Genomic DNA, 72089 nt, shown 5'->3' on the forward strand with positions numbered 1-72089 from the left:
CCCCCTAACCTTTTCTTGTTTGCTGCTGAAGCTTTCTGAACCTATTTGAGGGTATGTTAGTGTGGGCTTTGTTTCCTTTGCACCTCTCCTTGTTTAGATGGTGACCTTTATCCTCCACAGGTGCCTCCCTTTGGAACGGCCTCCCTGCCTCTCTCAGTCTTGAGTCGGAGCTCCTTAATTTCTGGAAACTTCTCAAGACCTTCCTCTTCTCTACCACTTTCTCTCTTCCTCTCCCCTGCTAATCTCCTTTCTTTTCGCTCCTGCCTCCCTCCTCCTTCTCTTCCCTAACTCTGCGTAGCTTTTGCTGACTGGTGGCCTGGTTACCTCCAGAGGTTCGCAGGTCCTAGGCTACCCCGCCAGTCTTTGCACTGCCTCAGGGCCTCAGCACTATGTTCAGCACTACCGCAATTCAGCATACGCTCCTTGAGAGGGCGAACCTCTCTGCACCCATCCCAGGGCCCTGCTGGACTGGGAGCACATTTCCCCCTCCCCTTCCCTCGCACTTCCATCTGTACACTTGCATGACCTGAATGTACTACGCCTAATAAGCTCGTGTGTCCTGGTCCCCCCCTTTGTCTCCCCTCCCTAGCTTGGTTGTGCTTGAAACACTTCATGCACTTGCACTAGGAGAAATGCTGTCAGGCCTAGTGCGCTCTTTTTTTGTTAGCTCATTCGGAAACTTCAAGGCCTAAGAATGACTACTGTATTCCCTTGCTCCCCTCCTGCCTTGAAGCGCTTTGAAGCACTTCACTTGTGTATAAGCGCTGTACAAATAAACAATTACAATTGCAATGATGCTGTTCGGTCCCGAGCAGTCTGCTCCTGAGCGGTCTCTACTGCTCTACTGTATTTGTGTTGGTGCTTCCCATCGAGGCTGGGTCAGCGTTGGCAATATCGCACCTACAGTTCCGAACAGGCCAGCCAACGTCTACCATCATCGTGCCACTATCAGCATGGCCAATGGGAAACCCATTCCGCTTCTGGATATGAATGTAATGGAATAAGGCTTGCAGATGAATGCTGGCGTATGCTTATCAAAAATGATTGCATTGTGTGGGGCGTTTGGAGTCCCTTTCCCATCCCCCATTGAGTCTTGTGTGTTCCAAGCTTTGTATGGATTCCTTTGATGACGTCTATTGGCCATGTCTCACCCGGTGAGCCTGCAATTCCCCTTGTTTGCCCTACCCTTTTTTGGTCCCTTTTGGCTTCTCAGCTCGGTATTGTTTCTGGATTGGTTATTCGTATCCCCCTAGATTTGATGATTTTGGATCCCTAAGAAGTGGATGTTTATCTGTTCCTCTCTCTCAGAGAGTGGAGTCTTTCCCTGCTTGCTATAACTAACACCCTCAAGGTCAGCCACCTCTCTAGAGTTCATCTTCCGCAGCCTAGGATTATCTCTTTGTATTTGCATCCTTGTGCCGCTTCGGGAGTAGGGCCTTGCACACTTTGTTGGATTGGTTGCAGTGGAGTGAGTCGAGGCTTCTCCCTGCATTGAGTGGACAGACCTGAGGTGGTTCGACTGGCTACCACTTCGTCTGGCTACCACTGCCTCCTGGCTACACGAACAATTGTTTAACTCCAGGTGAGTCACTACTGAAGTTTTGCAACTAGTGCCTGATTTATTTTGTGCTGCCGAAGTGAGTTATTAACTAACGCCTGTAATGCTTTCCTCCAGTTTAGGATTTATTTCACCGATTTTATTGCTGCTTTTTTGCTGCTTTTTTATACCACAAACAAGTAGATGGTAAGTTTTGGTAAGGTATATAGATAGGGTTGTGGAGGAATATAGGGTGTGGCAGTCCCCCACCGCAGTTTGAGGTTAAAAGAATTGCAAAATCAGCCAGTAGAATTTTATCAAAAAAGCCGTTTGGCAAAAAAAAAATCCATAAACACTCAGATTATTATTATTAATATTATTATAAATTGGTTATTTATAACGTGCTCAATACCCAGAGGTTTCTAAGCGCGGACCCGGGGATCGAACCTGTGTAGCTCTGCGTCGTCTTGCTTCCAAGGCAAGCGCGTTGCCCCTGAGCTATCCTCCCGAGATCTGCATTCTTTTCTATATCAATACATGCCGATCCAGTCATGATGTCCAGTGCATACTTGAAGCTGAACCCCTCCAAAACCAAATTGCTGCTCCTCATCAACGACACAGACATGCAGACTTGGCTATGAACCATGAACTGTGAGGGCTTCACACATGAGCTCACCTGCTGCACCAAGTCCCTCAGGTTCCACATCGACAAACACCTCTCTTTCAAGACACACATAGCTAAGAAAACACAGACAGCTTGGTATCAGCTCTCCCTCCTGCAGAAAGCCAAGTCCTGCCTCTCTCTCGACGGCTTTAGATCCACTGTTGAAGCACTGGTCCCATCCCACCTGGATAAGTGCAATGCCCTCCTCAAAGACCTCATGTTGTCTGCTCTTGCGCCCGTGAGAAATGTCCTACATGCGGCTGCACGCCTCATCAACGGTCTACGCAGATATGACCACATCACCCTGCCCCTCATTGAAGATCACTGGCTCCCACTGCATGCACCAATCACCTTCAAGTCTTGCTGTAACATCTATAAGGCAGTCGCGCTCAAGTCACCCAGCTACCTTGTGGAGAAACTCAGCATCTCCGGTGGACAGAGCACCACCAGAAGCCTGGACATGTGCAGACTTGAAATCCACAGCTGCAAAAAGGAAAGGACCAGAAAACAAGCCTTCTCTGCCTATGCCCCAAGATTATGGAACCTCCTCCCCGTCAGCATCAGACTCGCCCCCGCACTCCTACAATTCAGAAAAGAACTCAAGACCCACCTCTTGAAGGAATCTCTTCTCCTCAACACCTGGGCCCTCATGCCGTCCATTGCGCCACCTGACTCGATAGATGCTGCCCACCCCTCTCCTCTACGCCACCTGGTACAGATGTACCCCTCCTCTGTGCCCCTCTGTATCCTACCTTCCGCTGTATATCTGTTCTGTTGTTACCGCTGAGTTCAGTTATGCATCTGTAATGTTGTATACCTCTCTAAAGCACTCTGTTACGTATCTGTATAGTTTTATACCTCTGTAAAGTGCTCCGTTGCTTCTTGAAGATAGGTCCGCACTCAATAAATACCATAATAATATTAATAATAATAATTTAGATTTCCTGTTCACATATTCTTATTGAGATATGGAATAAACATGGATTAGGCTGACCATGGTTATTCAGAGACATCTCCTGTGTTTTCCGAACAATTTAAAAATGATTTGGATTATGTTAATTTTCCTGCGAAGTCGGTGTTGATGCAGTATGTTGACAATCTGCTGTTAACATCTCCTTCAGATGAGGCATACACATTGGACAAACAGGTACTGCTCTGGCTAAAAGGGTACATGTAGCATCTACACAGAAATTGCAGTTATGTAGAAAAGGTTGTTCTATTTGGGACCCAATATCATCACAGGACCCAGAACGATAGCTCCCCTAGAAGGAGGCAGTGTACAAGATTCTGAGACCCCAAATTGTTACACAGACGAGAGCCTTTTTAATCATGGTGGATTATTCTAGGCAATGGCTTTTAGGATACACAGATAGAGTAAAACCATTTGTAACACTATTTTAAGTCCAACTCTGTAGAACCGCTTTAATGGTCGACTGAAGATGAAACATTAGAGGTTACAAAGAAGAAATTAGATAAACTCTAGGCTTGCCAGATTACAAGAAAGAATTTACATTGTATTGTCATGACAGAAATGGGTGTGCACTAGCAGTGCTGACACAAGTACACAGCCATTGTTCGAGTCTGATTGCCTTGAGTGGCGGCAGCAGCAGCAATGAGGAACAACCTCGGGTGGGATGATGTGTGTAAATTTGTCCTATGTACAGTGCTTAGGCAGAAGCGCTATATACATAAACAAATCAACAATAGCAGTGCAAACATTTGAAAACTTGGTGTTTGGTTGTCCCTTGGACGTCTCGGTTCCTCACACTACAGTGGCTCTTTTACACAAGGCTAAAATGCAACATGTGACTGTTTTCCGTGCCAGCAAATGTGAAGTCATATTTTTGAACTCTTCCAATATTACCCTAACTAGATGACTGGTGTTAAACCCTGCACCTTTACTTCCCACTGCTGATGCTGGCGACCCGCACACAACTGAAACCCATGACTGTGGAGCTACCACTGGTTTCCTTTGACTCCCAGAAGTCCCTAGATCTTATACGCTTTGTGGACGGGCCTTGCTATCAAGACCAGAATGGTCAATTGGTGGCTTGCTATGCCATCTGTGCTCCAGCAGAGGTGGGGAATTGCCAAATGTCCCATCAGCACAGGTAGCTGAGTTGGTTTCACTAAGAAGGGCTTGTCATTTGGCCGAAAAAGTCAATATATATACAAATACAGATTCCAAGTGCTTTTGTCGCTGCCCGTGATTTTGTACACTTGCGGAAGTAACACAGTGTCCCGACTTCTTCTGTTGCCCCTACAAACAATCACACATATGAAGGTTCCATGTTAGATACAAACATGCTTCCCAAGGAAATTGACATCATTAACTGTGGAGCACATCAGTCACTAGATGCTGAGGGAATTTATGGAAATAATTTCAAAGATTGACTATATAGCTGGTGGCTGGTGCCAACCCTCAGAATGAGTTACGCAGTGCCCCCTTTTAAGACTCTTGAGGAGCTGGCACAGAGGCTACAAAAGGGCATGCACAAAGGCTGTTGTTTACATGAGGACTCTATGGGGAGATGTACTGGACTCTTGGGAGGCCAAAGATACTGCTACCTTACCAGGCTATGATACAGCACGGACAAGCACATGTGGGAAAAGTGGAAAAGGTTTCAACAGTAAATGAACACTGGTCTTGTTCAGACTTTGCATCCATAGCTCAGGAATACTGCAGCAGGTGAATTATCTGCCTCCAGAATAATATAGAGAAGACTGTTCCCACTACACAGGGAGCATATCCACCGCCTTATGGCCCATTCATTAAAATCCAGGCGGCTATTATTAATTTGACCACTGTAATAACCTGCAGTATGTTCTTGTGGTCCTAACATTGAATGAATGTTTTGGCTGCGTTGAAGCTTATCCTTGTCGGTGACTGGATGCCATCTCAGTAGTGAACACATGAACTCAGTATTTGTGCCAAGATTTGTGATACCTCAGAGTATAAGGGAAACACTTTGTCAATCAAATTATGAAATACCTGTTTGCTGCTCCCAATACTCAGCATAATCTCCACTGCCCCCAGCATCACCCAGTCTGCAGGTGCAATGGATCATCAGGACAGTGTATTGAAGAATACGTTGGCAAAGTTCTGCTCAGAGACTGACCTCAAGTGGCCAGAGGCCCTGCCCTTGGTACTGTTTAATATGCAGAGCGCTAGAAATCAGAGGATGTGGCTGAGCCCACACACGGTCATGTACAGACACCCTATCAGACTGCCTTCATCCCCACATGCAAGGGAGATTAATGCGAGCATGCACCTGACCAATGATAATCCTCTTGTGTATGTTAGGAATCTTATTTCTTCTCTGAGTTCTCTTCAAGCACAGGTGTGGGAGACTGCTTCAGGACCAGACTGAAGCCGCCCATTCTCTGCAGCCTGGGGATTTCATACCTGCAGAGAGTTACCAGCCAAAACCTGCCTTGACTTGAAGATGGCATGGACCTTACTGGATAATACCACTAAATCTGCATTAAAAGTGAAAGAGTTACCTATCTGGTACCACAATTCTCAATGCAAGCATGTGTTGTCACCAGAAGAATGAGTAGTGTCCTCAAGTGGCCATTGTGAAACCAGTGGTTTTGGGACTCTGTTGTCTACTCACAACACTGAATGACTTTCTTCTCTCCAAACAGCACAAGCCAGTCTCCACCAGGCATAGGTCTTGGAGAAATCTGAATCTTTGCTTTGTAATGGCTCACTCTAAAGTAGAGTCGTGGTCCTGGTACCAGCCAATCTTCACCAGGCAAGAACCCAGGTGGAAGCTGAACCTTTGCTATGTAGTTGCTTCCTCTAAAGTAGAGTTGTGGTCCGCATACTAGCCTGTCTCCACCAGGCATAGGTCTGGGAGGAAGCCGAACCTTTGCTTTGTAATGGCTTACTGTGAAGTAGAGCTTTGGTCCTGGTACCAGCCAGTCTCCACCAGGCATAGAGCAGGGAGGAAGTTGAACATTTACTTTATAGTGGCTTCCTCTGAAGTAGAGTTGTGGTCCTGGTACCAGCCAGTCCCCACAGGTATAGGGCCAGGAGGAAGCTGAACCTTTGCTTTGTAGTGGCTTACTCTGAAGTAGAGTTGTGGTCCTGGTAACTGCCAGTCTCCACCAGGCATAGATCTGCAAGGGAGCCAAGCCTTTGCTTTCTAATGGCTTACTCTGAAGTAGAGTTGTGGTCCTGGTACCAGCCAGTCTCCACAGACATAGGCCCGGGAGGAAGCTGACCCTTTGCTTTGTAGTGGCTTTCTTTGAAGTAGAGCTTTGGTCCTGGTAACTGCCATTCTCCACCAGGCATAGGTCCAGGAGGAAGCGGAACCTTTGCTTGTAGTGGCTTTCTCTGAAGTAGAGTTGTGGTCCTGGTACCAGCCAGTTTCCAGCAGGCATAGGTCTGGGAGAAAGCCAAACCTATGCTTTGTAGTGGCTTTTTCTGAAGTATAGTTGTGGTCCTGGTACCAGCCAGTCTCCACAGGCATAGGTTTGGGAGAAAGCCAAACCTTTGCTTTGTAGTGGCTTTCTCTGTAGTAGAGTTGTGATCATGGTACCTGCCAGTCTCCACCAGGCATGGACCCGAAAGGAAGCTGAACCTTTGCTTCAAAGTGGCTTCCTCTAAAGTAGAGTTGTGGTCTTGGTAACAGCCAGTCTCCACCAAGCATAGGTCTGGGAGGAAGATGATCCTTTTTGTTTGTAGTGGCTTCCTCTGAAGTAGAGTTGTGGTCCTGCTACCAGCCAGTCTCCACCAGACATGGACCCGGGAGGAAGCTGAACCTTTGCTATGTATTGGCTTCCTCTGAAGTAGAGTCATGGTCCTAGTACCAGCCAGTCTCCACCAGGCATCGTTCCAGGAGGAAGATGAACCTTTGTTATGTAGTGGCTTCCTCTGAAGTAGAGTCGTGGTCCTGCTACCAGCCAGTCTCCACCAGATATAGGTCCGCAGGAAGCTGAACCTTTGCTTTGTAGTGGCTTCCTCTGAAGTAAAGTCGTGGTCCTGCTACCAGCCAGTCTCCACCAGGCATAGGTCTGGGAGGAAGCTGAACCTTTGCTTTGTAGTGGCTTCCTCTGAAGTAGAGTTGTGGTCCTGCTACTAACCAGTCTCCACCAGGCATAGGTAAGGGAGGAAGCTGAACCTTTGCTATGTAGTGGATCCCTCTGAATTAGAGTTGCTGTCTTGCTACCAGCCAGTCTCCACCAGACATGGACCCGGGAGGAAACTGAACCTTTGCTATGTAGTGGCTTCCTCTGAAGTAGAGTCGGGGTCCTGCTGCCAGCCAGTCTCCACCAGGCAGAGGTCTGTCAGGAAGCTGAACCTTTGCGTTGTAGTGGCTTCCTCCGAAGTACAGTCGTGGTCCTGCTACCAGCCAGTCTCCACCAGGCATAGATCTGGGAGGAAGCTGAACCTTTGCTGTGTAGTGGCTTTCTCTAAAGTAGAGCTGTACTCCTGCTACCAGCCAGTCTCCACCAGGCATAGGTCTGGGAGGAAGCTGAACTTTTGCTTTGTAGTGGCGTCCTCTGAAGTAGAGCCATAGTCCTGCTACCAGCCAGTCTCCACCAGGCATAGGTACAGGAGTAAGCTGAACCTTTGCTATGTAGTGGCTTCCTCTGAAGTAAAGTCATGGTCCTGCTACCAGCCAGTCTCCACCAGGCATAGGTCTGGGAGGAAGCTGAACCTTTGCTGTGTAGTGGCTTTCTCTAAAGTAGAGTCATGGTCCTGCTACCAGCCAGTCTCCACCAGGCATAGGTCTGGGAGGAAGCTGAACCTTTGCTTTGTAGTGGCTTCCTCTGAAGTAGAGTCGTGGTCCTGCTACCAGCCAGTCTCCACTAGGCATAGGTCTGGGAGGAAGCTGAACCTTTGCTTTGTAGTGGCTTCCTCTGAAGTAGAGTCGTGGTCCTGCTACCAGCCAGTCTCCACTAGGCATAGGTACAGGAGTAAGCTGAACCTTTGCTTTGTAGTGGCTTCCTCTGAAGTAGAGTCATGGTCCTGGTAGAAGCGTTAATGTATTCTGTCCTTGAATTGGGGGAACCTGTGGGGTTTTGGAAAGCTGGTATTGTGAAATTGATCTTCTCTTGCCGTTTTTACCTAGGCCATCTGAGTGCCACCCTGGCCAGATTCCTTATCCGTATGATGCTCTTACAAATTATCTGCAGACTCTTGCCCCAGAACAGCGGGCCTTGACCACAGCCCCCACAGTCCAAACTAAGACCCTACCCATGCCAACTCCAAGTACCCTAAATTATTTAGTCTTCTCTGAATTGATGCATTTGTCTGACTTGCCTCTTTACTGTTCTATTCTGTAATTAGGTCATAATTTGCCTCTTTACTGTTCTATTCTGTAATTAGGTCATAATTGGCAAATGGGGAAACATATTATTTGCATGAAGAACAACTCTATCCTCACCAGGATGGTCAATGCTACAGGTTAACGTGTTGGTGATGATGTTACTATTAGATCAACAGATTTCCCAATGGGATTTTACACATTGGCTATCACAGGAAGGTGCAGTGGGAGAGAGAATTAGGAGTGGAACCTAGTCAAAATTCAGAATTATTCTGTTTCCTAATGTCATCTTTAGGTTTCATGAATGCTTCAATAACTGAAAGGTTTGCTCAAACAAATCACAGGTTATCTGTCACACAATGAGGCTGAGAGAAATAGGTCATATTTTCTCATCCAGCATGCAGTGTCCCAGCCGAAGGTCATTAGAGTTGTTTCTAAGGCGATGTGGTATGATATAGTTAGATAGATAGGTGGGTCCCAGTACATTGTTGTCAATGGATCTTACCAAAAGTGGCTCAAGGACGAAAGCCCTTGCACAGTGGACTGAACCAGCCTAGACCAGTGAGGCCAATCCTAAGTGCCCAGCAGTCGTCATGGGGAAGACTAGAAATCATCATATTACGCCACTGGTGGAAGTGAACATAGAGAACGAACGTCCCTGGAATTAATGGGTTCATTGTTTTGGCGGCAGCGACATATGTTTGTCAGAAGGTGTAGGAGTAGTTCTTGATCCTTCACAAGTCAGGGTATTAGCACTCTTTAAAAGTAAGGGGCCTGAGGAGCAGGATGCAGTTTCCTTGACTTGTAAGTCAATGAGTAAGGATAGCTTTGTTGTCATCACCCGAAATTGATGCGCGAGCCTGATTTCTCCCACAGTTCCGAGGGCAGGGAAAAACTAGATTGCAGTGCTTTTTGTTGAGGTTGCATATCAGAAGTGCCTTGATCCCTGTGTGAATGCCTACTTTCCAGGTGTGATATGTGAGAAGCACCTGAGGTTTTGAGTCGGGAGACGAAACCTCTTGCTTGTAGTGTGAGCTTGCATTGACTGTTGCAGCATCTATGTTAGCCGTGCACTCCCACATGCACCGGAGGTGCTGACGAGAGGTACGAAGCAGAGAGGAAACTTTGTGCCAAACGACATCTGCTGCATAGCTGAGCCGTCGAACCATAGAGAGAGAGCAGGCATTAAGCAGGACCTGAAAGGTGGGTCAGAGAAGCTACAGAAGCCGTTGAAGCACTGGTGAGCCCATAGCAAAAGGTTTGGGCACTGGGTGGGAGAAGGCATTCCAAAGCACAAGTGAGAGGTGAATCCCTACGGCTTGCTACGTGGCTAATGTTCCTAGTCCCACTACTTGGGCAAGAAGGAAAATACAAGTACCCCAAATGAAAAGAGGAACTTGGGGAAGCAAAATACCACCTTGGTTCCGAAGCTAGACTGTTGTGTTGAAAGTCCTGGCAGCAGAGTACACCAGGCGAATGGCAAGTCTGTGTCTTGCCCCCATAAAGTTGAAATTGAAAGTCCTGTCAGGAGAGTATACCAGGCAAGCTAGAGAATAGAAGAAAAACAGGAAGGAAGAGCAATACATATTCTTGAAAAGAACTGTGCAACAGATCTGGCAGGGAGTATACCAGGTGTCGTGTGAGTCTGGAACCTGTATCCAAGTTGTGGCATTCTAAAGAGGGAATCCAAAGGAAGATTCATACCCTTACGATTTTGAACTGCATTCCATGAGGAGAAAACCTGGGGAAGGTCATTTCCCTGGGAGTTCATTACACCAAGAAGAGGGAGTTATCCTCTTGGTCTACAGGAATGTGCGTATTCTTTTTTTTAAACGTTTTACTTTGTTGAAAAGAAACTCGGGGAAGGGAACCATCCCTTGGAACTGTGAACATTGTCCATTGATTATTTGTGAACTTTTTCAACCCAAAGACATTACCCTTAGCACCTTATAATTATTTTTGGTGTGAGGGGGCGAGGATAGAATTTTGGACACAGGACATTTTTGCTTTGGACATCTTGACAGCTGACAAACCCTTCATTTTATGGTTGAGCTAGGGAAATACCTCCTAGATTAGAGACAGTGAGGTCTCTCCCAAACCCCATTATTATTTCAATAAAAGTTTGTATCCACAAACATAAGTCTTCTGTGTCCGCATCTCATTCCTGGTTCCTCACAGAGCCCATATAGGTCTCGCAAAAAGTCTACCAGCCCTCTTACATTGGCGAGTAGTTATTATGAAGTGCGAGTATCATTTGCACGATACTCCACCTTGCTGGTGAGTATGGGTATGTAAGAAACTTATTTTTCATTTATTGCAAATACAGGTTTTACTATACATGCTTGACAGCATTGCAGCAAATAAGAAGTGTGCTCATGGTGACATGCAACATTTTACAAAAAGCACTGGTAATAATTTTGTCCCCAGCCACCTTGGGCCAAGTGCATTTCTCTTAGGTTGAGCATGTAAACTAATGAACTCGCCCTGCAGGTCTAGTGGGATTGTTAAGGATTTGCAAGGCCTTCCATACAGACTTTTGAAATTGTGCCCTCAGAGTTGCACTCAGGCAGTTGTCAGCGGCCAAAGCCATCATTTGTACCAGTTGGCAATGCTGGGGATTGTTTTATAGGCACAGTCCTGTTGCAGTGCTTGGCAGGCCTTGCAGTAGTGGGGAGTCCAACCTGTTAGACCAATAGGCTGCAGTTTCTTTCGCCAGTTAAAGTAGCATTGATATTGCTCTTCGTGTGTGTCTAGGAATTTCAGATGAGCTGCCAGCTCCTTGGCACTGGGGAAGTCGTTAACATGGATGAAGGCATCAGCAGGAACAAATTGCTCATAGTTTTCCCGCGTTGGGCCGAGGACTACGGGGACAGTCCCAGACATCAGTGCATTGTTCCAGAGCTTCTCAGTGAAATAGTCCTTGTTGAGAGAGTTCTCAAAGGCCAGGTAGAACTTGTACTGGGAGATTGTGGGTTGCAATAGTTTGTAGGGCAGAGGCTTGTTTCTACCTCCAAACATATCAATACTGATGTAGTTCTTCAGCTGATTGTAATATGCCACTCTTGCCAAGGTAGAATCCCAGTTACTGACCACCCAAGCCACCAGCTTAGTCTTGGTTGGGATGCTGAAGTTTTGAGGAGTAATAGCTTTTTCAATCCAGCCGTAGGGGAAGAAAATGTCTGAGTCAACCCTGTAGCTCATGGTCAGGTTGATGAGGTTGTCCATTAAATGGAGGTTGGGGCTGTGCCTCGGGGACTCCAGGTTGAACCAGATCCAGTGCTGGTTGTATGGTCTCGGCTCCCGGGGAAGCATTGCTTTAGTGCTGCAGACATCGCGGTGATGGATAATTACGGCATCTGCGCGGCTGTAGCAGTCCCTCTCTGCCGTGAAATTGCAGCCAAATATTTCATAATCTGCTGCACACCGATCTAACGGAAATCTTTCTCCAAAAGGCCAGGACCAGAGTAGGATGACCACCTCTCTACTCATACCTCTATGGTCCCCATCTCCTGCAGAGTGTGTGCTCGTCATCTCTACTTTCGGGCACATCATCAGAGTTCTTCCTTTCGAGGATTGATGGATAAAGAAGAATATGCAGAAGCTGGTCAGAAATGAGACAAGGACGTAAAGGACTATGGTTTTCCAAAAAGATGCCGCCTGCGTCTTGGAGTCCATGTCAGAGGCTGGAGAGGAGAGAACACAAGGACATCTGGTTATTTACAGCTTTGCACCAGAGGGAGAACAAAGAAGAAACTATGAAAGAAGTTTCCAACAGAAAGCAATAGAGAAACATATGAAACAGGCAGCAACTAATTTAGACCACAAAATGCAAACATACACAGACAATGACTAAAATGTAAGTGTATAAAGATTGGCTCCTGTTGATGTGACGGCAATCATGCACAAATGGCTGATACACTTTGTAGGTTTGTGTAAAAAAGTGCTAGAAGTAGAAAGTGCTTGAGGTAGTTGGGAGGAGCTTATATTGTTTACAGTTTCTCCCCTATAACAGAGTCTGACTACTCAAAAGCAAACATTAATCTATTCAAATGTATTAGAAAAAGCAAGTTGCTTAAACATCTTGCTTTGCACCCACCCAACCTTAGGGTTTAGGAGACAGGACAGAAACTGTGAGTAGTCGTAATACTACTCCAAATGTGGAAGCCCCCAGGGGTTCTTCATGGATTAGAAGTTGGTGCAACTAATAGTAACCCAAAGAGAGAAACATCAGAGATGTCGTGTCCAGAAAGGACATGGTTAACGGAGCGTGACGAGAAGGCTCGTCACAGGGAAATGGACAAATCAAAGAGGCAAACTCGGGCATGCGCAGGGGGGTTAATGCCGCCAGCGGACTGTGCATTAAGATACAGAATAAAGAGAAGACGTGTTTCCCTCTACCTCAGTGTCAGTCATCTCTGGCACGCTTTTCTCTCGGCGAAATCACACCACCTGGTAACACTATACTCAACAGAACTACCAATCTGGAAGGGGATTTTGCTGACAAGATATCAGGCCTTTTAGACATAGGGGATCAACAGGTGCTGGGACGGAGATGGGAAAGATGGCTTTGGAGATTTCAGAACTATATGGCAGCTTATGACGAACATGTCCCAGCCAAGTTTGCCAGGAGATGACTCATAAATCTGGCTGGAGATGAAGTTGAGGATCTATCCCTACCTTCCCGTCTGAAGAGGTAAAGACATGTGAGAGGCTCAAAGAAGCACTGAGCACGTATTTCGACCCTCAGTGCAACATAGACCATGAGAGACATCTTTTCAACACAACTTGTCAAATAACGGCAGAGTCCATGGACGTTTTTGTGACTCGACTATGCAAGTTGGTAGCCCATTGTGGAGGTTATCCACCTTCAGGAAAAAGCTGCTCCTTGAGTCTCTCCCCCTCGTCCCTATCCTACAGATGGCGAGAACGGAAGCCAGAGCAGATTCCCAGGCGACGGAGGTAGAAACAAGCAAATGGCCGTGAGGGAGCAAGCCTAACAGATCAGCCAAGGTGGAAGAGGCAATAACTCTGTTAATACGCCCTCAAGAAGGTATGTTGCAACAGGAAGATGCTACAGATGTCACTTACCATCCACTTGAGGAAGACGTAAGATGCCCTGCATTTGGACATAAATGCACCAACTGCGGAAGGGAAAATCACATGGCAAGAGTATGCAATGCACCACTGAGTCGAATGCAAGAAATTAGTGCCGTGGGTGCCATCTGGTGATTCCTCCCTCTGTCCCTCCTCACCTTGTTCTTCAGAATAACTCCCTGTTATTTCTCTGCAGATGCCCGCCAAAAAGACGGTGAAACCTGATTTACCGCGCAAAGTAAAACACAAGACAGATTTTAACAAAAAGAAATGGTGAATGAACCCGACCGAAGCCAAAAGAAAGAGTATTTGGTCAAGTGGGTTAATGTTCGAGGCTAATATGATAGCCTGGAACAATTCCAGGTTTATATAGTATAATCGCGGTAGAAAAGTTAGGGTAGATACCACTGCCACCAGCCAAGTCTAAATGTTAAAAGAGAAAAACAAAGCTCAGAGAGGCACAGACAAAAAGGGATAAGAATTAACCCTTTCCAAAACTCCATGTAAGATGGGGTGTACTGGGTCTGTTGTTAAAAGTGACTATGTAAAGTTAATGGCAACTTTACCCTTTTCTGGGGGACAGGAGTCAGCCCCAGAAAAATGGAGTCGGTGGGAAGTCTCAAAGACGACCCTGTGTTTACTTCACTGAAGGTGCTGTGTAACACAAAAAGAGTGGGGCTACTGAAGTGGTGTACTCCAGAGTCCACAATCACAAAAACAGTTGAAATAAACATGGCAAAACATTGGTAAGAGTGCGAAAAAGGCTCACACTCTCACCAAGTGGAAAAAATAAACTCCAGAAATCCAGCAAAGCTGCTGGGGGTCTCACTAGGTGAGCGAAATTAGCCATAGAATGAGAATTCTCCCTAACACTTGCCCTCCCCCCCGAGACTAAGGGACAGGAGGATTTAATCCACTCCTGGATGGATCTCATACCTCTAATTGGTTATAAACATCCTGGAGAGACCATCAGCATTTTGGTAGTGACTTCCTGTTCTGTGTTCAATGGGAAAATCAAATCCTTGCAGGAAGATTGACCATCTGAGTAGTTTGGGGGTTTCCCCTTTCATTTGCATCAGCCATCTCAAGGGTTGGTGGTCAGTCTGAATAATGAAGGTAGATTCATACAAGTATGGTCTTAACCTCTTCAGTGACCACACAATAGCAAAACATTCACGTTCTATTGTTGCCCACCTTGTCTCAGGATCCTTTAACTTTCTGCTGATAAAACAAATGGTGTGTTCCCTACCTTTCTCATCCAGTTGACTAACGACTGCACCTATACCTATATTAGAAGCATCTGTTTGTACAATGAAGGGTTGGTGGTAGTCAGGAGCTCTTAGGACTGGTGCTTGACAAAGGGCTTTTTTCAGACCTTCAAAGGCTTGATTGCACTCCTCATTCCACCTGAACTTTTTAGGGAATTTGGGAACGTAGATGACATTCAAGGGAGAAGCTATGGTCCCACAGTTCTCTATGAAGTTCCTGTCATACCCAGTGGGACCTAAGAAGGCTCTCACTTGGGTTTGAGTAGTAGGGCTGGCCCAGTTCTGTACAGCTTGTACTTTGCTAGGCAATGGCCTTATTTCACCTCCTCCTACCTCATGTCCAAGGTAGACCACAGTGCTATAATCAATTTGACATTTACTTGCTTTTATGGTCAGATGGGCCTGTTCAAGAGCCTGTAAAATATGACCTAGGTGTTCAATATGTTCTTTCCATGTAGGGCTGAACACTGCAATGTCATCCAAGTATGCCATGCAGAAGTCCTCCATCCCATTCAGAACTTTATTGACCATCCTCTGAAATGTAGCAGGTGCATTCTTTAATCCAAAAGGCATTACCTTAAATTGGCAGAGGCCAGCTGGGGTGGAGAATGCAGTATTCTCCTTGGCATGGTCTGTCAGGGCTATTTGCAAATAGCCTGACGTTAGGTCAAATGTGCTGAGGTACTTGGCTGCACCAAGTTTGTCCACCACTTCATCTGTCCTAGGCAAAGGATGGGCATCAGTCTTGGTGAATGCATTTAGAGCTCTGTAGTCCATGCAGAATCTCAACTCCTTGGATCCTGCCTTTGGTACAAGCACAACTGGGCTAGACCAGGGACTAGTAGAGGGTTCTATAACTCTGAGATCAAGCATCTTGTTGACCTCATTCCTTATATGGGTTCTTACATTGTCTGATATTCTGTACCCCCTGCTTTTCACAGGCAAACAGTCACCAGTGAGGATATCATGCTGGCCCCAAGGGGTCAGGCGTGGTGAGAGTGAGAACAGGGAGGTAAACAGATTTAACAGTAATTTGCACTCATCCTGCTGGTCAGATGTGAGACTGGAAGAAATATTAACTCGTTCCACTTGCTCATCTAAAGGTAATCCTCTGAGGAGGTCAGGCAGAGGTTCACTCTCCTCCTCCTCCTGGGCTGAAGCTAGGAGCAATGCTCCTATGTCAGGTCTAGAGACATAAGCCTTTAAATGGTTGGTGTGAAAGACTCTAGGAACCTCCTTAGGATTGCCTAAGTTCACCAGATAGTTCACCTCTCCAAGTTTACCCACAACTTTGAGAGGTCCTATCCATTTGTCCTGTAAGGCCCTCTGCCTTGTAGGTACCATAACAAGAACAAGCTGGTCTTGAGTAAACTCAACTATGTTATCCTTCTGGTCATACCAATGCTTGACCAGAGCTTGACCAGTCTTCAAGTTATCACTTGCTTTTGCCATCATGTGTGACATTCTCCTCCAGAGACCTATCACATAGTCAGTCACTCTGACTGGCTTGGGGGAAGGAGCACTCTCCAACCCCTCCTTGATCAGGGCCAATGGACCTCTGACTGGATGGCCATAGAGAAGTTCAAAGAGACTGTAACCTACTGCCTCCTGAGGGACTTCTCTATATGGAAAGAGAAGGCATGGCAGTAGAAGGTCCCACTTTCTTTTAAGGGATTCCTCTAAAGCACCCATCAAGCTCTTCATAGTTTTGTAAAACCTCTCCACCAATCCATTGGTTTGGGGATGGTAGGCAGTAGAGAACTTGTAGGTGACTCCACAGGTTTTCCACATGGCTTGCATGTAGTGGGACATAAAATCGGATCCCCTGTCAGAGATCACCTCCTTAGGAAAACCTACTCTGGTAAAAATACCAAGTAGTGCCTTAGCAACAGCCTGAGCCGTAACAGTCCTCATTGGTATTGCTTCAGGATACCTAGTAGCATGGTCTACTACAACCAGGATAAACCTGTTACCTGAAGATGTGGGAGGGTCAAGAGGACCAACAATATCAATCCCAACCCTCTCAAAAGGGACTCCCCCCACTGGGAAAGGCACCAAGGGTGCCACATTCTTGGCTCCACCCTTGCCAGAGGTTCGGCAAGTGTTACAGCTCCTATAGAATTTGTCGACGTCTGAACCCATCATAGGCCAATAGAAGTAGAGAGAGAGCCTTTCCTTCGTCTTCTTAAAACTTAAGTGACCAGCCAAAGGTAACTTGTGGGCTAACTGTAGGAACTGGAGTCGGTTCACTAGAGGTACTACAAGTCTTTTGCAGTCCCCAGGGGTTGACTCAGTCGGTTCACTGTAGAAGAGGCCATCTTCCCAGTGCAACCTATACTTTCCAAGCTCTTTCCCATCGAGATGCGAAGCTGCCTGTAGGCGAAGACCTTCAAGAGTAGGACACTCTCTTTGTCCTCTGCTGAAGTCTGCCCTGTTGGATCCACCTTCTGCCAGTAAACACTGCAGCTCAGGATGTTCAACAGGTTCAAGATCTCCCAGAGAGTAAGATCCTCTTCTAGATCTGATTCCTCCGTATCTAGTTGAACCATATAGGGTTGAACCTCACACTCAGCCTCAGTTGGTGGAGGAGTCACAGAGATGACTTTGGACAGTCTTGGAGATGTCCTTCTGGGCACAGGGATACTTGCTGGTTTCTTGCTGGCAGACTTGGGTTTCCCCTTTTTCTCTTTATGTCCTGAAATAGCAGTAAGTAACTCTGTAGACTTGGGGTGATAGTTTCTTCTATCAAATCCCCAGGAGAGCCTCTCAAGGTTCTCTCCCTAGCATACCTTGTGAGCACCTGCTTCCTTTTCCTGGGTATCCTGGGGGTACTGGACATAACTCCAAGAGTGTTAAGGTCATTACCCAACAGGACCCTCCCAGGTACATTATTTTGCACACTTACAGGTATTCTGACAGTCATGTCATTACATTGGATGAGTGCTGGTAACTGGGGAACCATTTGCACAGGGCCTCCAGCTAACTTGGTTAGGTGTTTGGATGCTTTAGCAACATCCTCCATCTTGAAAATACATTCATCAACCACAATTATGCTGGCTCCAGTGTCTCTGGTGGCAGGGGTCTCCTGACCATTCACAAGAACACTATATTTATAATACTCTTTAGTATTATCTGGGATTGATTTGTAGACATCTAAGTTCTGTTGTTCCCAAAGACCAAAGGACACTAAAGAAATGCTAGCTGAGACTCTCATGGGCTCAACAGCTAGTAACTGAAAGTTTCCACTGGCTATAGGTACTTAATCCACCTGGGTGAAGGCTAAGGAGATATTGTGGACCCCTGAAGGTTTACCCTTGCATCTGGGATCCCCTTTCACATGGTCAGTTGACCCACAAGCAAAACATTTTCCAAATGCTTTAATGAATGGGGGTTTGTTCTGACCTCCATCTGCTTTGTGACCAGATGGTACACTATCCTGATTCGGTTTTCCTTGTGGCTTACCCTGGTTATGTTTGTGGCCCTCTTTTGGATTGGAATTATTGGAATTGTCTTTGTTGTCTTTCTTTGGCTCCTTTCCATCATCCTTTTTCTGAGAGGCCCCAGAATCCTTATGAGTAGCCCTGTTGGCCACCCACAAGTCAGCAGCCTTAGCTAACTTCTTAGGATCTATCTCCTTTGAATCAGCCAAGTGCTGTCTAAGCTCAGGAGAGCAGACATCAAAAATAGACTCCAACATTACAAGATTCCTCAGACCTTCATAAGTGTTTACTTTGTAACCCTTAACCCAACCATCTAAGTTTTTCAAACATTCACACACCCAGTTAGCCCAAGGGGTACATCATGCTTTTTGAAGGTCCTAAACCTCTTAAGGTACTCGGAAGGGGTCTCACACTCATAATCCTGCTTAACCTCCTCCCCCAACTCCATTACAGCATCACTTGCAACAGGGGGAAGCCTAGAGAAAAGCCTGGGAATCAGCTGATTCCCTGAGATACCTTGAATCCCATGATTGTACTCAAACATTGCTAACCAATCCAAAACATCAAAGATTAGTCTCATACATACCAATAATTTCCTTTGGCATACGGGGTCTCTTACAGCTGGAAGACCTAGAAGACTCTGGGAGAGAAACATTTTCTAAAGACAATTTCTTCATTTCTCTGAGCCTTCATTCTTGATGTTCCATGGCAGTATGTGCATCAATACGTTTCATTTCTAATTCACGTCCCATTTTCTCCACAGCAATACACTCAGGAGTGAGTGTAGGACCTGTGGGGGACCCTGTGAACAGAGCTTGTGCTTTCTGAGCAGGGAGAGGAGTTGTAGGGTTACCAAACAAGGACTCATCTACTTCTTCCAAATCAACACTCTCAGAATCAGAAACATCACTATCCACATTGGCTGGAGGGGTGGGGGGGGGGGGGGTAGGCCCTTCTGACCCACTCTCCAGACTTTGTTTTCCCATTAATTTTGCAGCTAGTTCAGATTTCTTTCCTTTACCAGAGAGATTCTTTTCCCTACACATGGCTCTCAGAACTCAGCAGTATAGTTTAGGAGACCCTCTCCACTGTAGTTTTCCATATTTTACATGATTTTTCAGTTAACAGAATTAGTGGTGTTTAGCCTTGTGGTTAATTGACCCAAGGTAATAGCAGCACTCTAAGTGTAATCACCATACTTAAAAATCCCACCGCTGTACACCAGTGTTAGGCAGAATCCTGTGCAGTGCCCTTAGGGACCACTTCACACAATTCAGACTACAAGTGGCAATACAAGTTCACCTTTGGTACAAACCTGTACTACACTGTTAACGTGGTAGCAGTAGCGGAGCAGCCAGACATACCTCAAGAGCAAATGAGCAGTAGTAGAGATTACACAAAGGACCACAATTACTGTGACTCAAGCAAACACTGACTCAAGGTTTTTGGTTAAAAAGTAAAAGTACATTTATTTTTGACCATCTGTTTGTAAAACACTTCACTTCTATTAAATTAAAACCACACGTAAAATACACTACACACAACCAATTCACTTTGGATACAGCAACTCAAGGTAAGTACCTTACGATTTGACGGACCAGTGTTGTGAAACAAAAGACATTACCGAGAATACATATGCGATCACTTTTTGACAGTAATGACAGTTTGGTCTTACTAAAGATAAGCATACCCACGGGAAGAAATGTTACTGGGGTAAAAACACACTTAGCACCTGAGTTAACCAAATAGAATTGGGAGCAAAAATCATCAGCAATACTTTTGTCAAGGCAGACAGAATCAGAACACACTTTCTAACCCGAAGATAAAAGTCAAAAGGCCTGCTCCATTGTTAGGTGGAACAGGGTCTCTGTTGTCGAGGATCACACAGTCAGATAGCTCACGATTCAAGGATGCCAGGAGTACTTGGTTATTGTCAAAAGAGGAAGCAAAAGTTATAAGAGGGAAGGAAGATAAGGACAAGCCTTTGGTGAGGAGAACAAGGGGTTCACCCTAGTTCCTCGAAGTCGGACACTGTACCTTATTCTTTGATGAAGCTGGTGCCACAGCAGCTGCTCCTGGTAGTTTCCTGCAGACTCACAGTTCCTGGCTCTTCAGTCGTGGAGACAAGAAGGAGGATGTCTGGAGTGAGCTACACTTTGCAGGAATGAGGCCAGAAGCAGCGACGGTGAATAAAAGGTGCGCTCCTTTCAAACAGTAGAGGCTCTTCAGATGTCTAGCCGCACCACTACAGCAGTGTGCAGCGATTTCGACCACGAAGAGGATCCTCTGGCTGTGGAAGATGAGCTGGTCGACCCCACAGGCTCAAGGGAAGAAGATTCCGGACTGGATCTTCTCTGGTCGTCGAAGGGTAGATAGCTCCGGAATGCAGCAGGGCTTCACCGGGACTGTTTAGTTGCAGCAGCCGTCTTCTTCACCACTTCTCGTCGGTTCCTTGTAGTTCCAGTGACGACTCTGACTTCCAGCCCAAGAGTCCTGCCTTGTATGCGAAAATCCCCCATTCACACAGCCTGACTGTCAATCACGCAGCAGGGGGGATGTCTGGCTCGGACAACCACCTGAGCCAATCATGGCAAAGTGCGACTTGGATTTCCTAGGATACCCTGTGCAGGGGGTGACTACACCTCTCCCTCACATTCAGCCCACTTAGACACCCAAGCGCCAAGAGGAGGGCTTCTCTGCAGAAGCCTGCCAAAAAGACTATGAACAAAGAAGGCAATCCTGATTTGCAGTGCAAAGTAAAACACACAAAGGACTTTAACAAAAAGAAATGGCGAATAAATCCGACCAGAGCCAAAAGAAAGAGTAATTGGTCAAGCGGGTTTATGTTCGAGGCTAATATAATAGCCTGGAACAATACCACGTTTCTATAGTATAATCGCGGTAGAAAAGTTAGGGTAGATACCACTGCCACCAGCCAAGTCTAAATGTTAAAAGAGCAAAACAAAGCTCAGAGAGGCACAGACAAAAAGGGATAGGAATTAACCCTTTCCAATACTCCATGTAAGATGGGGTGTACTGGGTCTGTAGTTAAAAGTAACTATATAAAGTTAATGGCAACTTTACCTTTTTCTGGGGGACAGGAGTCAGCCCCAGAAAAATGGAGTTGGTGGGAAGTCTCAAAGACGATCCTGTGTTTACTGCAATGAAGGTGCTGTGTAACACGCAAAGAGTGGGGGTTCTAAAGTCGTGTACTCCAGAGTCCACAATCACAAAAACAGTTCAAATACACATGGCAAAACATTGGTAAGAGTGGGAAAAAGGCTCACACTCTCACGAAGTGGAAAAATAAACTCCAGAAATCCAATAAAGCTGCTGGGGGACTCACTAGGTGAGGGAAACTAGCCATAGAATGAGAATTCTCCCTAACAACTGTCAATTATGCCTTTGGACTTAGTCCTTGAGAGTGTTTTTTACTCTGATAAAATTAGGGAGTGAGAAGCACAGTCTGCCTTCATGCGCAGGTGTGACTGTCTCGTTCATCCAACTGCATTCTTCCACGTGACTAGAGACCATAAAATCAAAACTTTTCGTGCATTTAATATTCTTTCTTACCAGCCCTCTGACGTCTTCCTTGTTATGTTCATTTCTTTGGAACAGGAGGTTTGTTCTTTCACACATATTTGTATCCAAAGTCAGTTTACTCCAGTTTCGATAAGACCTTGGCTTCTTGGCTCGCTCAGCCTTGCCTTTCACTGATACTCTGCTTGTAATTCAATGTCTGCTTTTTAACTGCGACACACTGAACTGAGGCCTTTTTGCTAATGTCCAACCTGCTATAATACGTTTAGTGGAAACATCCATAATTCTCTCATTCCTATGTATGTATACTTTGGCGCTTGCCGTAATCCATTTACAATAAGCTTAGAGCTAGCTTCACAATTACTTTGCTCCATTCGTTTCTTCTGCATCTGTACATGTGTAAAATGATTTGATATCTTCATCTGTTTCTGTGGCATACATTTCTTCACCTTGAGCCCCATGTTGTGATGCAGTAACGGAACAAAATTGCCCGGCCCTGGCTCGGGAGCTGTGATTGCTGGAAATGTCTTTCCTGTATGATCCCTGTCTGTTCTGACTTGCCCTTGGCTGAGTCCTCTGTTTGTTTGCCGGGGAGGGTTCGTTGGGCCCTGGGTGCTTTGAACGGTGACTGCATTGTGTGAACCCCGGTCCTCTCGGGCATACCGATCTACCATATATTTGTGACAATGTTAACTTGGGAATAGCCGGAAGCAAAAACATTCCAAAAATGTCTTTTATTTAATTTATATTTTAATCCTGCTTGCATTCCGTTAGATGACTTTATAGTTGAATTGTTGTATTTGATATAAGGTGGAACCCCTGAAGAAGGAGCGCCCATAATTATCCTAGAGACTTTAACTCTGAATGTCGGACAGGGTATCTGTCTCTCGTAAAAAGCAGGCCAGGGGTCCATTATTGAGACAAGAGTTAGAAGCATGGGCTTTGGCTCCCATTAACGATAGTGTGCAGGGAGATATTCCCCAAGAATTCACTTGGTACAACAGTTATTGGAGGTCTACCCTTGACTATATTTTTGTTTCCTAGGACTTAAACCTTAGAGAGGTTCATTACAAATATTACAATCAACTTCAAGTGATCACTGTATCTTGGTAAACTCGGCTCCAATAAAAAGACCGGTCACAAATGCAGTGGTGGAATTAAAAGTGGAGATAAACCCAAGGAATTAAACCGTAGTGTGGGGCCAAAAGTTCCCAACTTTACTCAATGGGGCAATTAGGCCTGAGCATAACAGCGCAGATAAAGGTCTATGTAACCCTATGGAATTCAAACCTATTATTCGATCTATCCGGGGTGAATTAACAACCCCAAAGATGCTGGCGAAAAGGGTTAATGGTCAAACTCACAAACATGTCTTTGATTGCGAGGTCCAAAAAGCGTAATAAAGAACTAGGCTTCAACTTAATAATATTAAAAAGAACGAGGCAGCCACTAACGACAGAGATGAAAATCTTGAAGACCAAATAAAAATATTGGAAACAAGGCCACCATTTTTTGATAGTCATTAACGATGCTGAAAGGATGATGTAGAGCTGTGTTTTGGGAAACCCTACTGATACATTTTGACATTTGATTAAATCAGATGGAATGGACGCCTTTTCCCCAAACTCAGCCGATAACAGAGGATTACCCACTTTAAGGAGCTATATACGGTAGTTGAACCTGAAGACACAGTGGGATATAGTTGTAATAGCTGCACATGTACTATTATCTGGCACAGTGATGATATTGTAAATCTAATGAAATGGAGCAAAAAATCGAATGTGTCAGGCCCAGGCAGTTTATCAACCATGACATTAAAATCTGATAAGCTTTTGTGTTCCAATGTCCTTTCTGCACTGGATGGTAACAGTTTGCTGTCCCAAGTGATTCCATCGTCTTGGGAATTGTCAGCTTTGATTTTGGTGTTCAAGGGAGTGTGGGGGGCGGGGACAGATTCTGCCCTTTAAACTATAGACCAATCTCATTACTGGATGCAACGAATACAATATTTGCTAAAATGTTATTAACTGATTTGCAAATTTGGGCTTTAAATTAAAACTATTTGGATACTTACCAAGCAGATTTTAAGAAGGATGTTGGCACAGCAATAAATAGCTTTGCAGTTTATTTGTTGGACAGTTGGGCGTGGGAACAGGGAAGATCAGTGTACCTCGCCCTTTTAGACATAATTAGGGCATTTGACGGTGTGAATCATGCAATGCTTTGGAACGAGGTGTACTCGTGGCCCAATTGCATTGATCAGTATTTTAGTCGCCCTGCTTAAGGAAACAAAAATAAAAGTGAGGCTCCATTCCCAGGGAACATGTACCAAGTGGATAAACACAAACTGCGGCCTGGGCCAAGGGTCTGCCGTGGCCCCCTTTTCATAGAATATTGTGTAACCACCAAAATATTGCCAAAACATTGCTACTGTAAAAATAAAACTCTAAAGGGGAGTTCGAGAGCAGTGTATGGCTTTAATGCTTGGCTATGAAATGGACGAAGCACCAGCTGGGCCTTCGCTCTCTCACCCACGTGCTGCTGCCGGGGAGCTGTGCACGCTACCTAAGTAAACGCAAAATGACTGCATTTAACTATATGCCAGTTAGATGTTCATGTATATGCACCAATGCTTTCTTAAAGTTGAAATCCTGTCGGACTATGTTTAAGCGGCGGACTGATCCCTGTGTTCCTTTATGTAGTGTCCGGAGGCAGAAGTAGTGCCTCATTAACTCACATCATATGCAAGGGTGCAGTATCTTCAGGAAGGGTTGAGGACCTGGAGGGTGCATACTCTTCAGGAAGGTTTGGGGGTTTTCAAGTGTGCGGAATCTTCTGGATGAGCTGGGTATCTGCAAGGGTGCATAATATTCAGTAATGGTTAGGGGTCTGCAAGGGTGCAGAATAGGGTTGGGGGTCTGCGAGAGTGCAGAATCTTTAAGAAGGGTTGGGGGTCTGCAAGGGTACAGAATCTTCAGGAAGGGTTGGATATCTGTAAGGGTGCTGAATCTTCAGGAAGGGTTGGGGGTCTGCAAGGGTGCTGAAGGGTTGGGGGTCTGCAAGGGTGCTGAATCTTCAGGAAGGGTTGGGGGTCTGCAAGGGTTCTGAATCTTCAGGAAGGGTTGTAGGCCTGCAAGGGTGCTGAATCTTCAGGAAGGGTTGGGGGCCTGCAAGGGTGCAGAATCTTCAGGAAGGGTTGGGGGTCTGCAAGGGTGCTGAAGGGTTGGGGGTCTGCAAGGGTGCTGAATCTTCAGGAAGGGTTGGGGGTCTGCAAGGGTGCTGAATCTTCAGGAAGGGTTGGGGGTCTGCAAGGGTTCTGAATCTTCATGAAGGGTTGGGGGTCTGCAAGGGTGCAGAATCTTCAGGAAGGGTTGGGGGTTTGTACGGGTGCTGAATCTTCAGGAGGGGGTGGGGAAGGGTTGGGGTCTGTACGGGTGCTGAATCTTCAGGAAGGGTTGGGGAAGGGTTGGGGGTCTGCAAGGGTGCAGAATAGGGTTGGGGTTCTGCAAGAGTGCAGAATCTTTAGGAAGGGTCGGGGGTCTGCAAGGGTGCAGAATCTTCGGGAAGGTTTGAGGGCCTGCAAGGGTGCAGAATCTTCAGGAAGGGTTGGGGGCCTGCAAGGGTGCTGAATCTTCATGAAGGGTTGGGGGTCTGCAAGGGTGCAGAATCTTCAGGAAGGGTTGGGTATCTGCAAGGGTGCAGAATATTCAGGAATGGTTGGGGGTTTGTACGGGTGCTGAATCTTCAGGAGGGGTTGGGGAAGGGTTGGGGGTCTGTACGGGTGCAGAATCTTCAGGAAGGGTTGGGGAAGGGTTGGGGGTCTGCAAGGGTGCAGAATAGGGTTGGGGGTCTGCAAGAGTGCAGGATATTTAGGAAGGGTCGGGGGTCTGCAAGGGTGCAGAATCTTCGGGAAGATTTGAGGGCCTGCAAGGGTGCAGAATCTTCAGGAAGGGTTGAGGGCCTGCACGGGTGCAGAATCTTCAGGACGGGTTGGGGACCTGCAAGGGTGCAGAATCTTCAGGAAGGGTTGGGGGCCTGCAAGGGAGCAGAATCTTCGGGAAGGTTTGAGGGCCTGCAAGGGTGCAGAATCTTCAGGAAGGGTTGAGGGCCTGCAAGGGTGCAGAATCTTCAGGACGGGTTGGGGACCTGCAAGGGTGCAGAATCTTCAGGAAGGGTTGGGGGCCTGCAAGGGTGCAGAATCTTCAGGAAGGGTTGGGGGCCTGCAAGGGTGCAGAATCTTCAGGAAGAGTTGGGGGTCGACAAGTGTGCCGAAACTTCAGGAGGGTTGAGGGTCTGCAAGGGTGCATTACTTTATATCTTTCTGCATGGTTCTCAGCAAATGTTGATCCATGATAGCTCAGAACAAACAATATCGCTAAACAGAGTTTACATGAATGCATGAATAGATTAGCTCATGCTAACCATAAAAAATGCAGATTGACAGCACAGCAACGCAGGGCATCCCACCACACCTTCAGGCCTGGGGGGGCGCAGAAATGCAGGCATCCAACCGATCCTTCAGGGCTGGGAGGCACGGCAATGCAGGGCATCCCACCCCTCCATTAGGGCTGGGGGGGCACAGCAATACAGGGCATCCCACTGCTACTTCAGGGCTGGGAGGGCACAGCAATGAAGGACACCCTAATGCTCCTTCAGGGCTGGGAGGGCACAGCAATGCAGGGCATACCACCGCTACTTCAGGTCTAGGGGGCATGGCAATGCAGGGCACACCACCGCTCCTTTAGGGCTGGGGGGCACAGCAATGAAGGACACCCTAATGCTCCTTCAGGGCTGGGGGGCATGGCAGTGCAGGGCATCCCACCGCTCCTTCAGGGCTGGGGGGCACTGCAAGGCAGGGCATCCCACCTCTCCTTCAGGGCTGGGGGCACAGCAATGCAGGGCATCCTGACGCTCCTTCAGGGCTGGGGGGCACGGCAATGCAGGGCACCCCACCCCTCCTTCAGGACTGGGGGGCACGGCAGTGCAGGGCATCCCACCGCTCCTTCAGGGCTGGCAATGCAGGGCAACCGAACGCTCCTTCAGGGCTAGGGGCATGGCAGTGCAGGGCATCCCACCCTCCTTCAGGGTTGGTGGGCACGGCAATGCAGGGTATCCCACCCCTCCTTCAGAGCTGGGGGACACGGCAATGCAGGACATCCTACCACTCCTTCAGGGCTGGGGGCACAGCAATGCAGGGCATTTCACTGCTCCTTCAGGGCTGGGGTGGCATGGCAATGCAGGGCATCCCACCCCTCCTTCAGGGTTGGTGGGCACGGCAATGCAGGGCATCCCATCCCTCCCTCAGGGCTGGGGGGGTCATGGCGGTACTGCTGGTCCTTGTGAAAAGGTCCCAGCTTTCAATCCTTGTTTAGGTCAATAACATGCCACAGTCCGTGAGCAAATGAGCCAATCAGCTCTCTCTCTCTGGCGGGCGTTATTACTTTTTAAATAACATTGAATCGCAGCTGATGGTTAAATATTTACATAATTAGTTCCGATTAGACGCCCAGCCTCGAGGAACGCCCAGGGAGAGTGAGATTCAGACCTTAACTCCCATCGGCTTGGCGTGTCATTGTGTGTCATGAAGGGTGCCGTTAAAGCTCATACAGAACTGGCAGTGGGGGGGGGGCAGAGATGCTGCACGGGGACGGAGCTGCAGGTGAAGCTGTAGCGCTTCCATTCCATGGCACCTTTTTTATTTTTTCCCAAGAGGGGATCACGCCCCTATGGGGCGTATCTGTTTGCGAGTTTTCTTTCAGGAACGCAGTGTGAACATTGAAAGGGGAGCCACTGCGCGCCTTCCTTTTTTTGAGACACTTGCGCACCGAGCAGGTTGGCACTCAACACTTGCGCACCGAGCATGATGGCTTCGACACTGCGCACCGAGCATGATGGCACTCAACACTTGCACACCGAGCAGGTTGGCACTCAACACTTGCGCACTGAGCATGATGGCTCTCGACACTTGCGCACCGAGCATGATGGCATTCAACACTTGCGCACCGAGCATGATGGCTTCGACACTGCGCACCGAGCATGATGGCTTCGACACTGCGCACCGAGCATGATGGCACTCAACACTTGCACACCGAGCAGGTTGGCACTCAACACTTGCGCACTGAGCATGATGGCTCTCGACACTTGCGCACCGAGCATGATGGCACTCAACACTTGCGCACCGAGCATGATGGCTTCGACACTGCGCACCGAGCATGATGGCTTCGACACTGCGCACCGAGCATGATGGCACTCAACACTTGCACGCCGAGCAGGTTGGCACATAACACTTGCGCACTGAGCATTATGCCACTCGACACTTGCGCACCGAGCATGATGGCACTCGACACTTAATCAGGGCTAGAAACGGCTCCATCATAATCCCAATGTACTCCTACTCCTGTTTTACCTCCGTCTTTTTTTTATCTTTCGTTTTGCTATGTTTTTGCCTCTTTTCCACTGAGATGTCTCTGACCCTTTTTAGATTTGGCTGTAAGCTGGGGCTCAAGCGCCACTTCTAAGCCAAAGCTCTTGGCACAGGAAGAAACCATGGGGAGGAGAGGAGGCAGCTTGTGGGTGTTCTTTGTGAGTGCACCCTCTCCGTGCCCATGGCCTCCACACCCCCCAGGATCTCTTTCGCAAATGCGAGCATCTGAAATTGCACAATAACATCAACACGATTAAAGGGGGTCTACATACCTAGGTGGGCTGTTTCCATCATTTGCTAATCAGCGTTGAATGCTGCAGCTGGTCGAATACACAGGGGAGGTCTGCACCTGCCTCCCACGTGATCTCCCAAACTATAGGCCCCCACCACCCCGCACTTACCAGTGACCCCCCTCTGGCTGGCAGTGGCAGAGTTCAGCAGCTCTGGGACTGGTGGCAGCAAGTCCCGGGCACCAGGGACTTGGGAAGGAGCGAGCAGCTGCACCCAGTGGAACAGGAAGCAGAAGGAAGTAGCCTCCCGGGAGGGCAGGAGACCTGGCACCTCCCTGACTGAACCACCGGTGGTTGCCCTGTGTGGGGTGAAGCCCAAGGCTTATTGCTGCTGTGCTTCTGCCTGCCCCCTTAGCATGCATGGGCCACAAGAGTCCCTTAGGCAGCCCGTGTCCTCGTCCCTGGCAGCTCGTCTGCAGAGCTGTGCCTGGCGGAGGCTGAAGGCCTGTCGAGGGCGTAACGAAGATGTCTTCTTATGTGTCATTAGTTAAGTGTTCTTGCACACGGCCCTCCTTCTAATAACCTTGGCCTGGCTGGGCGTAGCTCTGTAAATACGCATTGGCAAATAGTTTGGGCGTTTGCATTTAGAGGGTGCAAGGAGGAGAGTGCAAAGGAGGATACGAGAAGGGGTGCAAGGGAATGAGAAGGGGAATACAGCAAGGGAGGAAGCCAGAGGGCGCCATCGATGATGAGCAAGAGAATGAGAGGGGGGATAGAGTGAGGGAGGAAGCCATTTATAGAGGGGGCCGATGATTAGCAAGAGGAAATATGAGAGAGAAAGGGTGAGAGTTAGAGGGTAAGAAATAAAGCGAGAGTGTGAGAGGAAGGAGAAGAGGAGCTAAAGAGAGGGACTAGGGCGGGTGGGCTGAGAGAAGGGTTGGTGGGGTAGAGATAGTTGGGTCATGGTGGGTGGGGGGTAAACAGAGAATGGGGTAAGGTGGGTGGGTGTGGTTAGAGAGTGTGGGTGATTGGGGTAGAGAGAGTGGTTGTAGGGTGGTTCCAGCAGAGAGGCTGCGGTATGGTGAGTGGGGGTAGAGAGAGTCAGGTTAGGGTGAGTGGGGGTAGAGAGAGTGGGGGTAATGAGGGTGGGTGTGGTTAGAGTGGGTGAGCAGTTGAGGTAGAGAGAGTTGAGGTAGGGTGCGAGAGTGGGGTATAGAGAGTGGGGGTAGAGTCATGGGTAGGGGTAGGGAGAGTGGTGGCAGGGTGGGGTGAAAAGAGTCAGAGGTATAGACAGGGTAGGGCCTGAAAAGTCAAGGGCCACCTGAAATCTTTAAATGCCCACTCAGCAGTGCTGTGTGGGCCTTTACAGATATTAATGTCACAGCAGTGAGCCAAATTACATTATCTTCAGGCCCCACCTGTTAGACACTCCTGACTATACCCCTGGAGAAAGTAGGGGTTCAGTGAGGGGTGGAGTATGATAGGGTTGGGTGGCTTTGTGGGGTTAGAGAGAGTGAGGTAGGGTCAGATGGTAGGGTGGGGTAGGGAGAGTGGGGGTGGAGCATGTTTGAGTAGGGTGGATGGGTGTTGTTAGAGAGAATGCTGGGGTTAGATAGTTGGCTGGGGTAGAGAGGGTGGGTTTAGAGTGGGTGGGTGGTAAGTGAGGATGGGTGTAGGGTGGGTGAGGATAGAGTTGGTGCGAAAGGGTTGCAGTTGCCTAGGTGGGTGAGGGTAGAGAGGGTGGAGATTGGGTAGGTGGGGGTAGAGAGGGTTAGGGTCAGAGGGTGGGGTGAGTGGGAGGGTGTAGGGTGCTGTGTAAGGGTAGAGAGAGTGGGGTAGGGTGGGTGGGGGTAGAGAGGGAGTGTTGGGGTACAGAGGGTTGGTGTCGGGTGGGTTTGTGGGTGGGACTAGAGATAGAGAGAGGGAGTGTTGGGTAGCTGAGGCTAGAGAGAGTGGGGTAGGGTCGATGTTAGTACACATGGTATGGATTGTGTGGGTAGGGGTAGGGGTAGATATGGTAGGGTGACAGGGTTTGGGTAGGTTGAGTGTGTGGGGGTAGAGAGAGTGGGGGTGGGGTGCTGCTGTTAGTAATTGGGTACAAAACCATGAAGAACAAAAAAGCCTTGGGTGGACTTGCGAATCCTAGCCCAAAATAGCCCAAACAAAAAAAAAAAACAACCAGCACAAGTAATGGGGGTTGGGTGGGTCAGGGTAGACAGTGTGGGAGTGGGGTGTGTGGGGGTAGATAAAGTGGAAGTGGGTGAGTGGGGTAGAGAGAGTAGGGCTGGGGGTAGAGATATTGATATTGAAATTTTATTTCTATCGCGCACGTACACAAGTGTTTCAGAGCTCGACAAGGCAAGGGAGGGGAACGGGAGAACAAAACAGCAATCTTACTAGGCCCAGTGATATTGAGAACGTGCAAGTGCATGGGAGAGGGGGAGGGGAAAGTGCATGGAATTGGGGAGAAGTGGAAAGTGCGGAGCAAAGGAGAAACAGATAAATGATAATAAATAAATAAATAAATAATAAAGGAAACAAACAGTGGTAGTGCAGCCATCAATTGGCAAGTGCTGGGTTTAAGGCAGCAGACATGGCAGGCCTGATAAGTGCAGGAAGAAAAAAGGGGGGACTATATGGGTACAGATACAGACCCCAGTTCAAGGGGTGGCCCTGAGGCATTTCAGGAGGGTGGCATGGTGAGCAGGTACCTGGGCCCGGAGGACAGAGGGTGGCCAGATGCACAGTGCCAAGAGAAAACAGATCAGCAGGGGAGAGGGAGAGCGAAGGCAGAAGCCAAGAGGAAGGTCTTAAGGTGCTTCCGGAACCAGAGGTGTTTCTCCTCAAGTTTTAGAGTGGCAGGGAGGCTGTTCCAGAGGGAGGCCCCAGCCAAAGACAGAGATCTACCCCCAGCCCATTTCTTTGAAAAACTTCTGACCCTGAGGGGGTTAGAGGTAGAGGTGCGAAAAGCTCGAGAGGGGAGGTATGTGCAGAGGGATAGCTGAAGGTATTTTGGACCCATGCTCCAGAAATCCTTGTGGACAATGCAGTGGGTGTTGAATTTAATCCTTGCAACCACTGGGAGCCAATGGAGAGATTTTAGAGCTGGAGAGATAGGATCAGTGCTTTAAGTGTGCCGGGGCCTGCCAGGGCCGGGCCCCGGCAGTCTCCAAAAAGTGAAGCTGAGCCGGGGCCCTGCGGGGCCCCCCAGCCCCACCACGCCATGGCAGGACGCATTATCCCGCCGCGGCCGCAGCCGCAATGAGAGATGCGCCCGCCAGTTTAACGTCAGGCAAGCTGACAGAAGTGCCAGCCAGCCACAGCGTCGCTGTGACTGGCTGGCACTTCCGTCAGTCTCTGTAACTTTCTCTGATGACCCCTCATCTGAGGGGCCATCAGAGGAAGCTACAGTCCCTTAGTTCCCCTCGCCAGGTCACTGACCCTCAGCGAACCCGCGGGCTCCATGATCTAATATGTAGATTAGATGACGGAGCCCGCGGGTTCGCAGAGAGTGAAAGACGCCTCGGGGTCAGTGCTCTGAGCAGAGATCACTGAGCCCGAGGCGCCTTTCTCCTTTGGCAAGGCTTTATAAAAGATGCCTTCAACTGTGTACGTTTAAGCCATCTTTTATACACGTAGAAATATTTCTATGTTTATAACAGATGGCTTGAATCGTACACAATTCAAAGCAACTTTTATAAAGCTTTGTCGATGGACAAAGCCACCTTGGGTTTTGTCCGTCCTCAACGCTTTATAAAAGATGCCTACGTTTCAAGCCATCTTTTATAAACATAGACATATGTTACAAATGTCTATGTTTATAAAAGGCAGCTTGAATAGTACACAAACCATAGTAAGGTAAGCACACAAGTGTGCGTAACTTACTATGGTGTGTGTACTTTCAAGCCACCTTTTATAAACATAGAAATATGTAACATTGCTATGAATATAAAAGAAGGCTTGAAAAATACACAAACCATAGTAGTACACAAACAAATATATAAATGCTCAAATACATTTATTTATTTGTTTGCGCACCTTACTATGATTTGTGCACTTTTAGGCCACGCCCACAATGGAGGCCACGCCTACAAACGAGGGCCCCCCCTCAATTTCTTACCCCACTTAAAGCACTGGATACGATCCCAGGGCTTGAGGCCAAGGACAAGTCTCGCTATCCTGTTCCGTGATTAGTTAGGGTGACGGAGAGGAGAGGCAGGTAGATTTAGAAAGAGGCTGTTAAAATAGTCCAACCTAGAGAGAACCAGAGTTTGGGAGACCATGAGCTTTTGTGGGAAGGAGAGGAAAGGCAGAGTATCTCTGTGGAGGAGCAGTAGGAAGTTTGACTTTTTAGAGACATCAGAGATTTGGTCGGAGAAGGTAAGTGTGGAGTCAAAGATGACCCCGAGGTTCTTAGCCTCGCAGGTGAGCGTAGGAGGAGGGCCAAGGGAGGCCGGCCAAAGAGTGACGGGAAAGGATGGTGAAGGTGTGCCAATGAGGAGGATCTCTGTCTTGCTAGCATTTAGAAAAAGATCATTGGCGGCACACCAATCTTGAATGGCAGTTAGGATATCAGAGATGAGAGAGGGAGAGGAGGTGGCAGAGGGCAGCCTGAACATGATTTGAGTGTCGTCAGTGTAGCACTGAACATTTTATCAGAAAATGGCAATACAGTGGGCAAGAGTTACCAGGTACTGGTTGAAAAGCCAGGGCGAGAGGTAAGACCCCTGAGGAACACCACAGGCCGAGATGAAGATAGATGATAGGAAGGACCTAAGTTGGGCCTGGGAGGGTAGATCAGAGAGGAAAGAGGTCAGCTAAGCCAGAGCCTGATCAGTGATTCCCAGGTTATCACGGAGACGGTTGAGCAGGATGGTATGGTTGACCGTGTCGAAGGCAGAAGAGAGATCGAGTAGTATGAGGACAGAGGGAATGTTAGAGTCAAGGTTGGAGAGCAGATCTTCACGGATGTTCAGGAGAGAAGTTTCCGTGCTTCTGGCAGCTCTGAAGCCAGACTGTGGTCATGGAGACACCCAACAGAATTGGAATTAAGGTTAATGTAACGCTCACCTGATTCCCACGGAGGCGCGGGTCTTGGCAGGAAGGTGTCCGTAACACGAAACGTGATGTGCAGGATTCGGCTGGCTTCTGGGGTCGAACCTCTCCGCACTGTGTGTCGAACTCGAAGGGTGAGGTTTCTGCAGGTGAAATAATATGGGGATTAAAGGTCTGGGTTGTTGAATGTCCCTATCTCTCTCCTCCCAGCTCGTCTGTTGAACCTTGTGGGATGTTTTTATCCACGCATCCAAGCCCTACCTCAAAACTGTGCAGTACTGACATGGAAAACATCATGATGGCCAGAGCTTCCCAGAAAATGCACAGGGAAATGCATGAAGAATAGGCTGCCACTCATTTTTGCCGATGTTATGGGCACAGAAGGACACTGCCTAAAACCACCATTGGACTACCCACACAGTAGTCTGAAACCATTGGGAATGGCAATGCTGATTGCCAAAAGCAAACCCATAACTGTTGGGAATTCATTTTCTTAAATCCCAAAAAGGGGTGCAGTACCAGTACTCACCACTATCAGAAAGCCGGCGTTTTAAAACCACCAGATTTTGTGTAAAACTGAATAAATGAACCCAAGGCAGGCCAAAGAAAGACTTTCTGAGAGGTGGATCCAATGTAAAGTTATATTCTGAAGTGACTTGAAGGTTTATAACAAGACTGGCAGAGCTGTGGATTTCAGCAGTTTAAGTAAATTTGGACTGAAAGACACTAAAAATCTAAATGTTTAAAAGAAATGAGTGACCTACTTTTGAATGTCACATAGGCTGCAATTGTTTAAATGTCATAGTTTTAAACTTAGAATCAGCATTCTAGCTGCATATGTAAAAAAATGTTAGTTATTTGAATGCAGAAAACTGGGGAACAGAAATGACATGTGGCTAAAAACTGGCTTAAAGAGATTCCAATTTTGCCTGGCAACTACCCCCATCAGGAGTGAAACTTGATTCACAAGTAACTTCCCAGGCCTGGCTGTTTCCTGCTGGCCACACTAAGGATATGCCATCTCTCTGATAATTGAATTAAGGGGAGCCCCCACAGAATACAGGAGCTCTGAACAATGCAACCCCTTTCACCCAGGCAGATGGTTTATTGCAGATGTCGTAAAACAGCTTCCTCTTGGCAGAAGCTGGGAGGGGCAGGGTCTCTGAGCTTGGCAGAAACTGGAAAGACTGGTTTCTGTACCATGTGACCTGAAAAGACACACCCCTGTCGCCAGAATATGGTTTTAGAAAAAGGTGAATAACTCATAGTACGGACCTGTCATAATTATTTAAATGATGCCATAATTCTTGTGATTTTTCGGTGCACATTTGAAGACGTGTTAGGACCCGGTGGTATGTTCAGGGGGGTTTTAGCGGAAAAGAGGATATTACTCAAAATGTATGCATGTTAAAAATCTGACACTTCATCACTTAATGTCCATACCCCTTGCGCACATGTGTATAAATTTGGGGTAATGTCCGATATTGCGAAACCAGTTAAAAAGTGAAATATGTGCCATTTTTGAACCCAAGCCCCCAGGAAGAGCAGATTTGGACAGGGTTTACCTCCTGTGATATGTGAAGGGTGCATGTAATTTTAAACAAATGTGTACCTGTGCAAATATGTTTTTTGAGCAAATATAGATTGTGTGTAAAGTTGACAGGGGTGGGTTCTCTGTACCATAAACAGACCTCATCATGATGATACTTCATTTCATTCCCCCAATCAAGGGGAAGCGGATGAAGTGGCCAATGACAAGGGGAGAGGGGTAGGGCCTAGGAAGCTAGCCTCTCCACCCATTTTCAAAACACATAAAAGCAGACAGGCAGGACAGATAGGGACCTTCAAATCCATTTGCTGCGGGACGCTCTGCCGGGAAAATCCATACTTTACCTCCATCAATCTCTAGAGAAAGCTGTGCAGAGAGATCCAGACTTCAAATCCATCAATCTCCAGAATCCAGAGAGGCTAGAAGCAGAGCAGAGCTGACCCAGATCACTGTGAAGTGCAGAGTCCAGACCAGAGTCCAGTCTAAAACCTGACCAGATCCGTGGCAAGGCCCATTTATTTCAAGAATATAGTGTGAGTACCTAGCAAGCCTGTGCAGAACCAATATCTTAGTTAAAATTATATAATTCAAGCTATTTTAATCTAAGTAGAACTGCCTCCTAACTGTCACCTGTCATTTGTAAAGCTGTCACCTGTCATTTTCTAGTTGCAAGCTGCACTTGTCACTTTGAATTTTAACATTCCAAATCCGAAAAAACTACCTTTATTTAATCGCTCATATCTCCGTAACCGTTTATGCTAGAGACTTGCAGTTACTTTCATCAGAAAACTTAGAATCGTGGCTTTCCTATAAACCTAGAACCACATTCCTAACCCCGATACTTTTTCCGCAATCGCGAAAAATGCACGCGCGAATTTACCACGATTTGCAAATTTCTCAACGTGTGAAAACAGCAGTTTTCTTGCTTTCAGTTGCCAAAAATTCGTTTAACCTGCTAGTTACTCCTAGATCCTTGCTAAAGTGAACCTGGACTAATATTAACTATATACCACTCACCCTGAACCTCTACAGGGAATTAAAAGCATTTTAGCATATTTTTCACTTCATTGCCAGCACATATAAAAGCATTTTGGGCTTGTGTTTCCAACTTCTGTAGTGTAAACATGCTGGGGTGAACTGAATTACAGTTGATTGCATTTCTGAGAACTGTGTGCTTTCCTTCCATTTCCTTGCATTGCATAAAGGGGGGAGGGGATTGCCAGAGAAAAGTGATTACATTGTTTTGTTGAAATCATATTGAGTATTTTCTGTATTGCATTTCCATTCAACATTACATCCATCTGAACTTACATAAAGCATTCGTTACCACCTTATTCTTCTGTTCCTATTTACAAGTGTGCTAGTGCCAGACTATCCATTATTGATTACTGCTCAGATTCAGTGTGATATTCAATTATTAAATTATTATAAAGTGTGATATATATATATATTGTTTAAATTATCAAATAAAACCTTTAAACGTGCAAAACAGAACTACTTCTTGGCTCAGTGGGGTCAGGAGGATTCCAAGAGAGGGGTGTTATATAGGGGTAGTCATCCAGAACGCATGAACTGGACATAAAGATATATCAATAAGGGTTTCCATTCAGTATCCCAGACTAGGCATTGACTTAGCTGTAGTGTTGAATTGAATCATCTTACAAATTGGGGGCTCGGGCCGGACGTTTGGGTTAGATCTATCACTTGTGCAGATTAATACAGTGTGCCAGCTGACCAGATATACATATCCGGTCGGATCACCACGCTGTGTTACGCTGTAAAGCACTCCTCAAAGGAACGCTCTAAGAAAAAGGTCTGTTTTGCAAAAATAAAATACTAATTTCTGTAAGTCAGGACAGAGACCAATCTCTAGAATGACGACCTTAGTAGACATGAAAATAGCCAGAGAACACTTCTTACATAAGTTATTTGTGAGAGGTGAGTGGACCCACCAGGACCGCATGGTCTGGTTGCAGGCCATCACGCAACAGGTCACTGAAACAGGGTCAGATATATGGGGAGATCAGGGTCCCCTACATGTGGCCCTGAGTGAACTATACATGGCTCCTAAAGCTAAGGATGAACAAGACAAGATGGTTAGGATAGCGGCATACCTGTACCTATATATGGGAGACATGCAGGATAAATGTACTGAAAGCCAAGATCTGGCGAATAAGCGACAGATGGCGTTAGAGAAGGTCCAATCTGACCTGGTCTCTTCTGAGCAGAGGCTGCAGGGGAGCCAGGAGTCAGAAAATGAGAGTAGACAGCACATCATTAAAATAAAGAAGGATATGGACATCCTGCAACAGGAAAAGGCTGACCAGGATACCAGATTTCTGGCCTTGCAGAAGGAGTACCAAGGAGGTTTGGACTCCCTACGGCAGAGCCAGAAAAAGCTGGAGCAACAGCTAGACTTCAATAGGGCATGTGCTGAGCAGGTAGTCACCCTGCAAAGCCACCTAGATAGGGAGAAGGCAGAGAGCAATAAACTGATTTTGAAAGACCAGGATACCCAGGCAGAGTTTGACCAGGAGCGCCAGAAAGCTGGTGCCTTCCAAAGGCAAAGGGACGACCTGGCGGCACAGATGCAGGCTCTTAGTCAGGAAAGGGATACCTTAGGCCAGGCAGTCTGCCACTTAAAAAGGAAAATGGAAGAAAATCACCTGGCCCACCAGGGACTGGGTGACCTCCAAAAAGAACACCAGGACTTGCTAGGGCACACCAGGAGGGTGGAGGATGCTCTGGCAAGACAGGAGCAGGCCAATAGGGACACAGCTCAGGAGGTAACCCTCCTGCAGCAAAGACTGGCCCAGTGCTCCAGGACCAATCAGGAAACGCAGAGAGAGAATGAGGCTCTCTGCCAGCACAATGATAGGCTCCAACAACAGGTAGCGATGCAGGAGAGACTGATAGAGTCTAGTAAGGCCTTAACTGAGGAACTGAAGGCGCAGGCTCTTGCATTGCAACAGGTAGCAGGGGCGGATAGAGATGAGGTTCGCTGGGAAAGAGAAACTCCTGAGCATAACCCCAGGAGCCCTAGTACCAGAGGCCTTTATTTCTCTCAGTCCCTGGACTCTGCCACCCCCATGTCCCCTGGCGCACATGAGCACAGGGCCACAGGGATGGCAGATTACTATCCAGCCAGAAGCATGGGGCTCATAGGCCAGTACCACCCAGAAATGGAGGGGCGGGAATCCGGGTATGGGCACCCAAGCACAGTGCAATTTGATGGGGAACCCCAGGAGAGTAGGCCCATTATGGGCATCCTGAAAACCTCTGCCCAGTTAGGTCAGTGTGGGGGGTACCCATCAAATCCTGGCAGCAAGGAGGGATCTGAAGACTCCTCTGAGCGGTACAGGACACAGGAGACCAGGTCCCCACATTCTGCCAGCCATTCCCAGGCTCGCAGAATCCGGGAAAACCTGGAAGAACAGATGGGAACCTCTGGGAGCAGTGCCTCTGAGTCAGAAGATGAATGGACAAGGGTTACCCGAACCAAAAAGGCCAATAAGGCAAAAAGGGCCTTGATTAAGGACCCATTGAAACAGATTAAGGCAATCAGGAGCGTCATCACGCCTTATCATAAGAACGCCAAGTATTCTGTTTGGGAGCACTTAGAGTTGTTTGAGCAAATGATGGAGACTTTCCATTTGAAGGACAGCCAAAGCTGTATTCAATATGTAAAGTGGACCTTCTCCCCGGAATACTCCAGTTTCTTTGCGGGGCTGGAGGACCAAAATTATTTAAGATGGTCCACCTATAAGGCGGTCATCTTGAAACATTTTTCTACTCATAGAAATCCTCAAGAGGCTCGCAAGGCAGCCTACAATTTACAATGTGGGGAGGATCAGGCCCCACAAGAGTTTGTGCAAGAACTGAAACGTGCCTTTGCGCAGACCACCAGAAGGGTGCGCACAGACAGCAGAGAATTTATTAATACGTTTTTCCATGCCTTGCCCAAATACATAATGACCCAGCTCGTGAGGGATTTTCACGAGAAAAGATCTTTAGACTGGGTCATTGAACAGGCGACCCGGATCTACGAGGTGCAGAAACCGGTGGAAAACAAAAAACAGCCTAAAAACCCCAAAACCAACAGCACCCCTGCAGCTGCCAAGGTGGCAGAGGTAAAAGTTGCAACCATTTTGGACTTGGAGATGGGGGGGCCTAAAAACCTACCTGCACCTAATAATGCTAGGCCCAGAAGGTCCTCGGGCCAGGCACAGACAGGGAGCCAGGGAGGCAGCCCCACAAATGGGGTCCCTCGCTCTCCTGATTATGTAAGCCCCCGTTACAAGGGAAACAGACCCATCCTGGGTTATGTGTGGACTCCTCCAGCCCAAGGGGGGGGATCCAGCCAAGCACCTAACCCAGAGAACTTCCCTCCCAACTTCCCACAGGAGGGCAGAAATTCTCCAAATCCTGGGCAGAACTTCTTCCCCAGGTATCCACCCAACTTCCAGCCCCAAAATCCTCCACCCTTCTTTCCCCAATTCCCTGAGCCCAGACAACCGAATCCGGGAGAGGGGAGGCCAAGGGTGGAGGGGTATCAAAATCTTCCCAACCAGGAGTACTACCAAAGAAGGGATAGCTACCCTTCCCGGGATCAGCCCAGGGGAGAAAACCGGGCCCCGTATCAGCCTGAGCGGGTTTCCCAGTTAGAGCGCCAGGTTCAAAACATGGCGCGGGATCTGGGTCACATACTGAGGGCTCAGCAGAACCCTCAGATCGGCATGCCGGCGCAGAACGCACCCAACTCTGGACCTGGTGCTCCAGAACAATGACGGGGCAGCACCCCGACAACTCACCGGTTCCCAGGGAGGAGGCACACAGGGAAGGGGGGTGTAAAGACTTGGAGGAAGCTTCCTTCCTCACTTGTAAACAGCCCCTGGAAACCCAGGAACCGGAAACAAAATCTCTTGCCCCTGAAAGTCTGCCTCCTAAGGAGCAGAGGCGGGGTAGGAGAAACAAAAGACCCAAACAGACACAGTTTGAGGAGGAGGTACAGATCTTCCAATTTGAGGGAGAGGGATCCTCAGAGGATCCTGGGAAAAGGATCTTCTCCTTCAGAGAGGGGGGAACTCCTCCCAAAGAAAAATGGGTCCCTAGGGATGCAAATCCAGACTGGGGAGATGTGGAGACTGAGCTACCGCCGCCCACCATCTCATCCCAGAACCAACAGCAGGAAAATCCCATGGTTCAAACCCATCCTGGTGACTGCCTCCAAAAAGGGGGGGTCGGCCCAGAACCGGAGCCAGGGGAACCCACAATGGCTCTGATCTCCAGTTGCCAACTTTTTCTTTCAGATTCCCAAGGCTCTCCACAGAATTCTGCCCAAATCTCTTCGCTAGCGATGTCCAAAACCAGAAAGTTAGCCCACCAGTTGTCCAAAAATGTGCATTATCGGTGCCCCCTTGAGGAGAAGGAGGGAAGATATTATGCCCTGGTACAAGTGCAGGGGCAGGGTACGATTTCAGCGCTGGTGGACACAGGATCTCAAGCTACCCTTCTGTCCAGAAGGGCCTTTGATGAACTGAATGCAGGAAGGGGAGAGAATTACCAAATTCCTCTCACCTCTCTTCCTGGACAACTGCAGAACTTTGACGGGAAGGAAATTTCCTTTGAGGGGACTGCAGACTTGGCCATTAAAATTGGGCGACACAAGTTGAAACACCCGGTCATAGTTGTGACTCCAGAGGGCGCCCCTTGTTTACTAGGGAATGACCTCCTGAGAAGGTTGTCACCCCTAATGGATTGCGTGAACAAGGTCCTCTGGACCCAGACTAGCCGACCAATAAAATTAAAACAGAGTGTCAACCATGTTAGTTTAAACGGCACCTGCCACATGGTTGAACAAAAATCTGACCAAGTAGAATTTCACTTCCAGAACAACCAAATTCCAGACGTGACAGTAATAGCAGTAGGACAACAGACTGGTGATGGAGGGTCCTCTCTATTTCTGAAAATCAACCTTCCTTCCAGTTTAAGGTGGTATTCCACACTGGAAGGAAACACCCTGAGATTCTATACTAATCCACAATCAGAAACTCCCACTCCCATAGTCCAGAAAGATGTGAAATCAGCTCAGAGCCTGGCTGATATTCAGCAAATTGGAGAGCAGTTGTTCATCCCTGTCCAGTTAAATGATGGGAAGGACTCTGTTCTCGCTCGAGTGTGTGTGAACAACGGTAAGAGCTTCATCAGCGAAGCCATGTTTCGCCAACTCCCAAAAGATCCAGCCATTTCCACCTTCAAACTGATAGACAAATGGGAAATGGACCTGGAAGCACCTAGTTCCAAACATCTCCTGCCAAGCAGGTGTATGCTCAAAATCTCCATTGGCAACAAGAGCATAGTCCATAATTGTTGGGTCGTGCGAGACGTCACTGCCGCCTTTTACTTAGGCAGTGACATTCTCAATCGCTTTGCCATTAGTTTGGACCTAATAAACTTCAAAGCTTGGTCCCGATTAGCGGATAATCCCATGGGCTTTGATGATCCAGAAAAAGCATTTAGGTCAGCTCAATTGCTACCTTATGCAGTGGAAATTCAGATCAAAGAGGAAGTCACCATCCCAGAAAGGACCCGACAATTTTCCCTGGAAGTGAAAGTTAAAAGAGGACAACATTTGAAAAACCCTGATGCTTACATACATCTAAATGCTTCTCTCCAACAGCAAGGGTTAGGGGTAAACCCAACTCCATTAGTCAACATAGAACATGACACCATTCCAATAGAGGTGGATAACAGCGACTTAAAGAGTATTACTCTAGCCGCAGGCACCATTATTGGAATGGCGGTTGATGACCGACATTTTTCCATAGACTTAGGTAATGAACTGTTAGGGCCAATCCCCAAGGACTGCTTTGACAGTGACAGTGACGACAATACAACACCAGACAGGATTTTTACCCGGCATGGGGGTAACTTCCTGGTGTACACTTCTTGCCCTTATGGTAAGGAAGATGTGACTTGTGACTTCAGGAGGGATGAGGTGATTTTCCAGGTCCATGAGGGCTGCCTTTCCCACCTGAAGCCTCCAGTCCAAATCAGCACTCTGACCAGGGACTTCTCCACCCAGCTGGAGGAGGCCGCTGAGATAGCCAAACCAGAAGTCTTTCCAGGCTTCAGGCAGATGGTGGAAGAGAGAGTCAACCTAGCTGATGCCTGTGTGACTCTGGAACAAAAGCAAAAGTTGAAACAAGTTTTCTTGGATTTCCAAGATCTCTTTGCGGTAGACTCATATGACTGTGGTCGCACTGACATCCACACAACAACAGTCCCCACGGACCCTGGCATGACTCCTGTGTTTGTGAAGCAATATCGCTTGCCTCTCGCATCAATGGAGTCCCTTACTGAAATAATTAAGAACCTTGAGTCCCGGGGAATAATCCGTCCAGTTCACAGCACCTTCAATAATCCGGTGCTGGGAATATTGAAGCCAAACGGCCAGTGGAGACTCTGCGCTGACCTTAGGGAACTCAACAAACGGGTCCATACTTCCCGATGGCCTCTGCCCTACATTGACCAAGGGCTGGCCCAGATCCAGGGGTCACAGGTATTCACTGCAATAGACCTGACCAATGGATACTGGACTGTGCCTGTCAGCAGGGAGGACCAATACAAACTGGCTTTTACCTTTGGGGGCCAGCAGTACACATGGACCCGGACTCCCTTCGGATACCTTAACTCCGGTAATGAGTTCAATATTTTCCTACATAAGGCCATGCCCGACCTGGGTGCGAGGGGTAACCTGGCTTATGTAGATGATGTCCTCATCAAAAGTTCATCTGTGTAGGAACACATAGCGGAGATCCGTTATGTTCTGACTCAGTTGAGGGCCGCCGGAGCAAAACTTTCCTTTCAGAAAGCACAGTGGTGTAGAACCCGTGTTAATTTCTTGGGGCATGAGATTACTCCTCAGGGTCTCTGTCCCCAGGAAAAGAAAGTGGAAGCACTTCAGAAACTGAAAGACCCCACAACTCTGCGGGAACTAAGGAGCCTCCTTGGGCTGACTAATTACAGCAGAAAGTTCATTGAGGGCTACGCAGAGATCACCAGACCCCTGATTCATCTCCTGAAGGGGGGGGGGGTCAAGTGGGAATGGGGTCCAGAACAAGCCGAGGCAGTAAGAGAACTCAAAAGAAGCCTCTCACAAGCGTCCTGCCTAGCTTACCCTGTCAGAAACAAGGAGTTCTTCCTGGAGACGGGGTTCTCTAATACGTGCTTGACGGCAGTATTATACCAAAAGCATGACAAGGTCAATAAAGTAATCTCCTATGCGAGCAAAACTTTATCCTCTGTGGAGGAAAAATTCAACGATTGTGAGAAGGCACTCCTGGCAACGGTGTGGGCATTGAAGAATTACCGCTCGTTTATCCAGGGGGAACACATCATAGTGGAGACTCCACACCAGCCTCTGCAATATCTCCAAAGTGACAGAATCCGGGCCGGAAATGTGAGTAATTCCCGAATTACTTCCTGGATTCTATCAATGCAAGGCTTTCCTGTGGAGGTCAGATATGGCCAAAACAAGAAGAGTCCCCTCGCGCAAGGTCTGGCTGACTTGCATGATTGTGCCAGAGAAAACTGTCTCGAGGACGAAAGTCTAAAAATCAAGGACAACATGGAGGCATACCTTAATTCCCCACACAAAGTCTTTGAAGAAGACAAGTGTGAGGGAATGCCCACTGTCTATGTGGATGGATGCTCTTACCATGTTGACAACGACGGGGAGAAAGAACTGGTGGCTGGCGTAGGGAATGCATGGGTGAAGGAGTTTCCAGAACCCTCCGCTGGATGCAAAATTGGTCCCCGAAGTAGTCAGGTGGCAGAATTGATGGCTGTGCATCAGGCCATCCTCACTGCTGTCCAACATCAACTCCGCGAACTGGTCATAATCACAGACTTGGGTTATGTACGGAACGGGTTCGTGGAGCACCTGGTTAATTGGAAAACCAGAGGCATGTTATGTGCTAACAACAAACCCTTGAAACATGGGAAGTTGATCCAAAACATTGATGATCTGGTCACCTCGAATGAGATGACCATCTATTGGAAAAAGATCAAGGGTCATTCCAAAATAGAGGGACCAGACAAAACTGGAAATGACTTAGCTGATCAGCTGTCCAAAACCGGGGCCATCCAAGGGGATCTAATTGAGATTGAGTCCCTGTTGGGGGAAATCCAGGTCACTGCTATCACTAGGTCCCAGACAAATGCTCACTATGATCTTTCAATTGCACAATGGAGTAAGGAGACCCCTGATGCTGATTTGATTACCGCTCAGAAGGGGGATCCAATAATTGGTAAGTTTTACCAACACCTTGAGGACCCTGAGAACTTTCCCCTGACGGATACCGATTACATTGGGAAAGAGGACCTAAGAGTGTTGATGAAATGTCCAAAAATGTTCCGGATCCAAGACGGTTTGTTGGTAAGGAAATCCAAAGCTGGCCACGATCAGTGGGTGGTTCCTACCTCATTCCGAAGCCTGATGTTAAGTCACGCCCATGATGCGGCCACCGCCGGTCATAGGGGGTTTCACACAACACTGGAAATCTTAAGAGAGGTTGCATACTGGCCACACATGGGGCAGGACCTTGACCAATACTTGAAGGGGTGTCTTGTGTGTGCACAATTTCAGCCATCATCCCTCACGCACCGTGCGCCTCTCCAAAAGAGGGGGATGACACTGCCATGGTCAGATTTACAAATCGACTTTGTAGGCCCCGTGATTCGCTCGGCTAGGGGGAATAAGTACATGTTGACTGTGACATGCTTGTTTACCAAGTGGGTGGAATGTCTCCCAGCCCCAAATTGCAAGGCAGAAACTGCAGCTGCCCTGATGATTAACCACATCTTTTCCCGTTTTGGTCTACCTCAAAGGATTGAGTCAGACAGAGGTAGCCACTTCACCAGTGAAGTGATGACAAAGATGTGGGAGATACTGGGGGTCAAGAGAAAGCTACACATTGCTTACAGGCCAGCTTCTTCTGGGGCAGTAGAGAGATATAACCGAACCATTGTGAGCATATTAAAGAAGTTTGTGGCAGATTCTGGGCCAAGTTGGGATATCCGATTACCTCTGGTCCTAATGGCCATAAGATCTACCCCTTCATCTGCAACCAAAATGTCACCATTTGAGTTGATGACTGGGCGCAAGATGGTGCTTCCGCAGCATTTGCTCTATAGGACCCAAGAGCAGACACTGATAAATGCCTCCACTACTCATGAGTATGTGGAGAATTTAAGGAAACACCTCCAACATGCTTTTGCTTACGCTCAGCGGAATCTAGAAAGATCGGCTGATAGCATGAAGACCCATTATGACCTGAAAACTTCCAGGAAGGAATATCAGGTGGGGGACCGGGTCTATCTATACAACTTCCAAAGAAACCAGGCAAAACAGCGGAAATTCTTGCCTACATGGAAGGGACCCTTTGAGATTATAGACAAAATCTCCCCTGTGGCCTACAAGATCCGCATCCCCAAAGGTCCTTTGGCAGCGGGGGAAGACAAGTGGGTCCACATAAACCAGTTGAAATGTTGCCATCCCAGGCACACTCTGCAACAACTGGAGGAATCCTCTGGAATCCTAGCGGGTACTGTCTCAGACTAATTCAGTTCCAACCATAAAACATACCACATCTAGTCTCTAAAATATTGTGATTTGCATGAAACTGTCTCTTAGTTATACTGTTTTTTTTTCAAAATAAGAATGTAATGTTTCATTATGATGAAATGCATATGCTGCCTCACTATCTCAACAGTGGTGGAAAAATGTCTATGAATAGGTATTGCCGCTCTTCCTTTGTCGTCCTAGGAGAAAGAAAACCGGGAGACGGGCCAAGGAGGACGATCCGGAGACCGGGAGCAGAGACGCAACGGGCCCGGGGTACCGCCCAATCTTCCCATCAGGACCGGCGAGGAGAACCGATCGATCCGACCGGATGGAGAAAAAGATGCTGAACTGTGCCATCTATAGGAAGAAGATGAGGAAACATCCCAGGTCTTGCGAGTCCCATTAGTGAAATAGAATGGCCATCGCAAGAGGGGGGCTTGTGGGATGTTTTTATCCACGCATCCAAGCCCTACCTCAAAACTGTGCAGTACTGACATGGAAAACATCATGATGGCCAGAGCTTCCCAGAAAATGCACAGGGAAATGCATGAAGAATAGGCTGCCACTCATTTTTGCCGATGTTATGGGCACAGAAGGACACTGCCTAAAACCACCATTGGACTACCCACACAGTAGTCTGAAACCATTGGGAATGGCAATGCTGATTGCCAAAAGCAAACCCATAACTGTTGGGAATTCATTTTCTTAAATCCCAAAAAGGGGTGCAGTACCAGTACTCACCACTATCAGAAAGCCGGCGTTTTAAAACCACCAGATTTTGTGTAAAACTGAATAAATGAACCCAAGGCAGGCCAAAGAAAGACTTACTGAGAGGTGGATCCAATGTAAAGTTATATTCTGAAGTGACTTGAAGGTTTATAACAAGACTGGCTGAGCTGTGGATTTCAGCAGTTTAAGTAAATTTGGACTGAAAGACACTAAAAATCTAAATGTTTCAAAGAAATGAGTGACCTACTTTTGAATGTCACATAGGCTGCAATTGTTTAAATGTCATAGTTTTAAACTTAGAATCAGCATTCTAGCTGCATATGTAAAAAATTGTTAGTTATTTGAATGCAGAAAACTGGGGAACAGAAATGACATGTGGCTAAAAACTGGCTTAAAGAGATTCCAATTTTGCCTGGCAACTACCCCCATCAGGAGTGAAACTTGATTCACAAGTAACTTCCCAGGCCTGGCTGTTTCCTGCTGGCCACACTAAGGATATGCCATCTCTCTGATAATTGAATTAAGGGGAGCCCCCACAGAATACAGGAGCTCTGAACAATGCAACCCCCTTCACCCAGGCAGATGGTTTATTGCAGATGTCGTAAAACAACTTCCTCTCGGCAGAAGCTGGGAGGGGTAGGGTCTCTGAGCTTGGCAGAAACTGGAAAGACTGGTTTCTGTACCATGTGACCTGAAAAGACACACCCCTGTCGCCAGAATATGGTTTTAGAAAAAGGTGAATAACTCATAGTACGGACTTGTCATAATTATTTAAATGATGCCATAATTCTTGTGATTTTTCGGTGCACATTTGAAGACGTGTTAGGACCCGGTGGTATGTTCAGGGGGGTTTTAGCGGAAAAGAGGATATTACTCAAAATGTATGCATGTTAAAAATCTGACACTTCATCACTTAATGTCCATACCCCTTGCGCACATGTGTATAAATTTGGGGTAATGTCCGATATTGCGAAACCAGTTAAAAAGTGAAATATGTGCCATTTTTGAACCCAAGCCCCCAGGAAGAGCAGATTTGGACAGGGTATACCTCCTGTGATATGTGAAGGGTGCATGTAATTTTAAACAAATGTGTACCTGTGCAAATATGTTTTTTGAGCAAATATAGATTGTGTGTAAAGTTGACAGGGGTGGGTTCTCTGTACCATAAACAGACCTCATCATGATGACACTTCATTTCATTCCCCCAATCAAGGGGAAGCGGATGAAGTGGCCAATGACAAGGGGAGAGGGGTAGGGCCTAGGAAGCTAGCCTCTCCACCCATTTTCAAAACACATAAAAGCAGACAGGCAGGACAGATAGGGACCTTCAAATCCATTTGCTGCAGGACGCTCTGCCGGGAAAATCCATACTTTACCTCCATCAATCTCTAGAGAAAGCTGTGCAGAGAGATCCAGACTTCAAATCCATCAATCTCCAGAATCCAGAGAGGCTAGAAGCAGAGCAGAGCTGACCCAGATCACTGTGAAGTGCAGAGACCAGACCAGAGTCCAGTCTAAAACCTGACCAGATCCGTGGGAAGGCCCATTTAATTCAAGAATATAGTGTGAGTACCTAGCAAGACTGTGCAGAACCAATCTCTTAGTTAAAATAATATAATTCAAGCTATTTTAATCTAAGTTGAACTGCCTCCTAACTGTCACCTGTCATTTGTAAAGCTGTCACCTGTCATTTTCTAGTTGCAAGCTGCACTTGTCACTTTGAATTTTAACATTCCAAATCCGAAAAACTACCTTTATTTAATCGCTCATATCTCCGTAACCGTTTGTGCTAGAGACTTGCAGTAACTTTCCTCAGAAAGGGAATTAAAAGCATTTTAGCATATTTTTCACTTCATTGCCAGCACATATAAAAGCATTTTGGGCCTGTGTTTCCAACTTCTGTAGTGTAAACTTGCTGGGGTGAACTGAATTACAGTTGATTGCATTTCTGAGAACTGTGTGCTTTCCTTCCATTTCCTTGCATAAAGGGGGGAGGGGATTGCCAGAGAAAAGTGATTACATTGTTTTGTTGAAATCATATTGAGTATTTTCTGTATTGCATTTCCATTCAACATTACATCCATCTGAACTTACATAAAGCATTCGTTACACCTTATTCTTCTGTTCCTATTTACAAGTGTGCTAGTGCCAGACTATCCATTATTGATTACTGCTCAGATTCAGTGTGATATTCAATTATTAAATTATTATAAAGTGTGATATATATATATATTGTTTAAATTATCAAATAAAACCTTTAAACGTGCAAAACAGAACTACTTCTTGGCTCAGTGGGGTCAGGAGGATTCCAAGAGAGGGGTGTTATATAGGGGTAGTCATCCAGAACGCATGAACTGGACATAAAGATATATCAATAAGGGTTTCCCTTCAGTATCCCAGACTAAGCATTGACTTAGCTGTAGTGTTGAATTGAATCCTCTTACAACCTCCCCTCCCAGGTCAACTTGCTCACCTTAAATAGGTGAATGCTGGGCTCTCCATCTGCGTCTAGTGCAGGGTGCCATTGCCAGTTCCTTCACTGGTGAAACGTTAGCCTCTCGACTTCAGAGGATGAGTACCGTCGTTGTCTGCACGACCGGTAAGTATCTGGACACCTTTAGGCTTTATAGTCTTTTATGCGTGGCAGTGAAGCGCCTGGAATTGAGTACGTATGGCAAGCACTCTTACCGTCTCTTTCTTTGTCTTTGCAGGCGACGATGCAGAAAGAAGAAATCCGGAATCCGCCACGTGCTGGTGAGTGCTGTTGTCTATACCGGTGAAGATGCAGCGTGAAGAATCCGGAATGCACAGCGTGCCGGTAAGTAGAATAATGCTGTTTATCTTTGTGCAGATGCAGCGTGAAGAATCCGGAATGCACGGCGTGCCGGTAAGTAAAATAATGCTGTTTGTCTTTGCAGGCGAAGGTGCAGCGTGAGACACGGCCGCTGCCGATGGATCAGGTAAGCAAACACTGCGTGTGAAAGTTCGTTCTGCTAACCTGTTGTTTCTGATCTTTTGCAGGTGCTGATGTTGCTCGGGTACCGGAATGGTGAGTATAATTCTTGCAGGTTCAGGATCTAAAGAAGAAAAGCTGGAGCAGACTCGGTGAGCGTTCTGCTGCAGATGCAGAATAACGCGAAGCACGTTTCATCAATCGGGTGTGGTTTAAATAGCCTTGGAGTGATGAGGCGTCTCCTTCCACGGCCCCGCCTAAGTAAAAAAAGAGTTCCTGCTTCCAGAAGAGTTCCAGTGGAGTGGTGCTGCCCCACCCAGGTAAGAAAAGTAGTCCCAGTTCACCGAGGACTTTTAAGAGTCTGGCAAGTCAGCAGCATGGTCTGCCGCAGGTAAGTCCACCCAAGCATCTTTACACCAATGATGAGCCCGGCGCTTCCAGTGCCGGGACCGAGACTTCTGAAGAACCTGGTGCCACCGGCGCCAGGACAAGGTCCAAAAGGTCCCTGTGGGGACCGGCTGGTGCCTAGGATCAGGGTTAGGGGCCTGCTTCCAAGGACGTTGGGCTGATCCTGGTTCCTTGGAAGCAGTGATCATGACAGTATCCCCCCTCAAGGCCCCATCTAAGTGTGTCTTCTCCGGGGGTTTTGGCTTGTCGGGGTGATTCAGATGGAATCTCTTTACCAGACGAGGTGCGTGGACGTGTTCTGAGGGTTCCCAAGACCTTTCCTGGGGACCGTATCCTTTCCAATCAACCAGATAGTATAATTTAGACCTGGAAATTTTGGAGTCTAGGATATTCTTCACTTCAAATTCGAGTTCTCCGTCTACCAAAACGGGTTCCGGGAGTTCAGTCAATCGGGTTTCTGGTTGTACTGGTTTTAATAAGGAGACATGGAATACTGGATGTATTTTCATATGCGTAGGTAATTCCAATTTGGCAGCCACTGAATTTATTATGGCAGATATGAGGTAGGGCCCAAGGTATCTCGGGATGAAGGTGAGGGGTCCTTTTAAAGGCAGGTGCTTAGTGGATAACCAGACTTGATCTCCTACAGCGTAGTGAGGGGCCTCTTTACGGTGCCGATCGGCTGCCTTTTTGAATTGAGCTTTAGCTCTTTGCAAATGGGCAGTGGCTTCCTTAAAAGCACAGGTGATCTCCGAATGCAAGTGATCCACAGCAGGTGCTTCAATTTCTTGGGGAGGATCCAGGTTGGAGGTTCTAGGATGGTGTCCATATAACAAGAAAAAGGGAGTCTTCCCGGTTCCAGAATGAGTCGAATTGTTGTACGCGTATTCAGCGATCCAAAGAATGTCCTTCCAGGGGTTTTCTGTTTGTTGGAGCATGCAGCGTAGATATTGTTCTAGTGTCTGGTTTGTCCTTTCGGTTTGTCCGTCAGTTTGGGGATGGTGACTGGTCGAAAGTCTTACATCAACTTGGGCTAGACCACAGCAACTGCGCCAGAAGTGGGAGATGAATTGACTTCCCCTATCGGAGACTAAAACCGAAGGAAAACCGTGTAAACGAACAATGTTTGCCAAGAATTCCCGGGCCAATACTGAGGCTGAAGGCAGACCCTTCAAGGGTATGAAGTGAGCCATTTTCGAGAATAGATCCACGACTACTAAGATGGTAGTATATCCCAAGCATGGAGGTAAGTCCGTGATAAAATCCATGGACAGGGTATGCCATGGACAGGGAGGGATGTCAAGTGGCTGTAATAGGCCGGCTGGTCTTTGCTTTTGACTTTTATTCTGGGCACACACACCGCAGGAGATTACAAAGTCTCTAATATCCCTTTTCCACAATGGCCACCAGAAATGTCTTTTGATCTTTTCCATGGTTTTGGTAATGCCAGGGTGCCCCTCCATTAGAGAATCATGATAACCGGAGATTACTTGTTTTTGTAGTTTCTCACAGGGCAAGTGCAATCGTCCTCGGAAATATGGTAGGTCTTGATCTACTGAGAAATCTTTTACCTTTAATTGCCAGTTCTGCAAATCGGTCGGAGTTAGGAGCGATTTCACCGTGGTTTTGATGTCTTCAAAACATTGAGTGCTGACCAAACCCAAAATCCTTTGTTCTGGGATTATGGGTATTGGATCTGGATTGTTCAAATGTTCATCTACTCCCATCCGGGAGAGGGCATCCGCTTTTCCGTTCTTACTGCCTGGTCGATAAGTAATTATAAAGTCAAATTCTGCTAGAAACAGAGCCCAACGAAGTTGTCTGGAAGACTGAGCTTTGGCTGTCTTTAGGTATTGTAAATTGCGGTGGTCAGTCATTACGGTGACTGTGTGTCTGGCTCCTAGAAGATAATGCCGCCAGGCTTTAAAGGCCAATCTGATGGCCAAAAGTTCCTTGTCTGTAATTGAATAGTTGATCTCAGGAGGCGAAAACCTGTGGGACCAAAAAGCAACCGGATGTAGTTGGTTTGTGACCGAATCTCTTTGTGATAACACTGCTCCCATAGCAAGACTAGAAGCATCCGTTTCCATGATGTAAGGTAGTTCTGGGCGAGGGTGTTTTAAAACAGGTGCCGAAATGAATCTAGCTTTTAGGTCTTGAAAAGCTTGTTCCGCTTCAGAAGACCACTCAAAACGTTTGTTCTTTTTGAACAGAGCGGTGATGGGCTGGACTATCTGGGAAAATTCAGGAATGAATCTGCGGTAAAAGTTAGCGAATCCTAACATGCTTTGAACTCCTTTTACAGAGGTTGGTGATGGCCACTTGATAATTGCATCAACTTTCTTTGAATCCATATGGACTCCTTTAGGAGACAGTATGAATCCCAGGAACTCGACTTCCGTTGCGTTGAAGACGCATTTCTCAAGCTTAGCAAAAAGACTATGTTGACGCAATCTCTCGAGAACCTTTTTAACATGTCTCTGATGTTCTTCTTCAGATGATGAATAGACGAGGATGTCGTCAATGTAGACAACTACACATACGTCAATGAGTTCTCTGAGGACATCGTTCATGAAATATTGGAAAGCAGCAGGAGCATTACACAGTCCAAAGGGCATCACTTGATATTCGAATAGCCCGTACTTGGTGCGGAAGGCCGTTTTCCATTCATCACCCTCTTCGATCCGTACCAAGTGGTAGGCTCCTCTGAGATCCAGCTTTGTGTATATACAGGCATCTTTGACTTGGTCCAGGAGTTCAGGGATCAAAGGTAACGGGTATCTGTTTTTAACAGTGATCTGATTCAGGGCGCAGTAATCTATGCAAGTCCTAAGGTCTCCTTCCTTTTTCGGAACGAAGAACAAAGCCGATGAAGCTGGAGATTTTGAAGGACGGATAAACTCGTTAGCTAGGTATTGGTCCAGGTACTGTCTGAGGTGAAGGTTCTCTGGCTCGGTGAGGGCATAAATCCTGCTGCAAGGAGGAGTTGTTCCAGGTATCAGATCTATTTGACAGTCGTAAGACCTATGAGGAGGTAGGGTGTTAGCTTGATCCTTCTGGAAGACATCTTGGAAGTCCTGGTATTCGGGAGGCAATCTGAGAATCTCCTCAGAAGAGATCGTCGCCAGTGAAACCTCAGGTCGAGGATAACAAGTGGTAGAACACTCTGGAAACTGAACCGTTTTAGCTCGCCAATCAATCTGAGGGTTGTGCTTCTCTAACCAGGGGATTCCCAGAATGATCTGGAACTGAGGGGCCTTGATTACATCGAACACTATTCTCTCCCGGTGTCCATTATGACTCAACAGCGTCACTTCTTGGGTGGCATGTGTTACTGGTCCGGAGGCTATCTCCGTGCCATCCACAGTAGTGATGACGTCTTTTACTGCCTTAGGGACAAGGGGTAGATTCATCCTTGATACCATTTCACGGTCCACATAGTTACCAATTGCTCCGCTGTCAATGTAAGCTTCAATTGCATGCAAACGATCCGGACGTTCCGGACTAATGAGGACCATGGGTATCACGAAATGCGAGGTCACGGGACAGATCTTAACGCTCGGCAAGAGGACCTCTACTCTTGTCGGGCGAGGTTGTTTCCCTGCTCAGAACTTGTGGTACAGGTATCAGCGGCTCCTACAGTTTTCTTAGCTGGTTTCACGGGACAGTCCCGAAGAAAGTGTCCTGAATTACCGCAATAGAGGCATAATTGCAGCTGCCTTCTTCTTTCCCGCTCTTTCTAGGTTAAAGGGCCTCTCATGCCCCCTATTTGCATGGGTTCCACAGTGTCAGCTCCCTTATTCGAGGTCTGTGGTTTGGAAAACACTCGGGTATCAAATCTGGAACGATCTGCCTTCCTGTTCTGTAGTCTATGGTCTAGTTGGACAACTAAGTCAATATAGTCTGAACATTCTTGTGGAGGATTCACAACCTGCGCTAGCACATCCTTGAGCTCTCCACGCAGGCCTCTGTAGAAAAGCGTTATTCTCTTGTCCTCGGGCCATTGTGTTTCCACAATGAGTCTATTGAAAGAGGCTATATAAGCCAAGAGGTCTTGGTTACCCTGTCGTAATGAGAGAAGTTCATTGTCCAAGGCCTGCCCTTGTGCATGTCTTGCGAACAGTTTCTCCATGCTGGACTGGAAGGCTTGAAAATCGTGTAAAACTGGATCATCCTGGGTGACTAAAGGGATCAACCAATCTGCAGCACTGCCACTGAGATAAGAAAGCACGAAAGCTACCTTGGCCTGGTCCGTTGGGAATGCAGCTGGTCGACATAAAAAATGCAGGCGGCACTGGTTGATGAACACTGCGAATTTCTTTGGATCACCAGCAAAGCGTTCGGGTGGAGCCAAGGGCACATTACCGGGCAGATTGATTTGCACTGGATTTGAAGCTGATGCAGAAGGATAACTCCCTCCTGGAACGGGCAATGGTGTCTGTCCTGCCTGAGTTTGTAACAACTGCCTAGCAAGGTCCTCTGTTCGCTCCTTAGAAATTATCAGTTCTCTTCTTAGAGAGCTCGTTTCCTGGCGAGCTGCATGTACTTCTGCTCTTAATACCCCAAGCAACTGGGCTAGTTGATCGGTATCTGAAGTTTCCATAGCGCCTGGGTAGGAGTTTAGTGGTGGGCTTCGCGTTCTGTAACGCTCACCTGATTCCCACGGAGGCGCGGGTCTTGGCAGGAAGGTGTCCGTAACACGAAACGTGATGTGCAGGATTCGGTTGGCTTCTGGGGTCGAACCTCTCCGCACTGTGTGTCGAACTCGAAAGGTGAGGTGTCTGCAGGTGAAATAATATGGGGATTAAAGGTCTGGGTTGTTGAATGTCCCTATCTCTCTCCTGCCAGCTCGTCTGTTGAACCTCCCCTCCCAGGTCAACTTGCTCACCTTAGATAGGTGAATGCTGGGCTCTCCATCTGCGTCTAGTGCAGGGTGCCGTTGCCAGTTCCTTCACTGGTGAAACGTTAGCCTCTCGACTTCAGAGGATGAGTACCGTCGTTGTCTGCACGACCGGTAAGTATGTGGACACCTTTAGGCTTTATAGTCTTTTATGCGTGGCAGTGAAGCGCCTGGAATTGAGTATGTATGGCAAGCACTCTTACTGTCTCTTTCTTTGTCTTTGCAGGCGACAATGCAGAAAGAAGAAATCCGGAATCCGCCACGTGCCGGTGAGTGCTGTTGTCTATACCGGTGAAGATGCAGCGTGAAGAATCCGGAATGCACAGCGTGCCGGTAAGTAGAATAATGCTGTTTATCTTTGTGCAGATGCAGCGTGAAGAATCCGGAATGCACGGCGTGCCGGTAAGTAAAATAATGCTGTTTGTCTTTGCAGGCGAAGGTGCAGCGTGAGACACGGCCGCTGCCGATGGATCAGGTAAGCAAACACTGCGTGTGAAAGTTTGTTCTGCTAACCTGTTGTTTCTGATCTTTTGCAGGTGCTGATGTTGCTCGGGTACCGGAATGGTGAGTATAATTCTTGCAGGTTCAGGATCTAAAAAAGAAAAGCTGGAGCAGACTCGGTGAGCGTTCTGCTGCAGATGCAGAATAACGCGAAGCACGTTTCATCAATCGGGTGTGGTTTAAATAGCCTTGGAGTGATGAGGCATCTCCTTCCACGGCCCCGCCTAAGTAAAAAAAGAGTTCCTGCTTCCAGAAGAGTTCCAGTGGAGTGGTGCTGCCCCACCCAGGTAAGAAAAGTAGTCACAGTTCACCGAGGACTTTTAAGAGTCTGGCAAGTCAGCAGCATGGTCTGCCGCAGGTAAGTCCACCCAAGCATCTTTACACCAATGATGAGCCCGGCGCTTCCAGTGCCGGGACCGAGACTTCTGATGAGCCTGGTGCCACCGGCGCCAGGACAAGGTCCAAAAGGTCCCTGTGGGGACCGGCTGGTGCCTAGGATAAGGGTTAGGGGCCTGCTTCCAAGGACGTTGGGCTGATCCTGGCTCCTTGGAAGCAGTGATCATGGCAGTTAAGCTTAGAGATGGCCAACCTTTCCAGGTGTTTGCCCAGAAAGGAAGTAATGGAAATTGGGCGATAGTTAGCCAGGCAAGAAGGATCAGCTCTGGGTTTCTTGAGAAGAGAATGCACAAGGGAGTGCCTCAGAGGGGAGGGGAAGGATCCTGAGGTAATGGAGTGGTTGCAAAAATCAGCAAGGGCCGGAGCGAGGGTGTCAATGTGGTCCTTGATAGTTTTAGAGGAACAGGGATGAACCTGTTTTGACGAGGCTTTCATAAATCAGACTTGTCTAGCGACCTCATCAGGGGAGAAAAAATAAAAGGATGAGAAGGAGGGTTGGGGGTGGCTGAAGGAGGGTCTGCAAGCACAGACAGAGACGGGAGAGGAGGGGGAGGGGTGGAGAGGATGGACAGGATGCCCTTGGCTTTTGAGATAAAGTGAGAGGCAAGGGCATTGAAAAGAGTCTGGGACGCAACAGGAAGGGTAAAGACTGCAGCAGGGTTGGCCAGCTCCTTGTAGATTTTCAAGAGTTTGGCTGAGTTGTTTGATGCCGCAGAGACAGGATCTTGAATGTGGACTCTCTTTTTCGTGTGGACAGAGAGTCGGTATTGCCATTGGAGCAGGCGCCAGGCCAGTTTGTCAGAGGATTAAAAAGAAGCCCTCCATTTCCTCTCAGCCACCCTACACTTACATTTAAGTGTAGCTAGGTCAGAGTCATACCAGAAATTGCACTTGGCTTTCGACTTCAAACAGATCATCAAGACAGGGGCAAGAGCATCAAGGGTATCAGAAATGGAAGAGTAGAGGAGAGAAAGGGCTGTGTCAGGATGTGAGACAGCCAGAGGTGGAGTGTGGGAGAGAAGGTGGCGGCGAAAGCCTCAACTGGCACACGCTTCATGGGCATGATGTCCGAGAAGGTAGGGGGCAGTGTTGGTGTAGGCTTGGCTTGGGGGGAGAGAGGGAGAGATGAGAGGAGAGGAGGGTGTGATCACTCCAGGAGAGAGATCAAGACATCGAGTGTGTGCCCTGCAGAGTAAGTCGGTCCAGAGGGTGGGTGAGGCATAGGTGAGAGAATGTGCATAGGTGGGTGGGAGTCCATAGGCAGCTTCAGGAGGACGAAAAATGTATCTGTATACCACAAATATGCTGTTGAAGCTGCTGGTTGGAGCAAATATTGTTAGTGAACTTCTCATTGGGAAGTACAACAGAAAGATTGGAACAAGAGATTTGAGTGATTTGACAGTTTCATACGGTGGCATTGCTGGCTGCTATGTCAACCAGATATCCTCATTCAGAATCCCCATTCCCTTTCTCTACTGTAACAATGATTTCAGCAATGTTGCGCAAGTGCCAGAAAACTTTGCCAAAACCAAAAAGGACAGGTAGGCTTTCTCTGTGTTCAGGAGTGGAACGGACAGTGGGCAGGTTATCTGTGAAGGAGGCCTTTGGGTTGGGAGAGCTGAAATGGTTGCGGTGTGAGTGCTGACAGCAGTAGGAGTGGGGGAGCTTGTGATTTGTAAGGTAGGCCTGGTGGGCCATCAGATAGGCAACCAGCGTGGTGTAAAATGTGGGAGATTTTAGCAACGGGGTGCTTTGTGAGGCAGGAAGCATAGTGAAAAGGAGGAAGGGTAATTAGGGTCCAGGACATACTAGCTCAGGTCCAAGGTGGGTCCTTCGTTCGTTAGAGCAGCTGCATTCTGGTTTGAAGATTGTGGAGAGGGGATACGTTTTTAGGCAAAGGTATGATGGCTTGGTCTGTCTATCTGATATATAGTAGACTGACTGCTTGCTCAGCTTTAAACAGATGGTTAGGGCAGTTAGTTGAAATGCCATGTCTTGAGCTGTTTCCTTAAAGTCTGGTGGTCCTCTTCCATGCAAAGCAGCTTGCAAAGTGAGTTCCAGAGTTTGATGACCAGTAGAGAGACAAAAGCCCCCCCCCGCCTTTTCCTGCTGATACTAATGACCAGTATTAAAGCATAATTACTTAAGCAATAATACTCCCTGCTTCACCAGATGGGCCCTAAGTATTGGCATGAAGGAAGCAGAAGCCAGGGAGGGGAGTGGGGATCAGACGGGAAGTGACGGTGAGAGTGAAGGAAGATGGCTGCAGGTGTGAGCAGTTTACAGCTAGTTCCTAGCCTAGGTTAAGATCATTATATTTAACCTGGTTTTGGAGAAACCTGATTGGCTGCTACAGCTTCCCAGGATTCTTATTGCCCTTAGAGTCTTCGATGGTGTGTAGTGCTTTAACTTCCTTATGAAGGAAATGTGTCAATTTCCGTGGTAAATGTGGTGGGTTATGTGTACGCTTTTTTTACCGGGAGCCAATGGATAATTCACAGGAGTTCCCCAGCTTCTCCATTTTAATCTCTGAAGTTAAGGTGTTCCGAGAGGACTAGATAGAGGCTTTTTGCAGAGGTCTAGTTCTATCATGGCCACGATACTGTGGCCAACAGGTGCTTAAGGCATCGCTCCTTTCCTGGGAAACCTCCTGGAGAAGCTGGCTTTCTCTGAGCTTACCCTCCCCACTGAATCTGTTGGTTGTCTCCATGACCATCAGTCTGGCTTTGGAAGATCCAGAGGCACAAACTGTTCTTCTGAACACCCATGAAGACCTGCTCTCAAATCTAGACTAGAACGTTCCCTCGTCCTTATTCTCCTTGACCTCTCCTCTGTGTTCGATACGGTAAACCACAACATCCTGATCTCCCATCTCTGTGACACCCTGGGCATTACAGACCAGGACCTGGCGCGGCTTGACTCCTTTCTCTATGAACGTCCTTCCCAGGTGGAACTTGGGTCTTTTCTCTCCTCTATCACTCTCTCCACTTGTGGTGTCCCCCAGGAATCTAACCTATCCCCCTGGTTTTTCAATGTCTACATGGCACCTGTGGCCCCAGGATCTCTGCCTTCACTTCAAACTTGAAGAGTTATGCGGATGACACACAACTCTCTTTCAGGGTACACTCAGTCTCCTCCTCCACCTCCTCCTCCTCGCTCAATCCTGACTGTCTGTCCGCAATTCAGTCTTGGTGTGCTGCTAACGATCTCTGCATCAATGCCAGCAAGACAGAGATCATCCTCATTGGGACCCCTGCTCCCGCTTTCCCACTCTCACATGGTCGGCCTCTCTTGGCTTTGCGCCCTCACCCACTAGTGAGGCAAACAATCTGTGGGTCATCTTCGACTGCACTATCTCTTTCTCCCCCCACATCTCGGACATCTCTAAAAGTCCCACTACCAGCTGCACCTCTTCAGAGGTATTCTACCATTTCTCACTTTCCCCCAGAGGCTCACCGTCTCCAGAGCCCTGGTCCTCTCTAAACTTGACTATTGCAACAGCCTCATTCTCAATCTTCCTACTTCTACTCTCTGTCTGCTACAACTCATCCAAAACAGGACTGCAAGACATATCCTTGGCCTCAAGCCCTGGGACTTCATCTCTCCAGCACCGAAATCCCTACACTGGCACCCGTGGCTGCAAGGATTAAGTTCAAGAGCCTTTGCACTGTCCACAAGGCTTTCTGGTGCCGGGGGCCCCTCTATCTTCAACGCTCTCTTCCTAAATACTCTCCATCTAGAGTTCTTTGCTCGTCCTCCTCCAGCTCTCGGCGGGTAAGCCACTTTCACAAACAGAGATTTAGGGTTGATCTTTATCCTCTGCAGGTGCTTTCCTCTGGAACAGCCTCCCTGCCTCTCTCTGTCTTGAGCCAGAGTACCTTGAGTTCTGGAAACTCCTCAAGACATTCCTCTTCTCTTCCTCTTTCTCTCTCCCTCTCCCCTGCTAACCATCTCTAGTCCCTCCTCCTTCTCTTCCCTAACTCAGACCATTTTGCTGACTGGGTAGCCTTGTGCACCTACAGAACCTCACAGGTCCCAGGCTCCCCCACCAGTCTTTGCACTTGCACCAGGGCCTCTGCACTTTGCTCACCTCTATTGCACTTCTGGAACTCACTCCATGAGAATCGTAACCTCTCTGCACTTAACCCAGGCCATTGCTTGACTGTGCACTTTTGTCCCCCTCCCTTACAATTCCTGTCTGCACACTTACATTACGTAGAATGCACTAGACGAAGTTCGCCTGGCCTAGTACGGTAGTTTTTGTTTTTGTATGTTCCTCTCCTTCTCCCCCCTTCCCTATCACCTCACTCTTTGTCTAAAACGTGACTGGCTTAGTATTGTAGCCTAGGTTCGACGTGTTCATACCCCTCAAATATATCGCCATATAAAAATATTGCCATATGTTTGCGGTGATATTAAGGCATGGAACCTCCGGGGGACACCCCTGTAACCCCTGCATAATTTTTAAAGGAGCAAGGGACACCCCGCAACCCCTGCTCCCAAAACCCCCAAAAATTATCCCCCCAAAAATATCGCCTATGGCCGTTCCAGACGACCATATATATGGGGATATTTTTGGTGGGGATGAAATGTAGTGATACCGTTAGCCTATGGATTGTATGTCTCCCCCCCCCTTTCGCCTTCCTTCCTGTCATGCACTTCACTAGTAGTAATGCCGTCAGGCCTAGTTTGCTAGTCAAGGCCTAAGCATGACTCTGTATTGCCTTGATTCCCTCCCTCCTTGAAGCGCTTTGAAGCACTTCACTTGTGTATAAGCACTATACCAATAAACAATTACAATACGGCATGATGCATCACAAAGTGTGAAGTTGGACAAAGCGACGTGTGGTTAAAGGGTGAAGAACTGTCCATTGAGATGCTGAGGTTCTGTTACAAGGAGGATGGTACTGCACTTGAGACTCTCTCGTCGGGCGAAGGGATTGACGTGGTGCTTGATGCTTCCGTACTGAAGATCTTTGGCTCTGTTTTGTGGGGTTAAGCTTTAGTCTGTTGACATCTAGTTGTCCACTACTCTGAGGCATGTTTTAGGTCTGGTGAACATGTGAAAGACTGTTTTTGAAATTGTAGATTATCTGTGTGTTATCCACATAATTGTTGCAGTTGAGGCAGGCCAGACTAAATAATTCCAATAGGGGAGTAATGCAAATGTTGAACCGAAGAGGCAAAAAGAGTGGCTACTTGGGGTAGTCTCCAGGTTACTAACCATGCCTCTGATCTGTCGGGTGTGCCACATGCATGCATCACCAGCAGTCCCTAAAGGCGGGGGGAGCTTCCTTGACATCAAAATCAGTGGCATCAAGTAACTGCAATGCAATTTCACCACTGGCATATTTGGAAATGTTACAGTGGGCAATAAACCCATTTTCACACTGATACTTGCACTGAGGATCAGGGGAGGTCTGCAACATCGCCTTCCGCCAAACATCTAGAAAGGAGATTGAAATGGCGGCCGTCCACCAAGCTGCTTCCTTCCCAACATTCCCCCCTTTCGTTACTTCTACAGTAATGAATTCTGGAATAGTTCTGTGCCCAAGATCTCCAGTCTTTACATCTATATATGGTGTATTCCTCTTTACTTGCACGCAGGGCCTGCAAATAGATCGCAAACTCTCCCTCCTACATGCTTACTCCTCCAGGTCCACCCAAACCTCTGTGCAATGTTCTGGATCAGGGGGTGGGGAAATTAATGTATGGTAATGAGGATCAACTTCATCTCCATACGGGATGGGGAAAATGTCAAACTTCGGGCCACCTGTGGGACATCGGTTTGTACATTAATGTTTTTTAAAGTACAGCCGGTCAAGTGGAACAGCGAGTAGAGCGCTCGCTTTGACATCCATGCAGAACATGTTGATGCTGTAGTAATCCATCAGCACTGCGGTTCCTTTTTTCATGTCTGTGATCAAGAGAGTTTTATTACAATCCTCATTTATGCCGACAAAGACTGTACCTTTGCTGCGGAAACAGAGTCTACATTCTTCTTCCATGTATACTTCCCCCAGCTTTTCCATCGCTGCAATCCATGTCAGCTCTGTGATCGGCTCTTGTCCTGTACAGAGATGTTCACCCATCCTGCTATCTTTCCTTGCTACATGTTACCAGTCCTTCGGCCATACAAAGTATTGTGCTGTCCTGCCAATTATTATTGATATACTTCAGCCCGTTCACCATCAGATAAGGTAACTCAACACACTTGATATTCCTGGGGTCTTCTATATGCATTCTCGAGGATGGTCGCTTTAGCAGTACTGTCAGAAATATCATTAGACCATTTCATAGTGCTCGACAATCCCCTGCTTGTTGTAAACAGCCTACTTTTTGCCTTCTTCACAGACGTAACCTACATATTAGAATCAATAAATCCACTTCCATTATTATTACTGTTCACATTAGTACTGATATATTTAAACCCACTCATATTATTGACACTTATATGTTTCGTTCCATTTGGATAATATACAATTCTATTTCCCCCACTGCGCCCTTTTATAGGACCTCCCCCTATAATACTCTACCCCAATACACTCCCAGCAGTACTAGTAATATCACACACAATCCTCCAGCAATTACTGACCCACTTTAATCGATATATTTCCACTATCGCTCATTCGTGTCTCTTCGCCTCGTTTCCCTACTTAACAAACTATGTACATTATTTGTGTCCATCCTCTTCTTTCCTGAAATACAAGCACAGCCACACAAGACAATGAAAAAAGGGAGAGATTTACAGGACGTACACTGAAGGAAAACAAAAAGTAAACGGGAGGGAACAAGAGAGAGAGAGAGAAGGAGAGAAAGAGAGGGAGAGAGAGAGAAAGGAAGGAAGGAAGAAAGGAAGGAAGGAAGGAAGGAAGGAAGGAAGGAAGGAAGGAAGGAAGGAAGGAAGGAAGGAAGGAAGGAAGGAAGGAAGGGAGAATGAGAGAAAGAGAGAAAGAGAGAAAGAAAGAAGGAAAGAAAGAAAGAAAGAAAGAAAGAAAGAAAGAAAGAAAGAAAGAAAGAAAGAAAGAAAGAAAGAAAGAAAGAAAGAAAGAAAGAGCTCCCAGAGATAGAAAAGTAAGGAGCTTGCACCACACAGATGTGCTACCACACCAGTGTCTCCACTGAACAGGCCGGGAAGGTACTTGGGGTAAAGGTACTGTTACCCTTTATTTTAAGAGAACCGTTGCACCACTGTGCTCTCTGGAGGTATCCTACGAACATCAGAGAGGTTGGACCCAGTAGTATTCTCTTTTACTTTCACCGCAAGGGGAGTACAAAACACCACCTTGTACAGTTCCTGGAACTGAGGAATGTTCCAACCGCACACAAAATTGCAAACGTAGATCTATTCCGCTAGCAGCAGTGGTCGAGTCATTACATGCTCAGGATCTGTCCCCGTGGTCAGCGTCTCTGTAGTCACGAGCAGGAGTCAAGATCAGAGAGCAGATCTTTGCGGGTGTTCAGGAGAGCAGTTTCCGTGCCTCTGGCAGCTCTGAAGCCAGACTGATGTTGGTGCATTAATGATAGCTGGCGGGACTCACTCTTCTGTGGGCCTTCAGTTGCTCGGTTCACTGCAGGAAGAGGCAGAACTTCATTGTTCGGTTGCTACCTGCCATGAACGGGGCAACTAGAGGGGGCACACAGGGACTGCTGAACACATAAGCACAAACCCTGTGCCATGCTAAAGCAGCTCACATGTGATAGAAAATGTAACTCCTGAATGACCAATTCATTAAGGACTCACAATCAATGGTTTAAATGGGACATGGCCATTTAAAAGCAGCAAATTGTGCATTGGCCATTCCATGCAGAACATTGCCAGTGGCCATGCCAACCAGACACTGTGTTCTAAAACCCCACCCCTTTCTCTCTTCTCAGTAGCAATGGTTTCAGCATTGTGCCACTGCAAAGTGGCATAATTAAACCGACTCACCCCACTTATAGAGTGGTGGTGGCACCTTAAAAAGAGAATGCATTGTTCCTGACCGGTTGGTAGGCTGCACCTCTGAAAAGCAAGTCATTGGAAGATGACTGGGCACGTGGTGGCAATTGTTGTTCCAGTTAAGCACGAGTAGATTACTTCAGAACATAAATGTGATGGGCGCCGGCCTGGTATGAGGCTGTGATTCTGTGCACGGAGGTACATTCTGTTTAGCCAGTTATGGGCAGGGCAGGGATTTAAGTTTCAGATGCAGATAGCAAATGCAGCACAAAACAAACAAGTGTTTGCAACCAAACATGATGTTGTCACGTGATCTGCTGCAGAGGCTCACACTCCCCACTTCTTCCCCGGTTTACCCAAGAGGGATTGCCTCCTCTCTACTCTGACCACACGACTGTGCCCTGGTCTACACCCTCAGTCCACGAGAGGTCATGGTCTCTCCGAGGAGGTGGGTTCAGAATCGGCACCCCTAAGATTAGGAGGGTTTTAGAGTCCCTCTGACGAGGAACCATCAATCTTATCCCCTCAGACCTGGAGGGTCTCAAAGTGTGAACCACTCAGACTAGGCGCATCAGCGACGGTCTCTCAGAAGAGCTTGCTGTCTTTACCGTGCTGTCATTAGCAGCCTGTGTACTAACCACACCATAACCTGTGGAGCCAAGATGCTTGCCACAGTTAACCATCTTGTGTTTCCCCAATGATCACTGACACATTGTGTAAGCGTTGGCAATAAAAAGGCTGTGGGTTTTTATTCTACGTTACGTAATATCACACAAAATAAATAGTCATAATGATAATAACCATATCATACATCATGTACACTTTTGGGCACGAGGTCCAGGGTTGTCCCCCCTGGCCCATGCCACCACATCTGGGTGGGTCCCAGCGAACCAGGTTCCCACAAACGTTGCCGCGCTATCTCTGCCAGTGGCCAAATAATCTGCCAGTTCCAGGTGGGGCTCGCCCCTTCCCTGTGACCGGTACTGCCCCTTGTGAGGGTATTGTCATTACCTGGTCTCGCTTGTGCCGGGTTGCAGTCTAATGCTGTCATTATTCCCCTGTTATCGGTCCAGCTCTTTTTTATGACTATAGCTTGGTATGGTCTTACCCTTATGTGCTGGGCTCTAATATACCCCTGCTTAGATGCTCTGCTTTTTATTAACACTCCTGTTTGTTTATGATAGGCTATCCCTTGTCTTCCCGTGAGGCCTGGTGGCTGCAGCTCTAAGCGTTTCTGGTTTAACCGGTTCGGAGCACCCTCCTTTTTCATACAGTTGCTGGAGTACTGACTTCCCTGGCCCTTCTCCCTGCGCCCATTCTGCGTACGCAGAGTTTTTGGGTCTGCTACTCTAGTTTGACTTTATACTGTATTCAATTTGGCTGGACCTGTATTTTTTATTAATTCACTTATTGTATTATGTTTGCGTTTGTGCATATTCTTATTGTGGGCCCCCAATACTAACTTAGTTTCTGGTATTACTGCTGTTCGCCACTTGCTATGTTGGTTGAGTGGTGCTCGCCACTGCTTTCTCAGCTAGTCCCCTTTTATTTTTTAAAACCCGTTTTCAGGTTTTATGCTACTTGCAGCCCGTTGGCCCCAGCCGTCCGGCGTTGGCCTGTTGTTGCCTTATTTATTTCTTAAAAGTACATTCTCCGGTATTTTCCGGTGTCTTGCTGGCTATTGCTGCCCTGTTTTACAAAAATTCTATATCTCTTTCTCTGATTTGTTATTGGCTGTGGTTTGAACTCCTTACTCATTTCTCTTTTGTCTGGGATTTCTTGATGTTCTCCGTCGATCCTTATCGGTGTCAGTCGGACTTCTGTTGGACCCTGTTCCTTCAAGCTTCTATCCGCCATTATCTGGCCTGCCACGCTAAAACCTTATTTGCTTACTTACCGTGTTGTTATTATGTGTCCAAATATGTGTGTGCTGGTTAAAAGCCAGGGTTCGGGGGGCCCCCTTGTGTTATGCCCCATCATTATGCATTTGTAGGTGACCGTGTTGGTGACGCGCTGTACCCCCTGCCCCCTGCACCGGAGTGTGCTTATTTGAGAGGTGCTGTTTTTCCTCACTGTGTATTCCTGGAGTCCTTTCCGGGCTCTGCTAATTCCTGTTTGTTTTTTGGGATTAACATAAATTCCTGTCCTCATTTGCTGTTGTCTTGCTTTTTTTGGGTGTGGGAATTTGCTTGGCATGGCGGTTGTCGCCTCTCTTGACCGTAGGTTTCGAGGGTGGAGGTTTGTGTATTGCTCCCAAAAAGCGGGCTGTTGTAACACATTGCTTCCCTCACCTTCTGTTGTGCTTACCTTACTATATATAGGTGTCTGCGTGTCACTTTTTAAATTTCAGCAAATTCTTTATAGAATTTCACCCCCTATATCTTCCCTCGCTTTTTCTGCTCTAATGCCGTTTCGCGGTAGCGTCTATTATTGGAAACTCTCTCCCCCGCTGCCCCTTTGGCTGCCTGTTGGTAAGTGAATTGCTCTCTTGTTCAGGCCCAAACCCTGATTGCTTGTGCGCTGTTGGGTTGTGCCTGTTTCTTAACTCTGTCCGCTGTGTAATCCCTTACTAGACCCCTTTTAAACACTGTTATGTCATGGTGTTTTTGCCAAAACGTTTGTACATACCTATATGTAATTATCAGCAACCGTTATCGTTAGCTCATTTATTGTCCTTGGACGGCTGACAACTGAGTTGTCCTTGCTGGGATCTGAAACTGGAAACTGTGATTGCCCTCTCACGCAAATCGTGCAGTAACGGTCACTCAAACCCACTGAGCTTTAATATTGGCTTCAGCTTATGCATTGACCGCCCTGATATCTGGGCATGGTTTGATATTACAATGGGGTGGTGGGGTTGGGTTTGGTCTTGCCTAGTTTGGCTCTGTGTCTCGCTGCTCTGTCACCTGCTTTCGGTGCTATATTTTTATTCATTGTTCTTCTGTTTAGATTACACTTATAATTCTGTGGGGGCGTTCTTTTGTCCCACCCCAAGTCTGCTGTCGTTGGCCGCAAAAACGCGGCACCTTATTGTACCCTTGGCTGGCTATTGGCCCTCCCCCATGTTGTTTTGTATGCAGCTGATTTGTTTGGCGCTCCGCTCAGAGTCCCAAAACTGATTATCTTTCCTCGCTGTTTGGTTCAGTTCTCATAAGTTTCCAGGGCCTAGCCCTGGCTTTCGTCTGCCTGTGTGGGTGCTTTCCAGCCCCCGTCCGGCTGTTGCTGATAGCATTTTGCACGTTGTGTGCCTTCTTCCCAATGCTCCCTCTGGTGTTTTCTTGCTTACCTTGACCTTGGTGTTTGGTGCCGTCTCTACTTTTCCTCATGGCTCGTTACCATCTTCTAGGTGCCGAATGTCCTGCTGGTTACCGTGCTTTCCTATGTGGATTGTCATTGCCTCGTTTGGTGCCTCTGTGCTGTTGCACTGCCTAAACTCTGTGTACCTGGCCTGCTTTTGTTGCACTCTTTATAGAGTGTTGTGTGCAACTGGGTCCCCTGTGTACGGGTTCTCCTTACATTGTGGCAACAACCACACCGAGCGGTGCTCTAAACCCCATTTCCAGGGCTCTTTTCTTTATTCTGCCTACACAGAAATATATTGTTGCGTTCCATTAAGATTGCTGCGTGGAACGGAGGCCCTATTTTTGGGTTCTCCTTTTATTTGCCCTCCATCACCTGGCTGGCCTTTTTCTTTGATTTCATGTTACCCTGTTTACTTGGGAAATATTTGAACATGTTTGTTCTCATGTTGCAGGCATTGTGGCTGCTTTCGCTATGATTTGGTCAACCATTTTGTTGGCCATCGCTGCAGCCCAACTTCTCGTTCTGCCTTCCACGTCAGTGTCGTAGTATGTCTGGCAGGGCTGGATTAGTCCCCCGCTCCCGGCAACCGACCACCTCCTAATTCCTTTGTTGCATTCCGTTCGGATTGCTGTGAGACAACTGGAGATTTTTTCTACTGGGTTCTCTTTTTATACGACTCCCATTGCTCTGGATGGCTTTCTCTGTGGTTCTTAACCCTTCTTGGTTCGGGAAGAAAAAACTCTTTGCTCTGTGGCTGTGGCTTTGTCCTCACAATTTGTGTCCTACATGGGTCTGCCTGGCTGACTTTCTTTTCACTGAGGGCTCTCTGCTCCTGTAAAGCAAAGTTTTCGATATGTTTGGTTGGTTGGTGCAGCATGTGCTGTTGTTGTGGCATCCCCCGGTGAGCAGGTGAGTGCCCTGAAGCCCCCAGCCTCTCTAACATCTTGGGCCTTGTTTTTAGGTGTCCCCGTGCCCCTGCGTGCTTGCTTGCAGCCCCAGCTTCCTCCTGTGCTAAATCCCACCTCCCGGCCCTCCCCCCTCCCGTGATTGGCTGCCTGTATCAGGCATTTGTGTCCATGCTCGCTGCACCGGGGGCTCGTGCCATTTAACATCCGGCATCCCCCGGTGAGCAGGTGAGTGCCCTGAAGCCCCCCGCCTCTCTAACATCTTGGGCCTTGTTTTTAGGTGTCCCTATGCCCCCGCATGTTGGCTTGCAGCCCCGGCTTCCTCCTGTGCTAAATCCCGCCTCCTGGCCTTCCCCCTCCCGTGATTGGCTGCCTGTATCAGGCATTTGTGTCCATGCTCGCTGCACCGGGGGGTCGTGTTATTTAACATCCGGCATCCCCCAGTGAGCAGGTGAGTGCACTGAAGCCCCCGGCCTCTCTAACATCTTGGGCCTTGTTTTCAGGTGTCCCCATGCCCCCGCGTGCTGGCTTGCAGCCCCGGCTTCCTCCCGTGCTAAATCCCGCCTCCCGGCCCTCCCCCTCCCGTGATTGGCTGCCTGTATGGTGCCTCCACCATCACCCTACATGAGGCTGGCCACGGTGAGTTTGCCCCCAGATGCCCCTACTACCAATTCAAACACCGTAAAATTGTTTTGAAATAGCATTCCAGCGCTCTCGGTGCTCCAGTCCCCTTCCTCCATCCCCCCTTCTGCCCCAGCCCAATCCTGCCTCCCAACCCTTCCCCCGACACCCTGATTGGTCTCCTGGCCACATATCATAAACCTTTCCAGGGCAGCCCTCTGCCCGGCAGCCCCTGTGGCTAAGGGCCCCAAGGCCAAGGGTGGCTCCGACATTGGCGGCTTCAAGATGTGTCTACAGATGTCCGCAGAGGACGCCAAGGAAGCCAGCAGCTAACAGACACCAACAAAAACTGTGAGTGTGGCATGGGTGGGGAGTAGAGCAATGACTCCAGAAAACCACTGCCACTCTATCTTACCTCCCAATAACATAGCGTGCCATAATATTAGCATGTCCACACTTAGATAGATTTGTGAACATTAGCCTGCGTCGTATCTAGGTAGGACTTTGAATGTTAGCATGCCCGCACTTAGATAGAGTTGTAAATATTAGCCTGTCCACACTAAGATGGAATGGTAAATATTTGCATGTCCACACTTAGATAGAAGTCTGAACATTAGCCTGCGTCGCATCTAGATGGAATTGTGAATATTAGCATGTCCACACTTAGATAGAATTTTGAACATTAGCCTGCATCGCATCTAGATGGAATTGTGAATATTAGCATGTCCACACTTAGATAGAATGGTAAATATTTGCATGTCCACACTTAGATAGAATTGTGAACATTAGCCTGAATCGCATCTAGATAGAATTGTGGATATTGGCATGTCCACACTTAGATAGAATTGTGAACATTAGCCTGCGTCGCATCTAGATGGAATTGTGAACATTAGCCTGCGTCGCATCTAGATGGAATTGTGAATACTAGCATGTCCACACTTAGATAGAATTGTGAACATTAGCCTGCATCACATCTAGATGGAATTGTGAATATTAGCATGTCCACACTTAGATAGAATTGTAAATATTAGCATGTCCACACTTAGATAGAATTGTGAACATTAGCCTGCATCACATCTAGATGGAATTGTGAATATTGGCATGTCCACCCTTAGATAGAATTGTGAACATTAGCCTGCGTCATATCTAGATGGAATTGTGAATATTGGCATGTCCACCCTTAGATAGAATTGTGAACAGTAGCCTGTGTCACATCTAGATGGAATTGTGAATATTAGCATGTCCACACTTAGAATTGTAAATATTAGCATGTCCACACTTAGAATTGTGAACAGTAGCCTGCGTCACATCTAAATGGAATTGTGAATATTAGCATGTCCACACTTAGATAGATTTGTGAACATTAGCCTGCGTCGTATCTAGGTAGGACTTTGAATGTTAGCCTTCCCGCACTTAGATAGAGTTGTAAATATTAGCCTGTCCACACTAAGATGGAATGGTAAATATTTGCATGTCCACACTTAGATAGAAGTCTGAACATTAGCCTGCGTCGCATCTAGATGGAATTGTGAATATTAGCATGTCCACACTTAGATAGAATTTTGAACATTAGCCTGCATCGCATCTAGATGGAATTGTGAATATTAGCATGCCCACACTTAGATAGAATTGTAAATATTAGCATGTCCACACTTAGATAGAATTGTGAACATTAGCCTGCGTCACATCTAGATGGAATTGTGAATATTAGCATGTCCACGCTTAGGTAGAATTTTGAACATTAGCCTGCATCGCATCTAGATGGAATTGTGAATATTAGCATGTCCACACTTAGATAGAATTGTAAATATTAGCATGTCCACACTTAGATAGAATTGTGAACATTAGCCTCCATCACATCTAGATGGAATTGTGAATATTATCATGTCCACACTTAGATATAATTGTAAATATTAGCATGTCCACACTTAGATAGAATTGTAAACATTAGCCGGCGTTACATCTAGATGGAATTGTGAATATTAGCATGTCCACACTTAGATAGATTTGTGAACATTAGCCTGCGTCGTATCTAGGTAGGACTTTGAATGTTAGCATGCCCACACTTAGATAGAGTTGTAAATATTAGCCTGTCCACACTAAGATGGAATGGTAATTATTTGCATGTCCACACTTAGATAGAATTGTGAACATTAGCCTGCGTCGCATCTAGATGGAATTGTGAATATTAGCATGTCCACAATTAGATAGAATTGTAAATATTAGCATGTCCACACTTAGATAGAATTGTGAACATTAGCCTGCATCACATCTAGATGGAATTGTGAATATTAGCATGTCCACACTTAGATAGAATTGTAAATATTAGCATGTCCACACTTAGATAGAATTGTGAACATTAGCCTGCATCACATCTAGATGGAATTGTGAATATTGGCATGTCCACCCTTAGATAGAATTGTGAACATTAGCATGCGTCACATCTAGATGGAATTGTGAATATTGGCATGTCCACCCTTTGATAGAATTGTGAACAGTAGCCTGTGTCACATCTAGATGGAATTGTGAATATTAGCATGTCCACACTTAGAATTGTAAATATTAGCATGTCCACACTTAGAATTGTGAACAGTAGCCTGCGTCACATCTAAATGGAATTGTGAATATTAGCATGTCCACACTTAGATAGATTTGTGAACATTAGCCTGCGTCGTATCTAGGTAGGACTTTGAATGTTGGCATGCCCGCACTTGTGAATATTAGAATGTCCACAGTTAGATAGAATGGTAAATATTTGCATGTCCACACTTAGATAGAATTGTGAACATTAGCCTGCGTCGCATCTAGATGGAATTGTGAATATTGGCATGTCCACACTTAGAATTGTGAACATTGGCCTGCGTCACATCTAGATGGAATTGTGAACATTAGCCTTCGTCGCATCTAGATGGAATTGTGAATATTAGCATGTCCACACTTAGAATTGTAAATATTTGCATGTCCACACTTAGAATTGTGAACAGTAGCCTGCGTCACATCTAAATGGAATTGTGAATATTAGCATGTCCACACTTAGATAGAATTGCGAACATTAGCCTGCATCGCATCTTGATGGAATTGTGAATATTAGCATGTCCACACTTAGATAGCATTGTAAATATTAGCATGTCCACACTTAGATAGAATTGTGAACATTAGCCTGCGTCACATCTAGATGGAATTGTGAATATTAGCATGTCCACACTTAGATAGATTTGTGAACATTAGCCTGCGTCGTATCTAGGTAGGACTTTGAATGTTAGCATGCCCGCACTTAGATAGAGTTGTAAATATTACCTGTCCACACTTAGATAGAATGGTAAATATTTGCATGTCCACACTTAGTTAGAATTGTGAACATTAGCCTGAATCGCATCTAGATGGAATTGTGAATATTGGCATGTCCACAGTTAGATAGAATTGTGAACATTAGCCTGCGTCGCATCTAGTTGGAATTGTGAACATTAGCCTGCGTCGCATCTAGATGGAATTGTGAATATTAGCATGTCCACACTTAGATAAAATTGTAAATATTAGCATGTCCACCCTTAGATAGAATTGTGAACATTAGCCTGCGTCACATCTAGATGGAATTGTGAATATTGGCATGTCCACCCTTAGATAGAATTGTGAACATTAGCCTGCGTCACATCTAGATGGAATTGTGAACATTAGCCTGCGTCGCATCTAGATGGAATTGTGAATGTTGCCATGTCCACACTTAG

At 47.2% G+C, this 72089-nt stretch overlaps 1 protein-coding gene across 1 annotated transcript; it reads right to left on the reverse strand.

The window, feature by feature from the left end:
• Positions 1-10771: 10771 nt before the first annotated feature.
• LOC138498148 (4-galactosyl-N-acetylglucosaminide 3-alpha-L-fucosyltransferase FUT6-like) lies at positions 10772-28950 on the reverse strand. Its single transcript, XM_069622027.1, has 2 exons — positions 28647-28950; positions 10772-12162 (listed from the first exon to the last, which is right to left on the reverse strand). Exon 2 carries the CDS (start codon positions 12152-12154, stop codon positions 11069-11071), a length of 1086 nt encoding a protein of 361 aa, XP_069478128.1. The 5' UTR covers positions 12155-12162; positions 28647-28950; the 3' UTR covers positions 10772-11068.
• Between the last annotated feature and the right edge of the window lie 43139 nt (positions 28951-72089).

Source organism: Ambystoma mexicanum, chromosome 5q (genome assembly GCF_040938575.1).
Source record: "Ambystoma mexicanum isolate Mex_15411 chromosome 5q, UKY_AmexF1_1, whole genome shotgun sequence".
NCBI lineage: Eukaryota > Metazoa > Chordata > Amphibia > Caudata > Ambystomatidae > Ambystoma > Ambystoma mexicanum.

Bases quoted from the DNA above. Each gene is read 5' to 3' on its own strand.
- LOC138498148 (XM_069622027.1), bottom strand. From the start codon at position 12,154: ATGGACTCCAAGACGCAGGCGGCATCTTTTTGGAAAACCATAGTCCTT.